At 41.9% G+C, this 72,089-nt stretch overlaps 1 protein-coding gene across 1 annotated transcript; it reads right to left on the bottom strand.

Annotated features, from left to right (window-relative positions):
* Positions 1–49,952: 49,952 nt before the first annotated feature.
* Positions 49,953–58,479, bottom strand: LOC112103086 (A disintegrin and metalloproteinase with thrombospondin motifs 1). The gene is made up of 9 exons (XM_026652405.1): positions 57,478–58,479; positions 55,931–56,277; positions 55,379–55,511; positions 54,818–54,985; positions 54,201–54,487; positions 53,818–54,004; positions 53,517–53,692; positions 52,474–52,649; positions 49,953–52,096 (listed from the first exon to the last, which is right to left on the bottom strand). Exons 1-9 carry the CDS (start codon positions 58,061–58,063, stop codon positions 51,355–51,357), a joined length of 2,802 nt encoding a protein of 933 aa, XP_026508190.1. The 5' UTR covers positions 58,064–58,479; the 3' UTR covers positions 49,953–51,354.
* Between the last annotated feature and the right edge of the window lie 13,610 nt (positions 58,480–72,089).

The raw sequence follows: 72,089 nt of genomic DNA, 5'->3' as shown, positions 1-72,089 counted from the left end.
ACAAAAAGTAAGAAAAATGTAACCCCAAAATTATGCATGCTGATGGTATCATTAGATCAATTATTTTCCTTAGTTAGGTCAATATATTAACTCAACCAGGTTTAGGTGGGTTATGACTGGCTTCTCTGGGAGGAAACAGCGCACCTGAATGTTATTTATTATGTTTATTACTGAAGCACTTAGGAGCCCTAGTCATGGATCAGGGGGACCCCATTGTGCTAGGCGCTGTACAAACACAGAACAAAAAGTCAGTCCCTTACAATCCAAGTGTAAGACCAGAGACACCAGATGGACACAGATGTGGGGGAGTAGAACAAAACAATGAGACAGTAATAGCCAGCATGATAGGGTGTAGTCTTATATATCACAGTTCAGACTTTATATTGGACTTGAAGCAGGAATAAGTTCATGAAAGACCTGTGACCTGCATTGTTCAGGTCAGGCTAGATGATCACAATGGTCCCTTCTGGCCTCAAAAATCTATGAATATAACATAAATCAATATACCTTAATGCTGTTACTATTTAACATTTATATTGCAGTAGCCCCTAAAAACTACAACCTGGGTGGGCCCTATTGTGCTAGGTACTATATAAAGCTGTATAGAATGAAATCCTCGCCCCATTGAAGTCAATGCGATTCTTGCCATTGACTTCAGTGGGGCCAGGATTTCACCCATAATTAACAATAGTCACTGCCCCAAAGAGTAATTATTCATCATCCAAAAAGCAGTCACCAAGCGACACCAAAAAGAAAAGCTGAGATAGATAGATAGATAGACAGATAGATAGACATCCCACCATAACTGCACTGGTCTGAAGCAGTTTAAGATTAATTTAGGGCTAGTGAGATGTTCCAGATTGGCAGCCCTTGAGCCTGAAGCCCACAGGACAGATAATGTACAGCCAGCAACAATGCTCATCCTGCCAAAATGCTTGATCTCTGACCATGATTAAGGTTGAGGGAACTTCTGGCTCCATACCTCTCCAGTCCTTAGCTTTCATCTGAGGTTAGCGTAGCAATAAAAATATCAGTTTTGATGGTGTTTTTCTATGATGTGACTGTCATTCAACTAGGAACTGGGTGAAGCCTAGATTGCTGAGGACTAGATTGGAACAAGTTGCCTAGAAACAGTGGCAGAGTCATTGCTGAGCAAAACGAAGAACTCTTCCTTGTCCTGCTTCAAGTTGAAATTCTGACCCTATTGAAGTCAATGGTAAGAGACTTCAATGATTCCAGGATTTCATTGCCAGAATGCAAGTCTGATGCCATCCACAGAGCTCCCAAGCCCTGCTAATCCCGGGCATGAAAGCCAGGAACTGAACAAGGGTCTCTCCCATCACAGTGCAAAGTACTACCACTCGGGCAGGTCCAAGCAGTTAATACTTCTCTTTTTGTTGGCGTGATTTCTGTTATATGTAGACACAGTAGGGTTCATTACATCAGGTACTGAAAGAAAAGCTCTTGGAGTTCATGTTAGAAAAAGACTTAGAGAACTAGGTCTCCGTGCTTGGTGGGAATGAACAGGAGTGCCCAAGAACGACAGCTGATCGTTTCAGAGAGTTTTCAAAACAAACTTCTCAGCTTCTCTCGTGAATTTTAGCTTTGAATTTACTTTTCTCTTTCCTAAATATATTTGGTATTGTAAAGACTGGATTTCTTTATCATAGCTCACATGCAATAAATATTAGTCACTAAAAGGAAAATGGAAGTTCAGTGTTGTAGTGAAAGAGCTTCATTGTAAAATTTACAAATTAATAGGACATATAGATTTATCTATCATAAGTAAAAGAACTGTGTTTATGCAACAGAAAGCCTGAACTTACTTTTTTATTCATTACAAACCTATAGCTTTTTTTTAAAAAAAACCCATTAAACTTAGGCTTATGTAAGTCTATCATTTTCTACATCATGTGGTCTAGAACTACTTGTACTTTATATTTCAAAGGGTTTTGAAATGCAGATCATGCTTGGCAAATTACAGACCATTACATCTCACACAGGATTTTATTTAAAATTGCAATTTTAGAACATGACATCCCCTTTCAGAGCCACTCTGATTTTTTCCCCCTTGTACAATAAACATGGCAACAGTGAGATTAAGCATTGCCAGTTACTAATTTAGTGACATTTGAAACTGAGTATTGCATACCACCTAGTGGCTACGAGTGGCAGTGCAGCATGTACTACCTCTACTAATTTAGTTACAGAAAGACCATTTATTAGAATTATAAATTGGTATTATATTTGAAAAGAGTCTATTTTCCTTCTCAAACTATATGCAGCCTCCCTGGGGTGGATAGTTAACTGTTGTATTATGACTGACAAACAGACCTTATTTGTACTGTGTCTGCCAGAAATTTAGGATTTTTATTACCCCACTGCTTCATGGTTTAACATGCTTTGTATAAACTAGCTTTTTTAAAATCAGTATTTGGTTTCTTTAAAATAAGGTAAAAGTATAAAGTAGTGCAAACAATAATTTTATACATATTTTAAAGAGAGCAGTCTGGAGCCAAGCAGAGCCAATATTCAGGGTTTTTTTTCTTTTTCTTTTTTAAAAAACAAACAGCTCTAAGAGCCTACCTGAAACAGGAAAATGTTTTACTTGCAAAATATTTATGTAAATCAAATAATGTAAATGCCCATTTCCTCCCATTATCAGCACTCCAGGTGTGAATCTGGACCGCTGATAGAAATGGGCTTTGAGCACGGAAAACTTGTACATTACGATCTCTCATGATTAAACTGGTGTCAAATTATCTACCTAGAAACTGAAATAAGGATGTTTTCAGCTTGCCCATATTTCTGTAACACTTTATTTATTCCACAATTTATGGAGGGTTTAAGTGACAGATTGCATCAACCTTAGAATGCTTTTATTTGTGGATTTTTCCTGGCAGAATATGTAGAAACCCTATGTCTGGTAGTAACTGACAAGACAACAGTTGGACCAATACTGGCAAGCTTTTCGCATCACATCTGGAGACCCAGGATAAAGTTTGTTACCTGTGTGTGTCACTTTTGACCTGTCATGAGCACTGCCATTGTTTTGCTGCTCCTCTAGAATGTACAGCCATATACTGAAATTCTTTAGTGGCACTGTTACAATATCAGAAAGAGACTATGAGTTGGTACTTTTTGTAGTGACTCTAAGTCATGCTGGTCAAAGTATCCCTGCATCAGAAGTAATTTGAGGGGTGTCCACCGAATCTAGGTGTTTGCCAGGCAGAGCATCTCTGAATTGGATTTAAAACCTGCTTCCCAGTCCTGGACTTCCAATGTGATTATCTCAAATAGATAGTGAAGAGCAATCAGCCAAACAATTAGGCTTCGATGAGTATAAGTGAATAGAACATCTGCTGTACTTATCATATGCTTCATATTCATGCACAGTTGTATTTTGTTTTGTTTATTATTGTTGTAGTCATTCAAGCAAATAATGAGTAGAAAACCAATGAAGAGGAACCTCTTTGCTTCATTCAGCTCAGTTTTACAGCTCATTTAGGAGTCTTTATCTTGATGACAGTAGCCAAAAAGTGCCAACATTCACCATGTGTCCTCTGCCCCTTTCAATGTCATGTAAAAGTCAGAAAGTTTGGGCATCCACCACTGAAGGTTGTTGGCAAGTGAGAACCTATTTCAATGTAATTTATGAGGCATTCCCATATAGAAAGCCTAACAGTCTGCAAAGCCCTTTCTTTACAACAACATTATTCTTCTTAGCAGTATTATAATCGCTCTGGAGGTCTAGGTACCATGCATACACAGTTATGGACAGTCCCTGCCCCTTAACTAGGTAAGACAGACAAAGAAATAGTATCCCCATTTGACAGATAAGGAACTGAGAGGCAGTGAGACTGAGGGTTAAATCTAGTGCCCAAATCACTTTTGAAATGGAATTTAGGAGGCCAAGTCACTTAGGGTATATGTACAATGCAATTAAAGAAACCTGTGGCTGGCTTGTGCCAGCTGACTCAGGCTTGTGGGGCTCAGGTTAAGGGAGTTGGGAGGGTTCCAGAGCTTGGGTTGCAGCCCGAGCATCTACACCGCAATTAAACAGCCTCTTAGCCCAAGGCCCTTAGCCCGAGTCAGCAGGCATGGGCCAGCCATGAGTGTCTAATTGCAGTGTAGACATACCCTTAAGGGCTTTTGAAAAAAAATCTACCTACAAGTGACTTGTTCAAAGTCACACAGATGGTCTATGGCAGAGCTGGAGAGTGATCCAAGACCACCTGAATCCCAGTGCTTAAATCACATCAACTGTTATTGTTTGCACTTTCTTTTTGGATAGTGTTTTGATACCATAAAGAATTCGGCGAAGTGGAATGTTTTAGGGAAAGATGCTATTTAAATATATAGATCCTCAGCAATCCTTCTACTTAGATTAAAATCCACAACCATTGCATCAGTGTGACCCAGGGTGAGCCTCATTTAACTGTCCATGCCCTGGTCTCTGTGAATCCAGCGGCGGCTCCAGGCACCAGCGCTCCAAGCGCGTGCCTGGGGAGGCCTGCTGGTCCCTGCGAGGGTGGCAGGCAGGCTGCCTTCGGCGGCGTGCCTGTGGGAGGTCCCCGGTCCCACGGATTCAGCGGCAATTCGGCGGTGGGTACGCCGAAGCCACGGGACTGGCGGACCTCCCGCAGGCATGCCGCCGAAGGCAGCCTGCCTGCCGTGCTTGGGATGGCAAAAAAGCTAGAGCCGCCTCTGTGTGAATCACAGGATAAATTGCTTTGCGTGAGCAGAGTCTTTCCATATTTGAGACATTGTAACTCCATTCTCTCTCACTAACCTTCCTAATGGCCCATACACACATGTTGAACAAGAAAGCTGACAGGATGGAAACCTTCAAAATCCTACAGAAGGGATCTCTTGGGTTGGATGAACAAATGCCTAATAGAACTTCTCTTAGAAGGAAAATGGGTGTGCCTTTACCTCTTCTTGATGTATCTGAAGCGGTCTTCAAAGTATTACAGGCAGCTGACAGATCTAAAAGTTTCAGCTCAACCATCTGATTTTCAACTATCACCAGGAGGAGATCTTCAACCAACAACATCAGTGCAGTCCAATTGTCACAGCCAGGGCTCTAAGAGGACTTAATAGATATTTGCATTGCCATTGTTGACTCCAGCTTCTATAGAGAAATCTGACAACTTGGTAAGGATTTCAACAGCTGTTCCTCCCCACCCCAATAATACACATTTGTCAAGGACACACATAATTTAGAATCTTCTCTCATACTTAATAATCTCTCATACTTAGTTTAGGGTTTTGCACTGGTAGGAGTAGCTTCCTTAGCCAACAGCAGAAGAGACTTTTTAAAATATAATCTCAGCAAATCTGCTGCTGTGATAGAAGCCTGCTGAGTCACAGTCTATGCAATTTGTGATAAACCTGATATTGGTGACCACTTCTCAAATCATACCGTAGTGTCAACTTTTCAGCATAGTTACTTTCTCACAGTATCCCATTGTCCTGTTAATTCACGTCATGAACAGACTTGTAATTCTTGAGCAATCTTTTGAAAAATGTGCACCAGTGTTTATATAAACCAGAGCTGGCTTTCAGGTTAGAATATGGATGATCAATAATGTAATTAAGTCATAATTAAAAGTGAGAATCATAGTTCAGTACATGTCCTTGGCACTCCACTGAGTTTTTTTTCCTGGGAGTGGGAAATCCATCTAAGGCCTTGGATACACTTGCAAGTTAGAGTGCATTAAATCAGCCCCGGGCACCCTAACCCCTGAGGTGTCCACACTGGCAAGGTACTTAGAGCGCCTGGACTCTGCAGCTGGAGCGCTCCTGGTAATCCACCTCCACAAGAAGCATACAGCTTGCTGCGCCCTGGCTGAAACGCTCGGGAGTCACTGTGGACGACGTGTTGCATTACTGCACTGTGATTGGCCTCCGGATACATCCCATAATCCCTTGAAGTCAAGTGGCCATTCTTGTCATTGTTTTGAACTCGGCTGCAGGCATGGGGATATCCCCTTTCAAAGCTCCGTTTCTTACAGCCAGCATGCTTATCTACTCCGGGACAAAGCAAACCATTACTGTGCTGTTGCTGCCGAGGCAGGCGTGTGTGCAAGGGGGGTGGGGGGAGGGCTGATGTCGGGGTTTCCCCTGCTGCTGTCTGAACTTACAAGACAGCATGCTGACACACTTTCTGCCCCCCAAAACACACACCACCTCCCTCCCCCCATTTGAAAAGCACTCTGCAGCCACTTGCACACTGGGATAGCTACCACAATGCACTGCTCTCTGTGGCGTTGCAAGAGCTGCTAATGTGGCCACACCACTGCGCTTGCAGCTGACAGTGTAGACACACAGCAGAGCTTTCCCTGCTGTGGTCTCCAAGGGCTGGTTTAACTCCCGGCGCTGTACATCTGCAAGTGTAGCCATGTCCTTAGGTACTGTACTACCACCCATCACTGTCACATTCCAATGCCTTTCACATTCAATGGATTGGCAATAGCAAGTTCCTAGGGGACTTAATGGAGTCTCTGGGTCTTCTCCTTTAAAGAAAGGAAAGGAGTTTCCTAATACGTTCATTATGCTATCTGAAGGCCAAATCCAGAGAGGTGCCCAGTGCATTCCACACCATCAAGCCAATGAGAGCAGAAGCTGAAGGTGCACTGCCCTTTAAAAGATGGAGACATCCAGCATGTGGAGAAAGAAAAACTCTTGGAAGACACAAGCAACAGTACAGAACTTCTAATTTCAATGGCCTTGCATCCCTGCCTGCTGAATTTGATTCCTAGAGTAGCACATCTAAACGTGTGGTGAGTAAATTGTCCTATTCTGACTTTACAAGCGATGCAGAGAATAACTCGTACATTACTTGAGGCATGGAGACAACTGTAAAGTGCATGCTGGAGCCAAAAGAATGGTTTTAACAGCCACTTTCTTTCCATAATCTATTAGTATTGGTAAATAACTGTCATTCACTTTATTCCTTTTAATAAATTCCATCTTTTTTTATTCCTCTCCTAAAAAAAAAAAAACAGTTATGAGGACCAAGTATGTAAAAAGTATTTTCAAGTCATATGGCATAAATAAAAGTTCTACATTTATCATCTGACATTAGTTGTCATTGTTTTGCTTTTATCCTTTGATTTCCCCATTCCCACTGTACCCCAAATTGTTTCTGGTTATTCTTAATTCTTCTTTGTAATAGCATAGAGCTTAAAATGAATGCTGCCAAGAAAAAAAAATCATGTATTTAAAAAAAGAAGTCCTTTCCTGTATTTCTAGAATACTTTAGATTGTTAAAATAGAACATTAAAAAATAAATATCATTTATTTTTCACCCTTTATGCTGTTTTTCTATCTGCATTTCACTCAGCTTGACTAATCATGTAGGCTCCAATCCTGCAACGACTTGCACACGGGTCATAGCTGAAGTCAATGGGACCACTTACAGTGTGTACAGTTAATCATGTGCATCATAAGTCTTTGTGAATACTGTAGGGTCTTGATACTGCAACATGCTCAGTACTGCAAAGTGCTGAGAACTCTGTACCCCCTCTTAGAACTCACTGGGAGCAGAGGGCAATTAGCACCTCAGAGGATTGGTTAGCTCCTTGCTGTTCCAGGCCCAGTCGCAATATATTTTCACTCCCATGAATTTCTAGTCAGTTTCATATTCTAATTCTCATATAATAGCACAGTAATTCTCACACTGTGGACTCTAGCGCTCTTCCTGATGGTCTGCAGAATGAAATAATTTGAGAACCAAGCAGGAAATGATTAGAAGAGAGTTGCAAGATGACAATCTATGAAAAGATCTTTTACCAAAGGCCTATACAATGAGAAGTGTAGAAAACCACTGGGAAAGAACAATTCTCTGTTTAGGTTCATAGCAAAACTGGGGGCAGCAAAAAACTTTTTGCTGAAATGGTTTATTAAAGTTTCTTATATGTTAAGTTTTTTGATATTATTTAAAAGTCTTCCTGTCACTAAAACAGACCTGTGTGGCATTTCTTTACTATCACCTTGATACTTTACTTTAAATCCAGTAGTGTCTCAGATTGCATCTCAGCAAGAGCATAATGGTGACGATTAAAAGAAAAAGAAGTGTTGTAGCATTACATTCCCTTGTATCCTCCTTTTGTCTCTATAATATTTTCAGATGGAACTGGTCAATGTGCACTGGTAGCATTCACAAAGTCGGAGTTTCTATAACCTGTTGCTACTATGAAACATTCTCAGTAGAATACAAGTTCCTGATGCTTGTAGCTCAATACGTTTTGCTTCCAGATGGCTTCCAGATGTGAAGATTTCGGTTTTATAATTTATTTAAAATAAAGACCTAAGTATTGTTCTGTGATGCTGTAGGATTAAAAGACAATTTGTATCACTGTTGCTACCACTGTTCTATAATTGCAACAAATCTTGTATTGAGTATGTCACGTAAGGGGTCAATGGAAAAATTATGATTTGCCAAGTATGACTATCATGTTTATATGCATGTATCATCTTTGTATCTTATATATGTGATTGTATTCCTGGAGTAACATCCACCAGGTAAAATCTACATTGAAGCCAGACAACTATGTGTCGATGGCCCATTAAAGACATTTAACTCTCACAATAGGCCACAGAAGAAATCTCATCCCGCCCAATAAGTCTTCCTGTGGACATTTTAGCATGGATATGGCCAATGGCTGCTTCTGTGAGTCAGCAAGCCATGTAAGGACATGTGATATGCTCATGTGACCCTGGACTCCATCTTGTGCCAGTAACTTTCCACAAACTGAGACTGTGAGCTTTGTCTGAAGCAGAAAAATTTCCAGACACATGGCACAGGGTATAAAAGACCCCTGGAATGACACCATTTTGTCTCTTTCCTGCTCTGATTCTCTGAACTGTGGACTTACAACTAAAAGGAGCATATTCGAACTATGGACTGAAGACCTTCCAATCTTTTGGAAGTTACCAGAGCCTTTACAAGCCAACAGTTTATTCCATCACAGCTACAGACCTGATATAAGAACTTTGTAATGATTGTGTGTATATGGTCTATTAGCCGTTTTAACTCTCTTCTTTTCTTTATAAATAAGCCTTTACATTTTAGTTACTAAAGGTTTAGCAACTCTGATCTTACCCAATAATCACACTGTTATCTATTGACCTCACTATGTGGCTGATCTCTTGAGATCAGAATAACCCTTTGTTTGATTAAATTGGTTTTCAGTAATCACTCATCACAGAGTCCAGTGTCTGGGTGGTGAAGCCTAAGGAGACTGCATTTTTGAATTTTTGTTAACCAATGTGGTGAGACCGAAGTTTACTTTTGTTACTGGCTTGGTGTATATAGTGATAGAATATCCACCAGTTTAGGGTAAGTGAGCCCTATTTTGCAGCAGTTTGTTCAGAATCTGGTATTCTCAGCTGTGACCCACTGAGGCACGGTGACACTTTTCCTCTGTAGATCTTAAAATGCTTTACAAAGGAGGTAAGCATAATGTTTTCCATTTTATAGACAAGGAGACCAAGGCATAGGAAGATGCAATGAATTTGTCCAGGGTCATCCAAAAGGCTAGTGGCGGAGACAGGAGTAGACCCTTCCCCCCATTTCCTGAGTCCTTAGCCACAGGACCAGGCTGCTTCCCATTTAGGAAAAAAACCCACAATGTGTGATAATGTGGTATAAAATATGATGGAGGAATTATTTTTATCATAATAAAATGTTCGGGGATGGGGTGGACCAAGGGTGAGATTTTCAAAAGCATCTATGGGAACGGCACTGAACTCTGAGGCACTTTTGTAAATCCCATTTTAATGCAGTATTCTGATATGTGCATAGAAGTATCACTAGCTGGACCAAAGGAAATACTGATGTCTCTTATCCAGTCTTGAGAAGGACATATTTTCAACACTGTACATAATTTTGGGCGCCTTATTATGAAAAGACATTGGCAGATTAAAGAGAATCTAAGGAAGGGCAACAGAAATTACTGAAATGATTAGATGACATGATTTCTGAAAAGAGACTAAGGGAATTTAAGGTGTAGAATTTAGAGAAAGGCAACTAAAAGTGATAGTAAAATAATAACCATTTACATTTAAATAGCATCTTTAATCCCAAGGGATGCTAAAATCCCTTACAAACTTAATTCAGTTACCTGACATAGAAGGATCAGCTTATCAACCAGTGAAATGCAGGTGCCTTTAAAATGGTAAGCAGCAGGTGTTTAACACCACATATCAGTATACATTGGAGCTGCAAATGGGCAACTGGGAGGAATAATTGAATTTCCCAGTCTGCAGCTTGATTTTGCGCCCATTGAAGTCAGTGGTGCAGTTCCCTCGGACTTCAATGGTTCAGGATCAGGCATGTGGAATGTGACCTTGTTTAACCTCTCTCTGATTAGGAAAAAAGTGTTATTGGATCATTTAATACCAATAGCCTTTGCCTTAAGGTTCATCCAAAAATTAGTATCCCCAGCAGCAGAGTGCCATGCAGCAGCACCCTGGAATGTGGTACAATACAGAGTTAGGGGGAAGCACACTGTTAACCTGAAATTCAGATAAATAGGCCAGCTACAATTCTGGTTTCAGCAGCAGGATCTTTTCAGCCCTCAGGATCTATCCCCTGGGGTTAGATAGAAGTTGGTGTGCTTCCCACCTCCCTGGTGTGGTGTAGTGAACAAAAGAGATAGAGAGAGGATTTTTCCAAAACAACAACAACAACAACAAGATTTATTTAAGGGAAGTAACAATGGGAACAGGGAAAAATCATGAACTATAACCAAATAACAAGTGAGTTGTGGTTTAACGGAGGTGAGTATAAAACTCAGGCCCCAACTAACCCGAACCTTGGCAACAACAAAAGAGACCAAAAAAAGAATACCCCAAGATACTTTACTGTCTCTAGGTTTTCTTAACCGGCACGAATGAGGTTAAGATGCATTTGTCTTCACAGATGATACATGGGCTCACAGGATCTGGAAGATGAAGTAGTGAGACCTGAAGGTGAGAGTCTTCGGGATCCTGGTGACTGGTCCCAAAGGTAAGATGTTGGAACCCAGGAACACCACAATGTTTAAGGTAAGTGACTAGACGTTAACAGTCTTTAATGTCTTTACAGCTGCTGGTGATCTTGATCCGATTGCCTGGTCCGGTGGTCTTGATCTGAAGATCCGACGCCACGTAAAAAGACCGCACCTTGACTGTCTCTATAACGGACAGCCCCCAAGCAATGGGTGCTCAGACAAATTTAATTTTTTTTTTAAAGACGCACACGCCAAAGTTCTGAGGTAAGTAGCTCTACAGGAGCCAGTTGGAATGAATTCCAAATGTCTGTTGGCTTCTTTCCTGCCAAAGTTCCATAAAGAAGTTTCCCCAATATGGAGTCTGAGTTATCCTTTGTCTCAGACGCCATGACGGACACCTGAACTCCATTTTGCAAAATGGGGTAACCTGTCTAACATGTACTAACAACAGTAAATGTAATAACAAACAGATAAAAGTGCATGGAACATTGTGATAAACATCAGGACTATATTGAGCATGAAATGAACAAAAACCATGCAACACCACCACCTTCTGAAGCACCAACACCATTTCCTGCAGCAGGTCGCCCATCCAGGAACTGACCTTGCCAAACACTGGATAGATCTAATGGGAGCATGACACTAAATAGAATGCCTACAAGACCAACTAAAATAAAATGGCAGGACAGAGGAGAGGGGGGTTACTGAAGGTGGTTCAGGGTGTTGTGAGATGCTACCGGTGTGGTGCTCTGCTTTCTCCTGTGTTGATATCACTCGGCTGCGTGCGTGTGTTCCCTCTGTGTGCGGTCCCAGCTCTGCGCAGATAGCTGACACAGCAAACCCGACGAGAACCCCCAATAACCACAGAGTCTAGTAAGATGCAAAGTCACTTCGGACTAGGTTTATTGCGATCTCGGACACAATTGCAGTTCCCCGTAGATTACTTAGTCTACCGGGCATACTACTAATAGATGCCTCTTGGCAAGGACCCGGCTCAGTGGCGGGACTTTCCACTGCCCCCGTGGCCGGACAAAGACACCACCCCAGGGATACATTTTTATACACAGGTACAAACAAGTTACACATCACTCCTGACGTATTGAGGTGCAACCCCTCTACGCAGCAAGGTACAACCCTTCTACGTAGTAAGGTGCCGCCTCGCACCTTGTACCTGTTGGTTCGATCAAAACAACTCTATCCATCATTTTACCCTTTTGCCCCTGTCATTGGGATGGGTCGGCCTGTTCCATGTTATCTGTGGAATGTTTCGGTATAGTGTGTCTTGGTACCATATTTATACTGTAACTATGCTAAGTGGATATATATTTATGTAACATCAGCCCTTTCCTTGCCAGCTTCTGTGAGCAGGGCCTGCCTCTTGCTCACAGCTTAACTTTGCTTTATGCTATCAAAGTCTTGACCATTACTTTAGTTCAGGCCTTAGGGCCTTTACTTACTACACAGGGTTAGGGTGTCCAGATGTCCCGATTTGATAGGGACAGTCCTGATATTTGGGGCTGTGTCTTATATAGGCACCTATTATCCTCCACCCCCATCCTGATTTTTCACACTTGCTGTCTGGTCACCCTATTCAGGATACAACTCCAGGAGCACAGTCACAGGTTCCTTCTCAAGCCACCCCGTGAGCAGCACTGCCGACACTGTTTTCATGGTCTCCTAGTCACAACCACACACAGTGTTTCTTTTCTACCACATGTACCTTTAATCCATAGTTTCCAAAGATGACAGGATGTAGTACAGGTATACAGCTGGAGGAACCTTCTACACAGCTTTCTTTCCTCCCCAGCTCACCCTCTAACCCCCACCCTCCTTACTTCCTGATCCTCCCCATTACAAAACCAATTACCTCTTTAGCCCAACAATTGCCAAGTGTCAGTAATCCCCATCAGTAACAGGCTGATTGCTTCCTAGTAAGCCTGCATTCTTTTGTGTGCTGCAGCAACCTCAGTGAGCAGAGTGCTACAGCTAGTCCTCTGTTACATGCCCCCACTCAGCTCCCTCCAAGGGACTGGTTTTATTAACAAAAAAGTAATTCCAAAATAACACTACCTGAACCACAGCCTAAGCTTCCTCTGTGAGCACGGCTGCTCCCAGGGCACCACTCTTCAGCCTTCTGCCCAAACTTGGCAGCACCTACAGTTCCTTCCCCTCAGGATTCATTTATCCCAGGTCCTAGTTACCTCTGCTAGAGCACTGTTCTCACTTCCCTTATTTTCAAGGTATAATCTAAGGAGCCTACCCCAATGAGTCGGTAGTAACTAACCTGCAGCTCCCTGCAGGGTTCCCCATACTAGTTGTTAACAGGGGCGTTAAGAAGAGGATCCTGCCTGCTTCACTATTACACAGCAAGCAGAAAAGGGGATAGTTTAAATTAGATGCTGGGAAACATCAGCAGTAAAATCAACCAATTAGATAATGAGCAAGTGGGTAACTTGCCTAAGGAATGCCCAGGAGGTACCATTATTAGAGTTCAGGACCAGATCACACGTGGTAACAGTTAGGTTGGAGTAGGAGAATATCCCGAATTATGTAAAGAAAATGGAATAGATGACCCAAGATTTCCTTTCCAATGATACGTGACAGACCATCTATGCCTTCACTGGAGATAGTACTACTGACTGAATATAGCTTTCAGCATTCTTGCCAGTGCCTTTTCACAGATGCACTTTAGCTTGTGATTTATGCTTTTTTTTTCATATTAAGCATATATGTGGCAACTTGAGCCTAGAACAATCTCAAATAATAAAACAACCTGTCTGCCGGGTAGATTTGCCTAACAGTCTGCTATTTGGTCTAGGCATGGTTTTTTATAAAGAAGGGATGACAATGAGTCGGCAGCGAGGTAGCAAGAAATTTTTCAGCTCTGATAGTATCCATGGGAAACTTACCCTTGACACCTCAAATGGGGAATCAACATGTAAGAATCAGAAACATTACCCTGACCCCAATTCAAACATTTTATAAAGTTTGATCCTCTTTCCAATGGCAGAAATAAAAACCCTGCATTGAAGCAAAATACAATGATGGCTGTCAAACACTGACATATATACCTCTCTCACTAGAGGCATACAATATTTTGAGAAATTTTATATGGGATTATGAAAAATACAATGAAAAAACACTTTAATCTTACTGATTATTATTGCTCAAACAATTGCCATTAACAGCTGCTCCCTATTTAAAAATGTAGGCCCCAGTTCTGCAAACATTTTAAGCATATGAATAACTTTACTCATGTGACTAATCTAATTGACTTCAGTAGGTCCACGCAGTTATGCGTATGCTTGTTTGCACAATCAGAACCATAGAATCTTTGCATGTGATACTGAAGTTATACAGTATTTCAACAGAAATAAATTAACATTTCAGCTCAAAAAGCCTCTTTCCTTGGTATGTTTTATTGTTTTCTCTATGTAACATCAGCTTGTGCAATCTGCATCGCAAATCAAAAAGTTAAGCCTAAGATTTCTGTGCTGAATGGCCTCACTAACAAGGACATTAAGCATAGAAAGAGTTTCTAACTAACTTAAAAAAGTTCTTTGGAAACATCTGGGTGCTTTTTGGTTTACCTCCTCTTTCCCAGAATGCATCACTCTAACACAACAAATACCAGAAGACTCAATGTCACCCAAGATATTTATGAATTCACTGAACACTGCATCCCACAATAGCTTGGCAAGGCCCCAATCCTGCAGTGAGCTCCACGGGGGTGAATCCCTGCCTGTGTGCAGAGCCCCACAAACTTTGGAATTCTGCCTGCAAGAAGCTCCTTGCAGGACCAGGGTCTAAATCAGGAAGGAAAAAAAAGTTTTCACAATGGAAAATTGTTTTAAAAAAAGAAAAAAGTTATTGATCTGCTGTATGCCCCTGCAGTGTATATAGTGGGGGCATTCAGGAGATATCCTAGCCTTCACTCAGTTTGGATATATGCTATGTTATGTTCTGAAGAACACAGGCCCAGATCCACAAAAGGATTGAAACATGGCAACACTGAGCCTAATTCTGCACAAAACAGCTTGGGTCTCAACCTACCTCCCTTCTACTCTTTAGCCTAGTGGTTAGAGCACTCACCTAGTATGTGGGAGATGAAGGTTCAGTTCCTCCCTCTGCCTGCTGGGGAGAAAGGATTTGAATAAGTCTTCCCAACCTCTCAAACGGGGCTGAGTACAGCTCTATAGCCTAGTGACTACTCTTTTTGGCCAATGCATATTTAATTGTTTATACACAGTGGTACAGATTCAACAAGAAAGTTTGAGGAAGCCTCACATCTGAATACCCCATAGTCCAGTGGTTAGGGCACCCACTTGAGAGCTGGGAAATCCCTGTTCAAATCACCCCTCCTCATTTCATGAGTACCCTTAGCCCAGTCGTGAAGCTTATAGGAGGCCTACTCCTCCCTCAGCCTTCTTGTGTGGAGTTAGGTACATCCAGAGCACATCTACCAGGTTGGGCCCTGCAGATGAGATTGGTGCAGGGGTGAAAGTAGGCCGGTATGGCGTACCAGTAAAAAGTGGCTGCCGGTACCAGCCCATACGCAGCTGAAGTTATAGTGCTGCCGTGGCAAAGGACCCTGCTTAAAGTGCCGTGGTAGCTTTAACGTCATCACCCCTCCCTGCCGGAGGGGGAAAACAGGGGCAGCTGCCCCGGGGCCAGGCAGCGCAGATGGGCTAGCTGGGGGAGGCTGACCCCCACAACCCCGCCCCTTCTTCCCAAAGCTCCGCCCCTTCCAGGGGCCCGGACCCAGGCCCCTGTACCGGTAAGTGCTTAATGTTACTTTCACCCCCGGATAGGTGGGGTAACACATCTCTTCATCTAGTTTGAGGATCACACTGTGGTTTACATGTGAAAGAGTTGCCCGGATGCCTGCCTGAGACAGCAGTGCATGAGCCCAGAGACAGAAACACAGCAAAGAAAAACCCCTGGCTAGCCTGTGCCAGCCAACTCAGGCTTACGGGGCACAGCCTGTGGGGCTGTTTCATTGCTGTGTAGGCTTCTGGGCTCAGGCTGGAGCCTGAGCTCTGGGCCCCTCCCACCCTGCAGGGTTCTGGAGCCTGGGCTCCAACCCAAGCCTGGACTGCTACACAGCAATGAAACAGCCCTGCAACCCAAGCCCCACAGGTCTGAGTCTGCTGGCACAGGCCAAGCCAGCAACAGGTTTGTCTTTGCTGTGTAGACATACCCTTGGGCACCAGCAGCATTAGACAGCAGCTGAGTGGACGGGGTTGTGGATCTGGGTCATGGTCAGTAGCGTAGCTGGGGGGGAGCAGCTGCTCCCCTGAGCACTCACTCGACACTTCCCAGCATGTCCAGGTCTTCGGCGGCACTCACTTCGGGCTCCGCAGCGTGCATCTTGCAGTGGCGGCTCCTGCTCCCCCTGCCCTCGCTTTGTGGCAGCCGGGTGATGCTCCTCCCTGTGCCCGCTGGGGGGTGCCTGCTACATTGCGGCTCCAGTGCAGGTTTCCCACAGGCAGCTCCGGGTCTTCGGCGGCAATTCGGCGGCGGGTGCTTCAGTCGCTCCGGGTCTTCGGCGGCAATTCAGCGGCGGGTAATTCGGCATGGCGGGTTCTTAGGCAAGACTTGGGTTTTTCTTTTTTTTTCTCTTCGCTGCTTTGCAGCGGGTGGCACCCTTTGTTCTGGGTTCTCTCCCCCTGCTCTTAGAACCTGGCTATGCCACTGGCCATGGTATATATTTAAAATGGTAGTGCAGTACATTTTGAAATTCTACTTACGCCTTGAAGAATAGATACTCATTTTCTTCACTTTAATAAGCTCTTTGGGAGCAGGGAACGTGATTCACTGTATGTTCAGCATGTAGCACAATGGGGCCCTGACAGGCTTGAGGCCTTCAAGAGCCAGTGCAGTACAAATGTTAAATAATAAGCAGAGTAATATTGTTTTGGGATGTTAGCAGGAGTCTCCTGAATCAGAACCTGAACTCTTTTTAATAGAGTCTTTTGTTCTTTGGTTTCACTCAAACTTGAAATAATGCATGATCTGCACACAGATTATTATTCTGATGGCAAACAGCATGGTACTTTCTTTAACCTATTAAGGAATGACTTGGGTCCTACAATAAGCCTTCTCGCCCTCCATCCCTGCAACTTGATCTTCATGCATCATGGACGGCAGCCTCTCAAAATCCCATCATTCGGTTGGCAGCATGGTCTAGTGGATTGGGCACTGGAATGGGGTTCTACTCCTGTCATGGCTAATGTCCTGCTGTGTGAGGCTGAGCAAGTTGCTGTGCCTCTGTTTCCCTTCCCCCACTCTGTCTATTTAGATTGTAAGCTCTTTGGGGCAGGGAAAATTTTACCATGGATGTAAATCACCTAGAACAGGGGTCGGCAACGTTTGGCACGCGGCTCGCCAGGGTAAGCACCCTGGCAAGCTGGGCCAGTTTATTTACCTGCTGACATGGCAGGTTCGGCTGATCACGGCCCCCACTCGCTGCGGTTCACCGTCCCGGGCCAATGGGGGTGGTGGGAATCCGCGGCCAGCACATCCCTCGCCCGCGCCGCTTCTCACCGCCCCCATTGGCCCAGGACAGTGAACCGCAGCGAGTGGGGGCCGCGATCGGCCAAACCTGCCACGTCAGCAGGTAAATAAACTGGCCTGGCCCTCCAGGGTGCTTACCCTGGCGAGCCGCGTGCCGAACGTTGCCGACCCCTGACCTAGAACAATAGGGGCCCAAATTCAGTTGGAGTCCCTTTGCACCACTGCAATAAATAATAGCAATTATAACAACTGATGGACCATCAGCACAGTTTGCAGTAACAGCACTGAAAGTGTTCTCAAAGGTAGGCTTCATTCATTTCAGCTAAGTATGTAGCATGCTCTACCTGCCAGAAACTCTTCTTCCAGCCTCTCCCTGCGTGAAGTTACCACTTCTTAAACTAGAAAGTCTTGAGCTGGCCTCACCCTCTTGACAGAGATCTGCGCCATGCCAGTCTTGCGCCTGTAACTGGTATTGCATACTCTCTAGGAGGTCTTCTGTGGCTTCCTCTGTCACCCCAGTTTAGCAGTTAGAGAAGGAAGAGTGAGAGACCTCCAGCCAGTGAATTAGTGTTGTGTAAATGTCACTTGCTTTTGCCACCGCAATGTCATGTTTTCAAGAAATCAATACAAGACAACAATGCAGTCAGAGCAGAAACTGCACCAGCTAAAACAGTACAGTTAGAGGGGGATGCCTATTCCAAAAGAAAATCTCTGGGGTGCCTGCTCTTAAAGCTGCAGTTATAACCTCAAGAAAACAAAAGCCTCGGCTAGAGAATCGAAGGTAATATACGGTCTGACCTTGGTGCATGTCTTACTTGCAGAGGGACAGAGTTATAGTCTAAATTATTTGAGGACTAGATCTTGTCTAAGACATGAGAATCATAGACAAGTAGCAGCAGTCATCTCTATCTGTAAACTTCATTGCACGGAGCGCCCACCCCATGGCAATGGACAGGAAAATGGGTTTTCTACTACCTAGTTCAGTCAAATTTCAATTATAGTAAAAACAAAACCAAACCAACCTCCTACTATTAGACTATGTTAAAAGAAAACAGTAACAGTTAAGGAACAGTATTTAGCATACAGAATTATGAGGTTAACGGTATTACAATTTCAGTCAGTTTACTACACGTGAGTGTAAACCAATTCACTGTTCTAGCTGGAGGTAAAGTACCCTTATGTTGCTCTGTGCTGATCAGCTGCAGTTGCATTCCATTATGGTAGTGGATTAAATAAATGCTTACATCTTAGGGTGTTGTGAGGCTAAATTAGTTGATGTTTATAAAGCATTATCAGAGCCTTGGATGAGGTGAGCTACAGTAGGGCCTTTCTTACAGTAGTGAGGTACATCAGACCCATAAGATGAACAAGTGGCTTTTTCTTTGTTACTTGGTTGGATAATTGTGTGAGGATACTGAATATGTGTTCTAATAATTTTTCTTTTCTTGAAACCATCACATGTGATTTATCAATATCTGACGCAAACTGTGCAGATTCACAAAAGCATTTGCACAATGAATCACTGCCTGCACAACAAATTCTTTTTTGGGGCCCCATTTAATCTAGTAATGTAACATTTACTAGGGACTTCAGGGAAAGTAAAACAATGGCTAGATCTGATGCAAATACAGGCATGATTAAAAAAGAAAAAAGACTGATAAAAAAAATCTTTGGATGCTGGCAGTTTTAGGGGATGGTTTGTGTTCACTTTTTACTACACCCTGTTCCTGTTTGCATGAGCCCTTATCTATAGTGAAAAACACCAACGATGTGAAAAGTCTGACTGAAATCCACACAAGCAAGGACAGAGTAAGGGCAGGACAGTCCTTCCACATGCAGGCCTCTCCATTCAGGGCAGCCATTGATATCATATGAGCTGACACAGGGAGTGAGCATTAAGATTGGATCTGAACAAATAATTAATAGCAAATGATTAAATTTAACCTCCTTCTGGAGCAGTTTATGATTTAATTGAACTTATTCATTAGTCAAAGTTATTTATGAAATAGTTCGTGGTCGGTAGATTAAGAAAATTCATTACTAGTATTTAATAACTGAAATCTCAGCTATGCTGTAATTAGTTTGATTGGACACAGATCACAAGGCATTGTTTCTATTCACTTAGCAGATGACTAACAGAATCTGTTTTTTGGTGCAAGTACTTTTGTTTATGATTTCAAAGTTTACTTTCCATGAATATTTGGTAATAGAAACAACAAATTTCAAGGGATGATGAACATCCCTGCAGGTAAAGTTATTTGCTAAAACAGAAAAGGACTGCCAAAGGGGTGTGAAATCCACTTTTTTTATTCAAGCAAACATTGGCAGAAAATTTGTGGTATTCAACCTGCTGTAATTAAGATAGTCTCCTTTTACGGCCACTGTGTTAAAAATTAATCCCATTGTTAATTCTGGCTTTCCTTGTTTTAAAGGTTTCAATCCCTTAAATTGAGAAGTGGAAATGAAACTTAAGTGAAACAAGGATTTTTGTGCTCAGTTCTTCCAGTTAACCTGGCTGTGGGAGACATGAAGTAAAAAGACAAAGCGTGATCCTGCGACAGTTTTGCACATGGCTAACGTTAAGAACGTGAGAAGTCCTGGTGACTTCAGTGGGTTTACGTGTGTGTGTAAAGTTAGGCATTTGCAGAAGTGTTGGTGGTATCAGAGGCCTAAGTTGCAACTAATTATTTTTAAAAATTCTCTTCCCTCTATGAAATTCTCTCTGTACTTCCTGGTTCACGTAAGGTACCCAAGTGTGCATTGTTCTTGGACATCAAATACAGTGGAGTGTAATGTGACTTCTGGCATGTGTCATGTCCCATTCTGTCAAACAAATACCAAGAGAATTTCATAGGGGGCAAAAATGTGTTTTAAAATAACTACTTTAAACATATTTCTGGGCTGAATGTCCTTCACACTGCGGCTAGTTAGAGCCTCCACCACAGAAATCTGTCCGTAGGTAAGAGTTTAATTTTGCATTACAGGGGACTTTAGTAGATAATATGCATTTAGCTAATAAAGCTAAATACATTATTGGCCAAATAATTGTGCAGGTACTTTTTTCAGTTTTCATCCAATTCTACAACTGTTCATACACTATTAATACACTGATTTATACAAACATTTTTGATTCTGGTATTCAACCATCTCAGGTTTGGTATTTTTGATAGTGTTTTAATTTTGTAGGCTTTTATACCAGGTTTAATTTAATGCTGTTTTTGCAGAGGAAGAGAAAAGAAGAAGCTTTTATATTCTCTCTGCTTCTTCAAAGCTGTGATAAGCCATCCAGGAATAGCCTGTTTGCAAGGGGCTCAGTGAGTCATCCTGACAGTGTACCCAAACCCCACCAGTTCAAGGAGTGAGAGATCAGAGGTCGTTCCTGGGCCTTGACCTCCCTCACAATGGCATGCAGAACTGCCTGGCCAATTTCCTCTGGGTTTCATTTGGCAGGCACTCAGCCAGCATGGGAAGCAGTCTTTCCCACAGATGTTGAGTATAAAAGAAGCTATTTACCGGGGGCGGGGGAGGGGGAGTTATATATTCAGATTGCGATCAGAACAGGTTTTTTTTTTCCTCAGTGTATAACACAGGAATTGTTGTTTAACGAAAGCACGGGATTCTAATAGCAAAACTACAAATATTTGTATGCCCAGAGCTTACATTCTTGGGTTTCAATCTTCCACCTGACACTGCTGTGTACACGTATCTTATCTGGGATTCTGGTGCGATTCCAAGTGACAGACTGCGTAGGGTGGTGACCCACTGCAAGATTCTCAGGCAAGCACTGGTTCCATTTGGCTCACTTGCCATTACACCTTTAGCTTTTCTCCTGCCCAAATCCTATCACTAGCCAATCCAGCAATTCCCCCTTACTGGAAGGTGTCTTTCCTCAGCCCAGGCCTTGCAGCACATGATCTGCATTACCTCCTTCTCAGGTGCATTCTGCCAACTGCCATTAACCAGTCTGAGCCCCCAGAGTCATACTCCTTTCCTCTTGTATATTTGCCTTTTGATCAGAGATGCAGCTGGTGTCCTTACTCCAGAGCACCAAAAACATTGTGTTCACAGTTCACTCAATTCTTGCAGGATCACTAGGGTGACCATATTTCCCAAAGGGAAAACAGGACACCACATGGGGCTTGCCCGAGCTCCCACCATGGGGCTGGCCCCCTCTGCTCGTTTGAGGCCCCACCCCCACAGGGCTGGTCCCAGCTGCTCGCCCTAGGCGCTCCCCCCAGACTGTCACTGTCACTCGAACCATGCCAGCTCCCCCTGCTTGAGGCTATTGAAGGTCATGGAACCCTTCCTCCCCCCCATCTCGCCCCTGCAAGAGGCTGGCATCTCTGCTCACCCCCTGCACTTTGCTCCTCACTGTACTCCACTTTTTTGACAAAAAAGTGGGAATTTGTCCCATTTGCTCTTGCCAACTTAATCAGTTGGCAAGAGCAAACAGGACAAATGCCCAGTTTTGCCAAAAAAATTCAGGACAGCCAGGACAGGGCTTAAAAAAAAAGGGACGGTCCCGGCCGAAATGGGATGTATGGTCACCCTAAGGATCACCAGTCCATCAGTGGGAAAGCTGGTTAGAGTCATTTGGATTGGAAGGCTACTGAGAAGTGTATCATAATCTAGTAAATCCTTCTGTATTGTAGCAGGATAGTTTCGTCACAAAGAAATCAATCTCCGTTAGGCATGTTTGTTCTGTGTTTATACAGTGCCTTACACAATGAGGTCCTGGACTAGGGCTCCTAGGTGCTACAGTCATATGAAGAATGATAATAGGTGCCTATTCTGGAGTGTATCCCTTTGAAGGGCACTGACAGGTATTTTGGCTCAGCCTACTTTCCCCCAAATTGCCCATGTCTACCTCCTAAGGTCAACTTCCTCCTCTGCCCTGAACATTCCACAGCCTCCACTTCTCCCAGGGATTGTTCTGTAGTCTCCATTCTGCGTAGTAAAATGGCACCATTACATTGCCAATTACATAGTGAATTGGCACCATTACATTGTTGACTCAAGAACCAAGGAAATGCTTCAGTCTTCTCTCTCCCTGGCTCCAGAACAGCATGGGGGCCTGTAACTTTCTCACCCTTACAGCCCCATAGAGCAGGCAAACTTTTCTTGTAAAGCCTGCCTTCCAGTCTTGCTAATTAATGCCAGATTTAAGACAGTACTTAATTACAAATGAAAGCACTTGAAATACATCCTCCCAACATGTAAACATTTCTTCCCTGACAAAATAATGAAGTACAAAGTAGACTAAACAGCTAAATTCAAAGTTGGATCCATAAATAAACCGTGCTAAACTTGGGGATTTTCAGCTCCCCTCCAAAACAAAACAAAAAAACTAGGCCCAGTAGGGCCTTAAACTTGGGTCTCCCACATCACAGGTGAATGTCTTAGCCATCAGGTAATTAACTAGGTCAAACTTATGCTCTCAAAAATTTTGAAAGGGCTCAGTTTCATTCCTATGTGGGATACAAACAAATTGTGAATCGTCAACATTTTTCATGAAACAGAATTGTTTTATAGGCAGCCCAACTTCCTCAAGGTTGGTTATGCTCAGACAGGTGGCTTTGTTTTGGACCATAAAGATAGAACCTCTTAAAGAGAAGGTGGAATTCTGCAAGCACCTTGTATCACTTCAGATCCCTGCAATGGAATCAACATTGCTATTAGCAGTTCGATGCAGCAGCAGTTATATTCCTCTCACTGGGCAGGGTTTCTATCTGGTTTTGCACTAGCGGACAGAGTTGTCAGTAGCAAAAAGCCTTAGCTTTTGTCGCTGTTCCCTGTGGGCAAAAGTGTCAGTACGTGCAATTGTGGAGGATGCTGGGAGTGAGAAACTGGCAGTTCAACGATCTATGTACCATGATGGATGCAGACAGATAAGAAATGCATGGTGTTAAGAATGGGATGAGAAGGATCTTTTAATAATACCCAAAATGACCTGACATTTAACCCAAACCATTTTTAAGTCAATATGTTCAGTTAAGATTTCTCTCTCTCTCTCTCTCTCCCACCCTCCTCCCCCCAGTGTTCCTGTCTGCTTGCACATCCCAATTTGAGTAAAATCTCAGTCTTCTTGTCTCCGAGTCCCACTCTTCTTGCCGGCATCTGAATTCAGTCCCTATGTCCTCATCTGATTTCAGTCCCTTCCCCCAGATCCCTTCACTCTACCCCACAACTCCAATTCCTAGTTTCCTTCCCCAAGCTTCTTCTCCCAATTTACTCCTTCTGCTACCCAAGTCAGCTCTTGTTCCTCCACTAGCAGGAGGCACACAGAGCACAGAAGACAGTCTCCCTGCTCTCAGGCCTGGCGCCCAGTGCCACAGTGACTATGAGCATCAATTGCAGGGAAAGTCCTAGTCAGTGCCTGGAGCCCAAAAATGGAGCTTACTCAGTGAAGACCGAATTTTTGCAGAATTTAGTTGTCAAACTCTAACCAGTCTCTACTGAGCATGTGTGAAGTGGGATTTTTCAAAGGTTTATAATTTGGCCAAAATTGGACAGTTTTTCCCACAGAAACAGCAAAAGGCACATCCTTGACACAAAGATCACTCCTAGCCAAACTTCAAGTCCTTGTTCCAAAGCATAGGGGTGCTACTGCTTCTCAACAAAACACTTGTAAGTAAGAATTTTATAACATGAGCAAAGCAATATATTTTACCCTAGTCTCATTCTGAGAAAACAGCTGAATCATTTTTACTAAGACTAAAATAAAATCCCCCCAACACACACACCCTGTATTCTGCTTGTGGCAGACACTTAGTATGGACAATTTTAGCTTGAATAGGTTATATGCAACTGAAAACAGGGCCTTATAATGGGAAATGTTGGTAGACAGCACTGCCAGCTCCATCTTTAAGAAAAACATGTCTATACAAAATAACCAGTTCATGAAAATGTATTGAACTCCAAGTGCTATGCCTCAATCATATGCAAAAAATAAAGTTAATTATTAACAGAGATGTTTGGTGCGGCTCAAATCTCTCTCTTCACATAGCGTTTCTTTCTTTATAAAAGGAAAATGTTTAAAAAATGCCCACGTAATAACCTCTTGAAGTCACAGATTATATGTTGCATCCTTTTAAAAATGTATTTCCACCCAACTCTGAAGCATATTTTACTAGTTCCTTATTTCAGCAGATGCCTACTCAAGTCAATGCAGGATTACTTAGGAAAGGATTGAGTAAAAACTGTGGGTTAGATCATACCCTTAAGTCTCCCCACATGCATATCTCCTTCTCCCCACATGGAAAGGATCAACCACCTCTAAGGTGTATTTTACACTTATTGCCCTGTTTCACATGGAAAGAAATAGTCATAAATGTTTCATTTCCTTCTGATAAGGACTATTCACCTGCGACAAATGCATGGATTTGATCTGAGGGGTGCAGTTCCATTATATTATCCCCCTGCCCAAAAAGCTCTGTTCACTGCAGGATATTTCACCCTTGATCAAACTGGCAAGTTATTATGAACACTCATTAAAACCTCAGTTACTGAAAATTCAGCTAACAAAAGCTGATTGTTCAATTTACACAATTTTCATTGTCATGCACTTAGCACTAGCCCTACTTCACTAAAGTCAATGGGAGTTTTGTTCAATGGGAACAGAGTCAGGGCCTTAATGAACTATGAACTATGCTTAACTATGATCTTTCCCTTCCTAATTTTCCATTTCTAATATATGTGCTTAAAGAAAACATCTCATGAATTTCTCAACAGTCTCATGAACTGTTAATGTTTAGCTAAGGGTGGATTCAATTACTTACTCCTTTTGCCTATTTGTCTTTTGAAAATATCAAATAAAAAAAAACATTTAAGGCTCCGTGTGAGTCTCCCCAGTTTCCAGTTTGATTAATAATCTTTGTTTTATTGAATCTTCAATAAGTAGATTCTTATTAAATGTAATGTAGATTCTTGCCTAATCTAGGAAACTCACTATTGATTTGGACTAATTAAGTTTGTACCAGAGTGCTTCAGACACAATATATTAGAAGCTAAATAGGATTTGCTTTATATTTCAAAATTTAGAACAAGTGTAATTTGGGTGACAGATTAAAAAGATTTTTCTCAGTGTGATATTCTGAATTTTATATGGTTGTCTCTTGTTATCACTGAAATTTGTAGCATGTTGCCATTTCCATTTCCACATCACATGCTGCCCTTCTTACTTATCTCTTTGATGGATGGAGAAGATTGGGAATAAGTCCTATTACAACAAGGAAACTGTCAAGCACGGGGGTGGGGGTGGGGACTGCTTTCAAGTACATGGGACATTCATGGGAGCCAGACTTAGGCTATGGAACTCACTTCCATTAATGATAAGAAAGGATCCACTGTCTCTCCCCACCCATTCATAATTAATTGCAAAACCCATCTCTTCGTATTAGCATTCCCATAATAACTATTATCTTACAAACAGAAGGTGAAATTCTGGCCCACAAAAGTCTGTGGAAGTTGCAATTGACTTCAATAGGGCCAAAATTTCACCAACACATGCACTTACTCACACAAAAGATATATTTATACCACATATAAAAGTTCTATTCCAACAGATGGGGAAAGGAGAGAGATCCATTTTTGTATTTGTTATTGTTACTACTACTTATGACTTGAGAAATGCTCTATTACTATGGTGATGCAGACCATATAAGTACAAGATAGAAGTCTCAGTTTCAGTCAAGCATAAATGTCAAAACTTGCACTTTAATTTGCTACACATGACCAAATGATCTGTGCCATCAAGAGTGATTTGAATAAACTGTATATCTATTACCACTTCTTGGGCAATTTGCTAGGAGATCTCATTACAGTTCCATGTTACTGCAACCCACTATTTGTAAATATGAGTAAGTGCATCTTTTAACTCAGATGGTGACCCAAGATACTTCTCCTTTATATATCCAGTGGTTAACTCATTACCCCCATATGTCAGATACCCAGAATTTTCCAATATAAACATGTCATTTTATACTCTATGATCACTAAAGGCCTGATTCTGCCATCTTTACTCATATTGAGGTACCTTACTTTGCACATAGTCATTACAATCAGTATTGAGGTTGTGTATTAATAAAAGGCCACATGAAGAAAAAAATTACTTCCGAGTCATACAAAACAAAGTTTTTCTAAGAAATCAAAGACAACACGCTATGACTAAGGATACGTTTTTGTCAAGGATATTTTACTAAAAGTCAGGGACAGGTCACGGGCAATAAAGAAAAATTCACGGAAGCCTGTGACCTGTCCCTGACTTTTACTAAAAATATCCATGATAAAATGGGAAGGGACTGGGCGGCTGCAGGGCTCCCACCATCCGTGGGGACTCAGAGCTCCAGGGTCCCCCTGCCCCCAACAGCAGAGGGGAGCTGCTGGGGTCTCCCTGCCCGCGGCAGCGGCTGGTGAGCTGCCCAGCGGGCCCGCCTATCCCCCACAGAGGCCGGGAGCTGTGGGCTACACGCCCTGCCTAAAGTGGCTGGGAGCTGCAGGGTACTCCCACTGCCCATGGCAGCTGGGAGCTTGGGGGCCTGGTGCCTCAGGTTTCGGGGGTACCTCACAGCTCATTGCCGCTGAGGGAGGCGGCGGGACCCTGCAGCTCCCAGCCGCCAGTGCTAAAGTCACGGAGGTCTTTGGAAGTCACGGATTCCGTGACTTCTGCGACCTCGGAGACAAAATCGTAGCTTTAGCTAGGACATATGTAGTGTGTGCCTACTTACATGAGTTGGAATGTTAAGATTACCTTGGGGAGCACTGCAAATTTTTGCACAATACTTTATGTTAGATCTTCCAGATTGAGCATTTGTGCAGAATGCAATGTAAGTATGTGTAGGTAAAATTGTAAATGTTATGTTTTGCACCGATCATAGGGGCTCCAAAGTGCTGAACACATATCTAAAAGTAATAGTAGTGGTTTTGACAAACTGTAAGTGTTTGTCTATTTATTCCTAGATAGTAGATAATGACCCACATGGAAGGTACAGTGAAATGGTTAATTAGAAACAGTCTTCAAAATCTCTGTTAAAGGGAGAGGACCCTAACAAGGTAATAATATAATCTAGGACCTTGATCTTGAAAGGGTGGATCCTTATGCAGAATTGGGGCCAAACCCAAAGGGATTAAAATGTCTAATCACATATTTTACCTCTGTGTGTGTTTGTATAGAACAACAACTATAAGGATTTCAAAATTATTCACATAGTAAACAATGCAAGGATTGGTAAGTGGTGGCCAGATGAAGATGCTTCCATGAGAAAATTACTTAGAAAAATAGTTTTCTATTCTTTAATTTTATATCATTGCTTTCCCTTTGGTGATATGGATATATAGCAAAGCACCAAGAGCTGGACACTTATACTCTTAATCATGCCAAATAATACCTTACTCTAGGCTAAATCCTGCTCACTTTATTTACATGAAGAGTTCCACCAAAGGCAATTGGATTACTTGTGTAAAATAAAGGGGATTTGGCACTCAGGAGTAGTCCCACCAAAGTCAATGAATAAGATACTGTTCAAGATGAGTAAGGGTATAAGAATCTGGCCCTAAATTAATGACTTATGTTAAACCTGTCGGCTTCCATAGATAATCATGTCACAAAAAAAGTCCAAAGCAAAATTTGAGTGCGCACAAATATCAAATAAAATACATTGGCAAATAAGCATGCTTACTGATTTATATTCCTTCAACTTCATCCTGAGTATTGTTGGTGTCCATTTCCTCCACTCTATTTGAAAAAGCACCTCCATAGGGTAAGCTTGGTAATTACAGAAAATGGCAAGGGGTAGGAAGAACAAGAGGATTTTGTTCAGTTCATTCTTAGACAGGAAAGATTCAGGCCTAAAGTTCTCCTCAGATTCTGAAAGATTAAAAGTGGATAATTTGACAAAAATAGATCTATATATTTAAAAGGTAAAATAGGATGGAGTTTAATATTTTTAAGATAGTTCATGTTTCAGATTTAGTACTCTGACAATAGACAGACAAGTATTCTAGCATTAATACATTTCCCCTCTGCTGTCCCCACCCCCGAAATGTTTTTTTACATTTCCCTCACAATTTGAAACATCTGGTAAATGACTTTTGTTTTTCTGATCCACGGCAGATAGCATGCTTGGATAACCCACTGTTGTTTGTAAAATGTTTATTTGTATGGAAGACTTTCCCTCCTTCCCCCCACATTTTTACCAATTTGTTTATTCTGAAAATAAAGTTAATCTGAATGCAACAGAACAGATTAGTCCATCAACACTGCCATAATGAATGAAACAATAAATTACATCAGATGCACTCTTTATTACTGAAATAACTAAGCCAATGAGATGGGGTCCTTAAGAAATATGTATGGCTCTCTAGACAGAGTGAATTTAGATGCCAGTGCTACTGCTGTACAGACACTTTTGCTTTAGCTTATTTGGAATTTGTCGGCTCTTTTGTGAGCAGTTATGTTATTTGACGGGTGGCTTGGCATATTCTCTGGCTCTTATTATTCAGGAAATGTAGTTGCAGGTCATTTACCTTTTAAATATGTGCCCTTGAAATTTTTGTCATCCTTCCCTCCCACAACCCCTACCTGCTTCCAGGGTGAAAAATGAGCAAATTTTGAAAGTTTTCAGTAACAATTAGAATTTGCCCTTTAAGTCAGCTTTTTATCATAAGGTAACCTAACATCCATGGTGTACTAATCACTAGCATTTTGACAGTGATGCCACCAGCCTTGCAGTGATCACGACAGAGCCTCATTAGAGGAAACATATGACTTTCCTGATAGCTGGCACAAATTAAGTCTATTATACTGAACAGTTCCGGAATTATTACCCTCTTACTTTTGACTGGCTGAAACACCTTGATCCTTAGTGATACTGCAAGAAGCAAATCTTTCCAAATCTGAGCAATATATTTCCATATCTAGTAAAAAAAATACCTCGTTATTGATGTCGCATCCATCAGCCTTACTAGCTTGCAAAATATAGTAATTAGTTTTGATTTTCTTATGCTTTTTGGTTCACCTGGAACCTCAAATCTGCTGTTAGCAGCTGGATTGTTGCAGTCACAATATCAAAACACTGCTGGGCTAAAAAGCAGTCGGATTCAGTGTGCCAAATCCTGCTTGCCTGATTCAATTATGTAGCTTTATTGGGCCAAATTCATCCCTTTGGTAACTCCCTTGATTTCCACTGAGTTATTCTGCAGATGGATTTGGCTGAAAGATCCAAGGTGGGCCCAATCCTGCAAGCCCTCCATAAATCGGACCCCTTTTGAAGTTGATAGTTTAGTGCACCACTGGCTTACAAGGGTGACCCCAATGAGTGCCTAATTTGAGCATGTTTACCTCATGGCAGAAAAAAATTGCTCTGCTCCTTATAAATCCATGGATCAGTACTTCCAGGAATAATTAATGTTAAGAATTTTTTTAATCCATTACTCCTTCAAAACAGCACATGAATTACTTACTTAAATACAGAAGAAAGTGCAAAAGACGACAGTTCGATATGAATAGAGTAGCGCAATGAGTGTTGCACAGAAAAATGTTAGATGTTAAAAATCATTTGGAAACCTTCCTGAAAATAAAGCACAAATAGTTACAGCCCTTTGGGCCACAGTTTTTGTTTGTTTGTTTGTTTTTGAAGGCAATTACCATGAAATTCACCCAGGCTGAGTAATGACCACAACAATTCTCACATTATATCAGAAAATACAAACATATGTTCAGAAGTAAGCCTGGACATTAAAGGGAAGTGGTGAGGTTACGGAAAGGTAACGGGAAGAGGGCCAAGGAATTTCTTTCTCCATAGACAATCAGAAAGATCTGTTCCCTGTGATACTAAATAAATGGAATTTTTGCCAACTAACCAGATTTCTAGACAACCAATCGTTATTCCCAACAAAATGGTAACAAAACACTTCAGACAACCAGAAATTGCTATGCTATTTATGAAATGATATGTTTAAGAATAAACTGTTTCCTAAATGAGGTCTACCCTCTAACCTGGGAACTAGAGAATCTGAAAGAGCTTGAGCTACTCCAAAACTGTTCACATAGCTTTTTTTGAGGAGGGAAAAAGGTAATTTTAAAGTTATACTCTTTGACTGTAGTCCTTCCAAAAATCAGAGGCGGCAGAACAGCAAGGGGTGGGTGAACTGGAAGGTGGGTAGACATAGGCTGTTCAATCTTAAAAAAAAAAAAAAAAAAAATCAGGACTTCAAATTCTAGAAGGCATGATACATTCCAAATTCTGGGTTCCATTTCCCACTCCTTCTGCTTTGTACCGTTCAGAGTGCAGAAGGTCAGTGATGAATGAGGGGCAATGCTCCTGGGCTTCTGTTAGCAAAAGGGAGCATAAAATGGTGGATTCAAGTGAGACGAAGCATGAGACGAGAAGGGGTAATGTCTATGCATGTAATAATTGAGTATTAAATAGCATCAGTGCGCCCAGACCTCACACATCTGCTATTTCTCTAAGCAGTGATAAACTGCACATAAATTGTTCTCTTGTGAAGGCAAATTGGTGGGATTGTGGAATTTGGGACAGAAGCAGGATTTTTTGTAGGCTCTCCCCCTTGCCACAGTATATGTGCTCTGTGTTGCTATGACGACTTTCCCCATTTAAAAGGGAATCTCTAGTGTTTGTATTCCACCAGGACCAGGAGACCTAGAATCTAAATTCTACAATCCATTCAGTTTCATCCAGTTTGTTACCATCTAGAAATAATACTACTTAACTCAAAACTACTTAATTTAAATGCTCGCGGTCCTGTACAGACATTAGTCTCCATAACATCACTGTGAGATAGGTAGAAAACTGATTCCTGGAACCTGCTACACAGAAAAAACAAAAATAAAAGAAATCCAGGCTCACAATCTTGTAGCATATCCACAGACACCTCAAGACTTCACAGTTGTCTCTGTGCAGCACACCATGGGCACCTGGACAGGGCCGGCCTTAGGGAAAATGGTGCCCTGGGTGAACTTAGATTTTGATGCCCCTGGCTCCCACAGGCACCCCTCCCATTACACCTTCCCCCGTGGGCTCTTCAGCCCCCCCCCCCCATCATCTCCGGTCCCCGCTGCGTCTCCCACCAGTGCTAAATTTGTATTGAAAGGAGTGCCAAGACTCAGCCCCGGCACAAATTAAGCACTGACTGGCCAGCTGGAGAGCAGCAGTTGCTGGCCAGGCGCCCAGCTCTGAAGGCAATGCCACCACCAGCAGTAGCGCAGAAGTAAGGGTAGCATGATATATGGTGTATTGCCACCCTTACTTCTATGTTGCTGTTGCTCGTGATGCCTGGTGCTTGGCCTGTGGGCAGGGCCGGTGCAACCCATTAGCCGACCTAGGCGGTCGCCTAGGGTGCTAACATTTGGGGGACGGCGACCGCGGTGGCCAGATCTTTGGCCGCCCCGGTCACCGGTGGTATTTCGGGGGCGGGATCTTCCACCACCTAGGGCGGCAAAAAAGCTGGCAGCGCTCCTGCCTGTGGGTCAAGGTGGACTCCACGCTGTTGCGTGGGGGCTGCATCTTGCTGGAACTCAGCCATCCAGCAGCCCTCTGGCCACTCCTGGCTCACCAATGGTGCTATTTCAGATTTTGGAAAGGAGGGAGACAACTTTGACTGTGATTCCAGGGGCTACTTAGGCACCTGAAAACTGTAGGGTTCCCCCACCCCCAGATAATAACTTAGAAATTAGCTGACAAGAGCACTGTACCTAATTCCTATATAAAGAAAGAAAAAACTATATACAAACTCCAATTAAAGCCATATTTTAAGTTTATATGTAAGTTTAGAACAATCAGGAGATAATACAGCAAGATATTCCCAATCCCAAGCCTTGAGGTATCAGTTCTGGAGTGAACACAGATATCAGAAACACAAGTTTGATACCTTACACACTCTCTTCAGTAAAGATAAATAAAAATAGATAAAATCTGCTTACTTTCTCTAACAGACACTTTGTGTTACTGCCATTATGTACTCTATTTTAGTCAACTGTTTTTCACTCCACTAAAAATGTATTTACTTAATTTTAACATACACAATTAAGGTTTTTTCGGGTCTTTTATTAAGAACTGGAATTTATTTTTCCCAATTATTTTGGCATTTATGTTTACCGATCACAATAATGTACGTGACTCAATAACATTTGACTCCCTCATTACTATTAGTATCAGACTTGGAACCGCATTTATTTTCATACAAATGTTAAGTTATTTTACAGATATAAATAAAAATACAATTTGAAAATAAGAAACCTTCATCTGCACAGTGGCTTAAAAAAAAATTAGCTAAACATGTAACTTTAATTTGGCACTGTTATGGTGAGTACAAGCTAAATTTACATTTTAGAAGGATACTATTATTTGATTGCACCATATTAAATAATGAATGACAAAGCACAGTACGGTAATAAAAGCAGTAATGATAATTACTCCAGCCAGGACAGGTTAGGCATTTTAGAACTCACTACTCAAAGAATTAATTTAAGGATAAGAGAGAAATCAAATTATGAAATGCACAGACCCAGTCAAAAAACTAAAATAACAGCACAGTGATCCTTACTGAACTTTAAAGAATAAAATCACAGAGAATATAGTGCAGGGGTCGGCAACGTTTGGCACGCGGCTCGCCAGGATAAGGACCCTGGCGGGCCGGGCCAGTTTATTTACCTGCTGACGCGGCAGGTTCGGCTGATCACGGCCCCCACTCACCGCGGTTCGCCGTCCCGGGCCAATGGGGGCGGCGAGAAGCGGCGCGGGCGAGGGATGTGCTGGCCGCGGCTTCCCGCCGCCCCCATTGGCCCGGGATGGCAAACCGCGGCGAGTGGGGGCCGCGATCGGCCGAACCTGCCGCGTCAGCAGGTAAATAAACTGGCCTGGCCCGCCAGGGTGCTTACCCTGGCGAGCTGCGTGCCAAATGTTGCCGACCCCTGATATAGTGCATTATGCATTTTGACCGGAAGTACCAAGAAGTAACGACAACAAAAATACAAGAGTGTGTGTGTGTGTGAGCGCGCTGCCTCTTTAAGCAGAGCGCTTACCTGCCTGAGCGCTTGTTCAGACAGCAGCAGTTGCCAGCAGCACCCACTCTTGACCCAGAGGCAGCAGCAAAAACAGGCTTCCCCTGCTCCCCACCCCAGCTCAGTGGAGACTGGGTACATGTGTGGGGAGACACCTCAACACATCACACCACCCCACACGCTGTGTAGCAGACTGGAGGCAGGCTTCCAATCCTGAGCAGCTTGGCCAGAGGTGGCTCCAGGGTGTGGGGAAGGAGCAGGAGCATTGGCGGCTGCAGACAGCAGTGGAGTAAGGAAGGGAGGAGGGGCACCCCTGCTCTGGAGGAGTTCCCTGGATAGTCATCCAGCTGCCCCCCTGCAGCTCATGTTGTCAGTGCCCTGGGCAGTGCCCTCACCATAGGTGCTGGCACTAAGGGTGCTGCTGCGCCCCCTGTCTTGAAGTGGTTCCCATCATATACAGAGTTTACAGTTTGGTTCAATACAAATTGTTCCAGCATCACTGGCCCACACCTGTAAGGTCAGCCCTGCACCTGGAACATCTGACCTCAGCAAGGATAGAACTCATATCCTCCTGTTCCAAAAAGCACAGGTCTTAATATTTGTGCTAAAGAGGGCTCTCCTCAGCAGTGTAGGATGCAGGACACAAAGTTGAGCAGTTCTGATACCATTCAGTAGTTGGTAAAAATACACACTAGCCCATTAATGACTGTATTTCTTCCTATTTGTTTCACTACAATAAGACTTGAGGAATTTTCTCCTTTCCAAATGGCATTTAGGCTGCAGCAACTCCCAACTCAAGCATTACATTAGAAGGCAAAGGAATACAAGAGGTGAGCCAATTCACACACCTTGGCAATAACATGCAAACCAATGGGGTTATCCAGAATAATGTCCCAAGCCACTTAAACAAGATATGGTCATCAAACATCTACAACTGAAAGACCAAACTACAACTCTTCAATTCAAATGTTATTTACCTTAACACATGGATGTGAAAATAGGCAATCCACCAAAGGTAGACAGGCAGGCATCTAAATGCCTTTGCAAGCAAATGCCTCAGGAAAAATATTAGGTATTAAATGGAATGAATTTATAACAAATGCAGAGATTGCAGATAAGAGTTTGTGGAACTCTGACCAAAGTTATCCAGAAAAGAGGATGGAAATATGTGGGACGTTTTAAGACTGAAGGGTCTACCCCAGCAGGCAAGCTGTTGGGCAGCTGGAGGAACACGTAAAAGGGGCTGATGGAAAGAATCCCTAGCAGTACTTAGAGAAGGAAAACTTTTGGACTTGATTTACCAGAGAACATTTAAAAAATGGTCCAGGATAGACAGGGATGTCAGAGCCTTGTTCGTGCCCTAAGCAACATCTGACAGCACGGGAGGGATTCAGAATAAGAAGTTATAAGCAATGCCTACATCTGCATACAAGCCACAGAGTTCTTCCCCAAGAAGCAAGTACTGTTAAGTAAATACACAATTATCTAAAATTAAAACCAGTTACATGGTTAACTTATTTTTCTGCAAGCTGCAGCCTTAGGACACACTTGAAATTGAGATGATTCATTTACATTCACATGTTTTATCCTAGGGAGTAAAATTTTAATAAACAAACATTGTGACCCTGGACTTTCCTATTCCTTCCTACAGAGTCTCAGAAGTACTTTGATATACTGTGTGGAAACAAGCTTAATTGAAACCGAATTCACTGGCAAACTATGGAATACGACAAGATGAAGAAAATGGCTAGAATTTCTTACAGGCACCAGCAAAGGGAAAATTATGTAACTATCCCCTTTGCAAACCTTTGTACTTGGAACTTTTGATACCCTTTAAGGAGACAATACCATGGACTGCAAGTCAAAAGATTTTATGAGAACTATTAAAGTGCTTTTCCTTTCCTCACATCTGTCTTCATTTGCTTAGTGTTTCCTTCAGATTTCATGCAGTGTAGCTAAATCTAAAAATACGGAGACAGAACTCCTTAAATCAAGCCAATGCACTAATAATATTGTCCAGGATCATAAGCCAGATATCTAAGAGATTACATCAGAGGAGGTTAATTCATATCTATGTTCTTGATTTACTATTTGTTTTACTTTGCTAAAAAGAATATTGAAGAGTTAATAGAATCAAAATCCGTAGATATTGATTTAAGATAAGTTATTTATCTGGCTGATGTGGCAGAATGTCACAAGACACATAAAATTATATAGTGTATGAAGAACAGTTTTCATTTTTATTCATCAGGTCTCATTTATTTACCTAGATTCCTATTTTATTTAAATGTTCCTTTTCACAAAGATTAATATATTTTCATCTATGAATTTTCATCCTATTTTTCTAGGTTAAAAAAAAATATCAACATTACAAACTGAAGCATCTCTTTCCAACTAGAGACAAACGGTGCCATATATACTCTCTAACATTAAAACAGTTAGCAGGGTTCCATTTGGCTTGTTTGACTCGGAGGTAATTCTGAGCCAGAATTCTGATAATTGGTATCAATCATGAATGGAATTTTATACCAGATGAGGACCTGGCCCGGGGATTTTAGGGTGTGGTATTTTTCTTTCAAAAGAAGCCTCCCAAATATATTAGCTTTGTTCAACTTTTTATTGAAGGAGCAGAAGTAGGGAAGAAGTGCTGAAGACACTAGTGAGTGGCTCAGTTCCTAAGAGCTGTTTTGCTCTACTGGATTTCTTTGTCTTATGACTGGTAGTATCCCTTCTGCAGCATGGACAAAAGTCAATCCTACCACTCCTGAGAACATTCAGTTCTCCTGTACTCCCTTTGAATTTCAAGAACCTCATATTCAGATGAACTTTTTCAGGTATTGTACATACCTTTTATCTGGGGTGTGCACATGGGCTCCTCTTTTCAGTCTCATTAAATCTCTGTTAATCAGCTAATAAATCAGATTTGTCACATATGCCATAAGATTTAGGCCCATCTCACTATTACTCTGCACCTTGTACAAGTCATTTGTACCAACATAAAGGTGATGTTAAATACTACCAAATAGGAATGGTAGCACTTTACATAACAATATACATAAAAGACCCCTTCAACATGTAGGACAGCGGTGAATCTGGCCCTTCATCCTGATATCGTTACTGTTTATTAATTATTATTATTTGTATTGTAGTATGATCTAAGAGCTCCCGTCATGGACCAGGACCCCACTATGTTAGGTACTGTAAAAACAAAAAAGAGGATCCCTACACCCATAGTTCATGGATCAGCTAAGCGTTCTATGATTAAAAAGTTCACTTCCCAACTTGTATCTGCTGAATAGCAGTGAATCATGCTGTTACCATATTACCAAGGTCTCCTTATTTTCTGATCCATTGCAGCATTTAATTTATGATACAGTGATGACATAAGTTTTTGTCGTGATGGACATATTACACAATACCGCAAGCTAATGCAACAGTGCTACAATGGAAATGTTGGATCAGAGAACCCCAAACCATTGCAGTATCTTGTTAGAAGTTTAAAGTGAACTCATAAATTAGTATATATCACAGCAACTACTCACCAGGTAATTGGAACCATGTAGATGAACTTGCAAGAAATCTGGCACATGGTGAACCCTCACCCTCTGGATATTGAAAACAGAGAATGAAAAGAAAAACACAGTTACAATCAACAAGATATTTTCCTTAAGAGCTAATGTTTGTAACAAGAAAGTAAAATAAGTGAAACAAAAAACTCCCCAAATTAGGGTTAAATCTTGTCGTATATATAACCCGAAATGTGTAGCCCTATCTTCTCTGCCTCACTATCAGGTGAAGATGGAAATGACCATTGTTTCTCTCTCCCTGATCTGTGATGCTGACAGATAATAAGACAGAGTAATTGTATATAAGAGTAACTGTGTTCTACTCCTTATTAAGGCGTGAATAGCTTGCATTTAACAAGTACATTCATTTTACTTAAACAGTATTGCCAACCCCAGGAGTTCAATAATCATGAGTCAGGTCCAAAAAATTATGAGATTGGTTTAAAAATTGTGAGATTTTAAAATATTATATATAAGTGTTGGGCTCTTTGTATTTACCTTGTGGGTTTTGAGCTTCTTAGGGTGCACACACTTCACATTTTCAAGTTTTTCTCATCAAACATGAGGGCTAGAAACAGACTTTTTTAAAAAAATGACAGCTGAGATTTTCAAAAAAATGACAGCTGAGATGCAATTTAATTCCAGCACCTGGGTTTTAAAAAAACCCACCAACTATCATGAGAGCTGGCTATCCTGCAAACAAGATATAACACAGCAGTGAAAGCCTGCTGTAAGCTTTAGCCAGTCTCAGTCTGTTCTAAAATGGAGAATGACATTCAGTCTCTGAAGCCACACCAACATCTTGATACATAATGACAGCTACTCCACAAGTTAACTGAGGCCCCAAAACTGCAAACATTTATGCACATGGTTTACATTACACCCACTGATTTCAGTAGGACTATTCCTGTGCATAAAGTTAAGCACATGCATAATTGCTTTCAATATTGACCCTAATACAGTTTATTTGATATGGAGAATAAGGGAGTTGTTTGTTTTATTTTTAAGAATATAATGTGCACCTCAGTTTACCTGCCTGATTAAATGCAGTTAAATCAAAGGAGGCAATTATGGAAGAAACAAACAGGAAATAAAACAATGACAGATAAGTTACTGCCAGCGAGAATACCAAGGGTCCTTAAGGAAGCAATGGGGAAGCTATTAATTGGGAAATATGCACCTGGTGGCTCCGCCCTGGTTAATAGGTTAATTTTTCCCAAGCCCAAGCCTAGGAGCAAGAGGGTATTAAAGACTCCATTCTAGAGAGGAAGGGGAGGTGAGTAAACAGCAGTTGAAACTGACAGAAAGACACTGAGGCAGGGGCTATTTGTCTCACCCAAGCCAGGAGTAGGGGTGTCTGGGCTGAGTGGAATATACCTAAAACTTGCAAGCAAAGAATAAAGTTTAGATAAGACCCAGACATGTGACCGTCTATTGTATTGTTTTATCCTTTTTTTGCTTGCTATGAACCTTTGGGTGAATAAATAAAAAAAGCAAACAGAAAAAACAACAGTAATTCCATCATGTGGAACCATACTGACCCCCATGTTGCTCATCAGCAGGGTTAGAAACTTTATATTCACCACTCAGACCTCTGCCACCTGAGCGAACAGAATAACTGGCAATAATGGAGGGTCATCATCTTCTATGGCCCAGAAGGGGACAAGACACACCCTTTCCCAGCAGGTTCACAGCTATTCACTTGCAATCGAGGAACAGTGAGACTCAAGAATCCTGGTTTCTATTTCATGTTTTGAGAGAAGTGTTCTCTAGTGGCCATAGATCCTTCTGCCCCTATCCCCTTCAGCATGACCCCTGTCCTCATCCTGTCTTTTCCTCCCTGCCCAGCCAGCCCTAGTGGCCACTCCCAAGCTCCTTATCCAAATAACCTTCATCCCTTGGCCACTCCCAAGCTCCTTGTCCCCACTGCCAGTCTCTCCCCTTGTGATCTGAGTCCAAGTTCCCCTGCCCCATCTCCCACTCCTAATCTCTTCACAACTCCCCTTGGCTTCTTCTCTTGGTCATAGTCTCTTAAGTGTTCTCTTAAATGTATTTACAAGATGACCAGTTACAGGACTTAAAGCATGGAATAAGTATCATGGGAGCAAGGGGGCGTAACAAGAGACAAAATGGATGACTGGGGTATAAGTGAAAGCCTTCTGTTCCCAGGAATGGATGTAGAATGTTTAGATGTTCCAAGACTCCAAGTAGCTACACAGGCTTGGCATTTTTGTCCCCTGGCTTGCTGAGGTAGTCTTTGTAAAACCTTCTTGTGATGAACTGGGACTGTTCTGAATGTGGTCTTTGAATGCTGAGTGGGGAGGTTGGCTGGGATGGTCTGCATTGGGGGATGGGAGACTGGCCTTGAGGGAAGATACCTGAGCATGTAAAGTGAGAACCCAGGAAGGGGGTTGGAGGCCAGGTGACACCTCTGCCCAGGAAACTGGACAAAGGCTGGGGGAAGAGTCAGGAGAAGCTGGGTGAGAGATGCTGGAGGGAGTTGGAGTGGTCAGGAGCTGGCTGGTGTAATGGAGGGGAGCCCAGACGGGACTCTGACCCCCCAATGGGGCTGTGGTGCCCCTGGGACCCCAAGATGGACCTAACTGTGTGTGGGGGGGTCCTGTTGTCTGTACCTGCAAGACCTGTCTTGGACTGTGTTCCTGTCATCTAAATAAACCTTCTGCTTTACTGGCTGGCTGAGAGTCATGGTGAATCGCAGGAAGCCGGGGGTGCAGGGCCTTGTGTCCCCCCACACTCCGTGACACTTCTCACCAACAGGCACAGAGTAATTACTGAAATATCTCCCTCTTTCTTCAACCCCTTCAGTATTGGTACAGTATCATTTGATGATTATTACTGGATTCAGATAACTCTGAGTTCATCCAGCTATGGCTAATTCTGGTGATCACAGGACCCACCTAAGCCCAGTCTTTTATTCTGAAGGTAAACTTCTTGCATCAGTTTTCTGGACAGCATTCTACTAATCAGTATGTACTGGGCATAATAGGTGCTGACAATGTTTTAGCAACAGCCTAGGAAGCTTCAACCTTGTGTACCTGTACAGCTTCACATCCATGCTACATAGGAAGACATTTTATTACCACAAAGCAACGTAATTACCTTGGAAACTATTACTGTTTCTGTGATACATGGAAAATAACTCTAGACTGTACTCAAAATTGGCTAAGAGTGGCTTATGAGAGCTATTCTTCTGGAGAAAATGCCTCTTGCCTTTATGTGTGTGTGTTCTTGTAATATGCAAGCAAGAATTGATTTTCCAGATCAAAGGCCTGATCCCAATGTGCAGTCCTTACTCACAGGAGCAATCCCATGAGTACAGGCTGCAAGATTAGACAGTAGGTGCGACTTAAAAAATAAACATGCAATTCTGGGCCAAATCCTTACCCCTTCTCCAGCTACTTTCCACTGCTCTGATGGGACAAACAAAGCTGTAAAGCTGGTATATCTGGCCTGTGGAGGACTTCTCTTACATAGGAGAATCCCCAGGTGGTGTAGAGCAGCTGTAATGGCTCCTATACTATACCCTTCCTCACCCCCTTCTGGTGCAGGAGGCATTTCCAGTGAATCTTTATGTCTCACCATCGATCAGTGAATTCCAGAACAGCCCTTTGGGGCCATGAGCAGCCAGGTGTAAGTTAGAAAAACCCTGAGGCTTGCTCTTCAGGATCGGGGGCATGAAGATGGCTTAACATGACCTTTGCCCTCTGCCCCACTAATGCAATTTGGCTGGACCAGGAAATCTGGAATATTTAAAGACATTCAAAAAACAACAACACATCTCACGTGCTGACTGTGCCATTACCAGCTACGGTCCTCATCAGGCACTCCTTGACTTCTCTTCGCTAATAATAATGGATCCAGTCCTATAGCCCTTACTTATGTGAGTAGTCCCATTGACTTCAGTGGCATTACTCATGGGAGAAAAATTGCAGGATTGTGCTCCCTGTAAAATATAATGGAATTTGTGTTTACCATTAACATATGGCTCATTAACAAATCATTTTTTCTGCCCCATTCTCTTTTTTGCTGCCAATATTAAAAGACCAAACTATGGTGGAAAATCACTTCATGAGGAAGAAATCAAATGTTATGAAATGTTCCTTAGAATTTTTCCATAATCTGGCAGTTTTGTCCCTTTGAAGAAGTTGTGCATCTGTAGAGTACAGACAGTTTATTGCTAGGGAACAATGTCTGTACATAATGACTATAAGATGTTACATAAAAGTTTAAACAAGTCTGCAGTAATTGTTGCTTCTACATGGGAATGTCTTTCTTCACATCTGGGTTTCAGAGGACTTTAATTTAAAATAATTTAAAATTAGCATAGAACAATGTATTGTCTTCAAAAAATAATGCTGCCATCCTCTCACTTATAGTGTTACTGACTCTGTTGGGTCTTATTTAGGCTTTGTCAGCTTCTCCGTCATAAACCTTGTTGAGGGAGGATTAATTACTTCAGCCAGCTGAAATGGCACTGAGGCAAAACTTTATTTTTTCTATATTGTATATTTATTGGCACTTACACAAAACCGTCTACATCAATTCACTTGCTTTCAATTGAGAGATCAGCAAACAACTGGAAGAGTTTCACATGCTGCCTATTGTCTAAAATATTTTGAAAAAGCAAGATTTTATTTAGTTATTTAGGGCCAGCTCATGCCTTATGTGGCCACACAGAGAGTTAAAAGGAAATACGTACCTCCTGCATGGCCTGTCCACATCTTGGCCTGAGCAGGTGTGGTAAAGCACAGGCTCTGTACCTGGTTCCCCACCCTCAGCCCATCAACAGCAGTGGTGGAACCATTGACTGTGTCCTCCCCTCAATATGAAACTGATGAAGGGGGAGGTGTCTTGGTATGCACAGACAGAGACAGCCACTGAATCAGGGCTGGTCTCTAGGGGTTCCTTCAAACATCCAAACAAAAAAAGCAAAGAGGAGCTCACTAGTCAGACATTGAGGCTATGTCTACACTATAAATTACTTCACTGTAACTTACATCGCTCAGGAGTGTGAATAATCCACACTCCTAAGTGACGTAAATTATACCATCTAAGCGCCAGTGTAAACAGCACTATGTCAGGCTTTTTCCACCGACATAGCTACCGCCTCTCACAGAGGCAGGAATTATTAATGAAGAGTGCTCTCCTGTCGGCTTAAAGCGTCTTCACCAGAAGCACAAAAGCAGCACAGCTGCATTGGTGCAACTGCGCCGCTGTAGCTGCTGTAGTGTAGACATAGCCTTAGGCAGAACCAAAGCAGGATGGGAATTGCCAGGCAACAAAGCAAATAGGCAGGGAGCCACTGAAGTACAAAGCCAGGCAAAGACAAAGGCACCCTGAGAGTTTGAATGGCAGACATCTAGATAGGCAGAAAGACAGGTGGACAAGCAAGTTATTAGTTAGTTTGATAGGTACCTCTGTAGGTTAAACATCCCTCCTCCACTGCAAAGGCAGCCAAATCCAACCATTATCTCTTAGTAGTCCAGGTGTTGGGTAGAAAATCATCTCCAGTCCCAGAATCTCTTTCTTGACCTCCAAATGAAATTGAATAAAAATCTCAGAATCCACTTTCCTGGCACTGGAAACTCCCAGAATCCTCTGAGTATCCACTACTACATTCCCAGCATTCTGCAATGGGACAAATCTTCATAGCCTCAAAAGCTATGGATACTCCGAATCTCTGCATTTCAAACCTGGACAATTTACTCCCGGTCTCCCCAAGAGAGGAGATTAAACCAGGATGATCTGCAAAACTAGGAAGATCTCTGTTCCCTCCCACAAAGCAGTTGGGTGAAAACCCCAAACAGGGCCAGATTAACTCTCCTGTGGACCCGGGGCTATTAAATTTTGTGGGGACCCTGTATACAAGTCTTTTTCCTAATTTAAAACAAAGTGATCACATTTATGGCATTGAGGCTATTAACGCTATACTAAACTTGCCTTTTAATTAACATAAAGCCGTTCTGTGGTTACATTTCAGTGTAAAACATGTAGAATATAGTTAAGTTAAGAAGTAGGCTATTTTGAATTATTTTAGAACAGCTGTTATATTAGTTTCTTTCTGGGAGGGAGTTTGGGTGCAGGATGGGGCTCCAGGCTGGGGCAGTGTGTTGGGATGCAGGAGAGGGTGAGGGGTGCGAGCTCTGGGAGGAAGTTTGGGTGCAGGAGGGGATTCTGACCAGGGGCAGGAGGGTGGGGTGTAGGAGGGGGTGCAAGGTGCAGACTTTGTCCGGGAGGCGCTTACCACAGGCGGCTCCCGGACGGCGGCATAGCAGGGCTCAGGTAGGCTGCCTGCCTGCATGCTGTGGCCCCATGCCAATCCCAGAAGCAGACGGCTGCTGGCATGTCTTTGCACGCCCCTGGTGGGAGGAGGACAGCGTGTCTCCGTGCGCTGCCCGCCCCCGCAAGTGCCGCCCCTGTGGGGACAGTGCTGGGGGCGGGGGCAGTGCGTGGAGCTGTCTCCCCCGGCCCCCACCAGGGGCCACAGAGACGTACCAGCAGCCAGCCACTTCCAGGAGCAGCGTGGGGCCACAGCAAGCAGGCAGCCTACCTGAGCCCTGCTGCACCGGGGCCTCCCTTAGGCCAGGGCCCTGTGCTGCAGCCCCTAAAGCCCGTGCATTAATCTGGCCCTGACCCCAAGGCAGGGCCTGAGCATGGAAACATTTATGAAATTGCACATTATTTTTCATTCTCAAAAGGTAGAATTCCTTTGGAATCCCCCCCAATTCACTCCATTCAGCCAAGGCACTCCTAGAGACAAAGAGCTAGCTTCTCCCCCACCCCCGTTATTGTGACCCAGACATCACTGGGCCACTAGGTCCATTGTAGTATGTATGTTCTTATGTTCCCCAACCACTTACTCTGACTGATCAGGCACTGCAATCTGTCTTCCCTATGGGGGTATGTCCTGTTCCCCATTTACAGTTGACCTGCTGGTACAGATTGGACAGTCACTAGAGGGTGAAACCTGCTGTATAGTTTCAAAAAAGCAGCTAATCCCCAGGAGACCCCTCCATCTGTTACCTTGAGAGGGAATGTGAGGTGGTGGTGGTTATCCCGCAGATCTTAGCCATTGTTTTTATTTGCAATCTCCTTTGCATTAGATTTGAGAGAATATGTATCATGACTGAAAACAATGAGGTTTACAGTCAGTGATTCCAATAAGAATAATTATTTTGTTTTGAGCTCATGTTAAATGTTACTCTCACTGCTGGCATATTATCAAATTGTTTTTCTAAACATGGGATTTGATTGGATTAGGCTTGGATTTTCTTAGAGTCCAGACACACTCCCTGACCACTGAGCGTCTCCATCTGACGGCTTTGTGGGGCCAGAATATAGCTCTCTTCAGGTTGGAATATTTTCTAATCCAATGACTGTTTCAGAGGGAGGGGAAATTTTTTCCAGTCCAGCTGTGAGATACACAGGGTTAGCAGATTGGTAGCAGATTCAGTCAAATCTCCAAAAAACCCACTGGTATTTCCGTAAATCAAAATTGATGGGACCCAAGAATATCTTGGCTCTCTCGGTCCTCATTCCTCCCAGCCAAACTTCTAGAGATACTCAAAGCTCCCACTCTTTCTGCTGCAATATTTCACAGGAAAATTCCTCCAAGAGCCTCAAAGCCCCTATTCTCCCTTTGGATCAATGTAGATGGAACACTTACATTTTCTTTATAATCCCTTTTTTATATTGCCTCAGCCTCATCTTTCCTAATCTGCTGCCTCCCCCCACCCCACAAATTCCAAATCTCCTCAATAAGGGAGAAATTAATTTCATTGTATTATTAAACCAATGTCAGTTGGATTGTGTAAATAAAGGAATTAAACCAATATTTGGAACAAAATAAGTATTGCTTTATAACTTCCCAGTCGCCGCCTGCCAAAGGCTCTAAAGCACAGTTTTCCAATCCCTCGCTAAATGGAGTTGGGGGCTTTCTCTAAGTTTGTGCCACTGTTTGCATCCCTTCCCCCCACTACACACTCTTGATCTTCACTTTTAGCAGACAAGGGCCAGTCACACAACATAGGATACGGTCACTTATCTGTTCTCAGGGACTCACTGGAGTCATTGTGGATAGTTCTATGAAAACATCTGGTCGATGTGCAGCAGCAGTCAAAAAAGCTAGCAGAATGTTAGGAACCATTAGGAAAGGGATAATAAGGCAGAAAATATGATAATGCCACTATATAAACCCAGGATACATCCACACCGTGGCTGCCGTTCTGGTTGCCCCCTCTCAAAAAAGATATGTTAGAATTGGAAAAAGTACAAAGAAAGGCAACAAAAATGATTAGGTGTATGGAATAGCTCCCGTATGAAGAAAGATGTTGTTGTTCAGAGGTATTAAAAAAACCACACACCACCAAAAGACAAAAGTTTGCCAACGAAAAGCGCCGGTGTGAACAGTGCTTTGTCGGTGGGAGCGCTCTCCTGCCGACAACACTAACGCCGCTCATTGGGGGTGGAAGTTTTTTGTTGGCAGGAGAGCGCTCTCCTGCTGACAAACCACAGCTACACTGTGCGCCTTTTAGCGACACAGCTGTAGTGGCACAGCCGTGTCGCTAGAAGCTGTGTAGTGTAGACATAGCCTCAGGCATGTTTGCAATTGCATGTGATCAACAACTTTTTCACATGTCTAACATGATAATGAAATTGAATTAGTGCCTCACTGACTGGTGTAAACCTAATTGGTTCATTTTTAAAAAATGAAAATGAATAATCTACTATTTTTAGATATAGAAAGTGCTATCCTGCAATGCACCTCAAGTCAATGGGCGTCTTCCTGCTGATTTCACTGAGTGGGTGTTGTATTTCTTTCTCTTTCTTATAGCCATATTACAGATGGATAAACAAGTAGAAGTTTATGATTAATATTACCACTTGCGTTCCTCTCAACAACTTTTTAATACAAGGTTAGAAGTTATATTTATTAAATTATTTTGTTTCAAAATGACATTCAAAAACATCTATGATGTCTATAGTCTGAAACCATACATAATTACAATCAGCAGAACAGCAGCAAAATTGTGATTCAGGTAAGAATGTACTTACTTTCACAACTATGCTTAGACCATAGGGATGGGAATATAGGAGCATGCATTGCATGCGGTGTCTTCCATCAATCATTAACACATTTGAAATAATGTTGAATTAGGTCCTGACTCTCTATCTCTAGGATCAAATTAAGCCCTTTCTAATTTTGCTTTTAGTAATATGGCAATCATTTAAACCAAAATGTCAGCTCCAAATATCTTAGTCTTGCAACTGACATACTATATAGGACATCTGTCCCTATTTCAGACTATGGGTCCGTTTCCCAGATAGGAGAGCCTTAATTGGATTCCCAAATGCCACACAGTTTGACATTCTAATTAGCTGGAGAGGGAACGTTACATATCCACATTCCTACTCAAATGCCCATCTGCTCCCTAACTTAGATGCCCAAATTTAAAATAGGGTTCTTTGAGTCTAGTAACCTTACAAGATTTAAGGCCTGACTCAAAGCTCATTGAATTCCACCAAAAGATTCCCAAAGACTTTGGATCACAGAATCTTAGTACCTGGAAACCCCATAGTGAAAGAAGTTCAGTACTTCAAGAAATATTACTGTAATTGCTGTTACTCTCACTTATCCTCTGCTCTAGCACCAGATAAGCTCCTACCAGTAACTGGAAGATAGTGCAGTCTTTGGATGGACTGGCACAGTATAGCATAGAGCATTGAACTAGAGGATGATTAAGATAAACAGATTTAATTCATTTGGGCACTTCCAGGTAGGTATTCTGCATAAAATATTTTATGACTCATGGTTCATCTCCTGTGTCCACACAACTCAGATACAGCTGTTCATTTTCTGGCAATAAATCCAAGCTGGTAGTATTGCTGAGACAGCCAAGTTTAGCTCAGTTAAAATCTAGATAAATGTCCTCCTAAACTGCCAAAGGGTTAAGCTGAAAAAATGGGATCTGCCGAAGAAATATCCTTGTAACTAGATCGCCTCTTCATCTGTACCCAATTGGAATTAAACCTCAATTTAAAAGGAGGGGCGGGAGGGGTGTGGGTAGAAGAGGAGAATAAATAAGAACATCAGGGAACAGAAGGAAATGGTAAATGAGAAGAGGAGAGTGCCTGCTCATTATCTGCCTTACTAGAGAGGCTGCAGGATACTTATACACCCAATGAACAATGCCAGGTATGAACCTAGAGGGAAAGGGCATGCAGGTTACAGTGTTTGTGGTTAACTCTGAATCTATCGGGTGAGGAAACTAGTAAAGCTGGGCTAAAATAGTCCATCTGGAGTTTGCAAAAGGCCTTCTCCAAAGCCCAATGAAGACAATAGGACACTTTGCATTGATTTAAATAACAGTTTTGGATCAGGTTCTAACAAAGTGCTTTTGATACCCTTAAGGATTATTTCCTATGTTAAAATGTCCTCTAAATAAGCACACACCTTGCCTTTCTACCTCTCTATTTCTGTACCTAATTTCATATTAAATAAGTCAGTAATAAGGTTTAGAGACTCTTACTCAAAAAAGGTGCATCCACAAGGAATACTGTGAAGGCCAATCCTTTGCAATAAGCACTATAAATTGGCAGACTCTTACTACAGAGGATATAATTTAATTGCTTTGCCATCTCAACTGCCACACAGATAAATCACGTCCAGTTTATTTTGCTTATTTTCCCCTTGCTGTGTCACATAAGAGAGTATCCTTTCATGGTGCTAGACTTTCTTTTAACTATGTTTTTTAAAATAATGTAGTACTGTATTTGGTACATGCTCTTTCAGTAACCAAATCCCATTTCAAAAAATAAAGAATGAATTTACAAGCCATATTCCAGTGTTATAGCACAACTGATAAGAGTTCATAAACTGGTGAAAGAAAAATATTACGGCTCTTGTTTTCTAACTAGAAAACTACAATTTAAAAATGTCATCCTGGTCCACTGAGCTACAAATTTCAGTAATGACCTGACCTTTGCACTGCTGTGTTTGTGTTCATTGCGCCACAAACACCAATATAGGAAATAGCCTATCATAACATTTTATTATTTCATTACATTTTTATGAATGCAGATAAAATCGTCATTGCTATTTATATCGTTAATTCTAATATAGGACAAATATGTTTAGAATCCCACCCCACCACCACCACCTCATTTACATCTTAGCTAAAGATACTGACCATTCTAATCATTAGAGTACCCAGATAATATGGGCATAGGCACTTTAGAAATGTATAGAGAAATAAAAGGTCTGATGAAACTTTTTGCAACAATAGGATCTGCTGCATTTAATTTGCTTGAGCTCCCTTCGGCCTGAAAGAGTGTGTGTAAAATATAATTTCCCTCCCTAAAAATGCCTTTTCAGCCTTTTATTGGGAGTGGAGAGAGGATGTCAGCACCATGGAATGCCTTTAATCGACATAGGTATGCTTGTGAGAAACAGTTTCCTCTTTTTGTTAGCCCTATACAGCACACTTATTCTTGGTTGATGTATGGTAAGGCACTGACTACCAACCAGAGATCTTGGGCCCAAGCCTATTCCTTAGCTACAGCACATTGCTGGAATTTTATTACTATAACTCACTGGGTTCACAAATTGATAGCATGAACTGTGCAAGCATAACTAAGCACTTAGGCTATGTGCACTTGGTATCTGTTAGAAAATAAATTTGATATGGAGGAGAGGTGCAGTGTAAAATTAAAACAGACTGTCTTTTTTGCAAACTGCCATCATTTGATTTCTCACCTATCAACTGTAGTGTTTAAAAAAAAAGCTATGATTTAATGTTAGTGGCAATAAGATACACTAAAACAATATTTACTCTTACAATTCTCATGGAAAGACCATGGAATTGAAACCACAAATAAAGTTAGAAATAAACACTACAAAATATTTTAACAACAATCACATTTAGTGCAAATTCAGGTCCCCTGGCCAACATAGCAAGGAAAAGGTACTATGTTGCACAACTGACTTTAATGGGGATAGGATATCACCCGTGGAGTAACAGATAATTACTGCTTCACAACACAGAAGGCCAAACATTTGTCAAGGCACTTTTAATAGATTTCTAAAGGACACGGTGCCAAATTTTACTTTCCCTTAACAGATGTAACTTCAACTGGATTTCAGAGAGCAGGAAGAGGCCTGCAATTTTCACACTGGGCATACTCCTGCTCCTTTCAAAACCAAAGACAAAAATTCCCATTGACTTCAATAGTAGTTTTTCTCTTGAGATCAGTGGGCATTGGGTTAGAAATAAGGGAGCAAAAATCAGTTTCTGGATGTTTAAACTCTGATTTGCATTATTGAGCATATTACAAAAAATGTTAGAGCAGTTCATTAAAAATGTACTTTTAATTAAAAGAGTCTGCTTATCATACCCTCAAGAAGTTTGCTTAAGGGAACTTTTGACTTTTGGTTAATTATTATTAACTTAAATGCATCTTTCCCAGTAATACATTTTAAAGTATGTTAAGTTCTGCAGGCAAATTAGCTAGTTTTGTAGAAATGTTGTTGGTTACAAACACAAGCTGACAGAACAAGTTCTGTCCCATCTGTAAGCCGATTAAAGTCAATAATATCAATTAACTCATATGCCATTTTTTCCCCTAAAAAAATGAAATCACTGCTGGGCACCTTGTTGGTGTTTAAAGAACAAAACCCAAGATTACTCTTTTACCATGGGAAAAGTTTTCAAAAGCACCTATAAAACTTAGGCTCCTACATACCTTAGTCACTTTTGAAAATGTTACTCTAGACTTTAGGTACTTTCACTGGAGTAAAAAAATCAATATATAAAGTAGAAATAAAAAACACAATTTCAAAAATTCATAGTGTTCATTTATTACCTCTAGTAACATATTATTATACTGTATAAATACTCTATCCTTGTTATATGTCCTTTTAAAAAAAGCGATAACTTAGAAGATCACAGGAAGTATAAAAATAAATAGGTTCATTATACGCATTTATTACAAACTATAACCCTTCCCAGAAGGTAAAGAAATATAAAATACTTATAAAGTACATATAATCTATAGTAATATATTTTACTATATACATATGGAAAGCCATATTCTCTCATAGTCTATGGACTGGCACAAACTTTTAATTAAGCAACTGCTAGTGTACTGCTGTGGATGGACCCGCTATCCTTCAGCTTTGTCTTTCCCGCCTTATAAAAGTGATTTGAGCACTATAAAAATATTAGATGTCATATATTAGAGATTCCCATGCATATTGGGAATTTCTTTTTCCTTTGATCTGTCTCTAGCATAACACAAATAAGTAAGCTAGTGTGGGCCGGAACATGGTAAAAAGTTAGAACTTGAGACAGCGCTCAAACCTTCACTGTCATAACTTTGATTGACAGTATGGTAGAACCAAAGTTGAACCAGAGAAACCAGTGGTTTGGTCAGGAGGCACCAAAAGCAACAACTTTTAGAGAGTACCTGTTCCATGGAGATTGCCACTTATTCCAGCTTTGTAGGTTACGCATGTCACAATGACTACATCGGCATGGATGAGAGAAATGGATAGAAACATTGGGGTGATACAAAGATGCTTAAAAATAGAACATTCTAGTTGTCTGCAGGTTAAGTTAGGCTAAGTTAGAATGATTGTTCTTGATATTTTTGACTCTTTACTTGTGGAGAATATGGCTTTATTTTTCTATAAAACTAATCTCTGAAACAATAGCAGCCATGAACAATGTAGTTGAAACTCCTTTTCTAATCCTGTTTTTTGTCCTTTGTGAGGTAGGTAAGCTTTGACCAATTATTTTAAGCTTAGACAAAAGCTATTTTCTCCCTCCTGCCCCCCATCCCAAGCCACCCACATAAAAAACCTAGGGACTTGAACAGTACCACAACACAAATCTAAAGGGGGGGAGGGGAATCTGAAATGTTTACTTAAACTCAGTTTGGCCCCTGCTTGTTTTCTTTAACTTGTAACTGACTTAAAAAGGAAATTATAATGCCTTAGGGCTTTATCTACTGAAGATGAAAGAGTCAGTGACATTGGCTTGCTAAGCTATCAAATCTGCACTTTGCAGGATATTTTTATGATGCAACACCACCCTAAAATTATTTGTACTGTCCCCTCTCAATGAATCCCCACCATGACTTTTATATGCAAGATACACATGCTCTCTCTAACTCTCTTGTTTTCAGTGCACTGTTCTGGAAAAAAAAATCTTTAGCTTTCCCAACTGAATACTGTTTAAGTGCACTTTGTAACATTGCAAAAGTCTATTAAATGTTTAGGTTTCTTTGAAGGGTCACAGCTTTCTTGTGGCAACATACTGCCATCATAAGACATACATTTTAATAATCTCTTCTTGAATCCTTTCCCACATGTCTTAGAACATGGTGACCAGTCTCCCAATTGCCACTGTGGGCAGGGCATGTCTGCACATGGTCGGAGATCATTTGGTTTGAGTTCTTTTGCACAGTCTGTGGCAGACTGCCCATTAAGGTCTCTGCATTTGACAGATCTTCTTTGCCAACCGGACCCACATGACTTTGAACATTCTCCCCATTCTTCAATAACCCATTCAGATAAGATGGTCTCCTTGATGGCATTAAAAGATTCTCTCTTTTTGCTGGAAGCTTTCTCAGACCCAGACTGTAGTGGTTTCTTCACAAAATAGGTATATTTGATTTTAGGTTGAGGTGAGTCACCCACAGTCAGAACCTGGATAGTTAAAGGTTCCGTCAGTGGGCTGAAACTGCGGATTCTTTCCAAAGCTGCAGATGAGCCACTGTACCTCAAAACACTGCCTTTATAAGTAATGTCTTGTTCCAATGTCGATAGAGTGTAGTCACCATTAAGAATATATGTGCCATCAGCAGCTTTAATAGCAAGGAAACTGCCATCATGTCGTGAACCCCTGTTATTTCGTTGCTTAACTTCAAGGTTGGTTGCTCCAGCAGGAATGGTGACAACATCATGATAACCAGGTCTACAGGGAACAAAATGCAAATATTGAGTCCTTAGTCTTCCACTGATTAAGGCTTCAATTTAGCAAAACACTAAATTTTGAGCTTTATCTTATACATATGCTCAAGTCCAATTAACTTCAATAGGACACGAGCATGTGCATAAATGTTTTGTTGAATCACATCCTAAATTACTGCTACAATACAGGAGGTCTTTGTATGATGCACTTAATTTAATTGGGATTTTACTTTAAAAATTATAACTAATCAACTGATTTGAAAAGATTAATTTTCAATTCTAAGAGTAAACTGAGCCAATACCGGTCTTTGAAACGGAAAGGTTATTTTGCAAGATATTAACTACTGCAGATGAAAAGAGTAACAGTATTTGTAAACTCACTTTGCACTAACAAGTGTGCCCGACACTTTCTTACAGGTAGATCCATTGCCTCCACAGATACCACATTTGTCAAATTTCTTACTGGAGCCTATCATACGATCACAACCAGCCTTTACACATTGTCCCTGCACACAGACAGAAGTGGAATCTGGGCTACATGAGGTGCCATCCACAACCTTTAAAAAAATTAAAAAGTAATAGTACCTTTGATTAGAACATGGACATTTTATTTGCAAACACTGATAATAAAATTAAAATATGGATGCAACAGGTCTCCCACCCCTTCATATTCTGAAGATAGCTACTGTTGAAAGTAAAACTTATTCATTTAAAGTATGCAGTGCTACTTCATTCCATTTGCAACACTGAAACTCAGTGGTAACATGAGAAATTAATTTAATGTCAGTGTTTATCAAAGGGACAACTTTAAATGGTTTAAGCCCATATAAGGGAGGACATTGCTTCCTAAAGCCGGTTGGGTCAGTCTTGGGCCATGAAGCATAAGGACTGATAGCCCTTTCAACAGTATCCTACCTAGCATATAGCTGTAGAAGCTAGTCTTAAAAAAGTGTATTTATTTCTTATTTTAATCTTGCTAAGCCATTGGTTCCCAATTCCACTGCCGAAATATATTACATTAAAAAGTATTTCCTTTTGACCGTTTTAATGTTAGCCTTTTAGGAATGTGAGACAAAGAGCTGATATTTAATCTGAGGCTGAAGGACCTATGAAAAGTTGAATAAAATAATAGAAACACAATGTTCTGTAAAAACCCCAGTATAATAAAATGTGATGAGTATGTGAGTTTAAAAAGCTGTGACTGAGTTTGAAAGCAGCATGTCCACATATTTAAATCTAGTTTGTATTGATGGGATTAGACTACCTGTAGAACAGAGGAAGGGAAAATCTGGCTAAGATGTTTTAAAAGCTTGTGATTACAATATTTTAGTTTGCACATCCTTTGACTCCACTTTAAAAAATAATCAGAAAAGGTAAGAATTCCTGCTTAAAATTTAATGTATAACACGTATTTTAAAACATACCTTAGGTTGCAGAACAAAGAAATATCCGGTGCCTTTTGCTCTGCAGACAAGTTTGCATCTGTCCTTTGGAGAGACTCCAGCAAACTTGGGTGTCCATTCCACTGCAGGTCCACTTCCAAAAGGGGATTTGGAAATGTCATTGTGTGTTTCACACTGTTCTTCTCTGAAAGTTTTGCCTATACATAAGAGAAAAATTAGTTAGACATTAGATCTTCATCTTTAATTGTCTTGCCCCCTCCCCCATCATCTCTCCTGCCCCCAACATCCCCTTCCTCCATGTCAAAGATCAACTCCAACTTACCATTATTATCTGGACAGTCCTCAATATTACACGATCGGTATTGCACCCGTTTGCCTTCACAGTACTTTCCTCCATTCTTTGGAACTGGGTTATCACACTCTCTAAAGGAGTACTGCACTCCACCACCACATGTCCTTGAGCAGTCTCCCCAGGGTCCCCATGATCCCCAGCCTCCATGGACAGGGGTCTAAAATGATAAACAACAAATTATATATATATATATAACAACCACACTAAAACTCTTAATTAAGTCGAGCCCCTTGCACAAGATTCCTTCTATGTTTTATTAGCTACCACCCTCAATTTACTCATTATCAGAAATCAAAACTATGTATCTTGTTGAAATATTATTGCATATTCTAGATTTTTAAAAAAATACTTACATCATAATGCTTCTTCTCAGTCTTGTTTACACACTTGCCATTCACACACCATTTCCCCTCTTCACAACTGGTGCCATCTGCCCAAGGAAAGTGTTTAGTCTGGCACACAAGCAATCCTCCAGAGATGCCAGTACACCACAAAGTTGTACACGTGCTGGCTGTGTCCGGACAATGTTTGGACTCATCTCCAAATGTAAACTGGCACTGCCTATTGGCATCATACAAAGTTCCAGGGAGATCAGAGGGAAGCTGTATAGGTTTGTGGGGCTTGTCCAGTAAACACTCACCTGGAGAAAAAATAGTAATCAATTAGCCAGTTTGAATGGGAAAAAAAATATTTTATTTGTTTGATTGCACTTAGCTTTTTTGTTCAAATAATTGTTCAGCCTTCATTATACCAACAATTCTGTGAACCAGTTAAAGACTTCTTTAATGTTACTGGCAGTCAAGTAAAAGCATAACCTGGTACTGGAGTTCTCTAACAGAAAGTGTTGTAGGGAGGGGACTGCTTCATTTTTAGTTTAGTTTTTATTTAAGTAGGAAGAAAACAAAGATACATTTAGATGCCACATAAACGCTAAGGGTACAAACTTGAATAGAAAGCTTAATAAACTTACCATGACCATTATCCAAAAATGTTGTAATCATGTAGGCACTGCACGGAGACCAAGGTTGGCTTCGATCCAGATTGGAAAGCATAGATGCCATCATGTGGGAATCCCGGCTTAGACCATTAATATTGGCACACTGCTTTGCATCGTCATGGGGCATGTTAAACACATGGCCTTTAAAAATAAATAAATAAATAAATAAAATTTTAGGAAGTTTGTTTTATGCATTAGCATATATTATTTAAATGTTAGTCTTGAACTAATCACTGAATGCATTTTAGATATTTAAAAGAATTATCTGAATAGTTCCAAAATTTTAAACAGATGCCAGCTTATTTTTGCTTGTCTCATTTGCCAATCTAAGAAAGATGGTGTTTCTGCAATTGCAGTCAAATCTACAGCTCCTGCAATCTGCCATATGCCATTGTCTGTCTACTACTGACAGACTTTAGAAGGAGTTGAGAACAGAACTGGACCCTACATACAGACCATTACATAATGAGATATTTACTTTATGGTATCAGACTAGTTTAAATTAATTCAAATCTCATGTCAAAGTTGAATTACCTAGTTCATGGGCAGTTGTGAAGGCAGCTTGCAATCCGTCGTCTTCTATGATAGAGCAACTGCGGTTTGGATCACAAATTGTTCCCACATCAGCCATCCCAAGAGTATCACATGTCTTGGCACCACAAAGGTCCTTTAAAAAAGAAAGCAGTTTCATTTAACCCAGTCAAACTTAACCTTGGCAAGAATCATTCAACCTTGGCAGTTTGCCTTTATTTATGGAAAGAGCATTAAGATTCAGAATTTCAGTAGATAATATGGCAAAATTCTCCTTTGGAAAATGCAAAAATGCTTGTACTTATTCCATAATTTCAGTGCTAAATCTTGCTAAATAATCCATATATTAAAACAGCAATATGCTGCATATAAAGTGCCTTTCATCTGAAGTAACAGAACATTACAAAAAGGTGGTTAATTATTATCCCACTTGTTTGAGTCAATAATCTCAGACAACTGAATCTAAATGTGATTTTTCTGAAGAATGTAATTAAAAATGTTAGGCTTGCTTTGTTTGTAAAAGGAAGACCAAACTTTTCCTCTCCTTTCCCTTACCTGTCTGGTAAAGAGGATTGCTGTGTCATAGTGCTCTGCGTGTCGGTCACTGGGTGGATTGTGTTGCTTTTGCCAACTGCAGAAGTTCCTTAAGGTAAGGGCAGCATTAGAAGAAACTTCAGGTCCCTTCTGCTCATCGTAGATGACCAGAATTTTTACCAACACCAGACTAATAGAGTTTCGGATACTGGGATGCTTGTATAATTTGGCTGCCACAGACAACAGAGTCAGGAGATAGTGCTTCAATCCACTGCCATGAAACTCTGCCATGGATTGGTCTGCTACAAGCATGGTTTCTACATAGCGAGGGCTGGACACAAATCTTTTTTTCCTTGTGCTTCCAGTTTCTATATTAAAAAAGAAAAAAGGGGGAAATTGCATATGAATAGCCTGTCCAGAAACATTACTATAAATGATTATAATAAGGAACTAGAACAAAATACAGTAACAAACAAAATTTGCATCTAAGGCAGGAAATATTTCACATTACTTTATTACTAAAGGCAGAATGACTGCACACCTACATTTGAAGTAGCGGGGTTTTGACCTCTGAAACTGAAACCTGAGCAGCTTTAACATAATCTCATCCACTAAGTTACTTTTGCTGATGCAGTAAAGAGCAACCTTGGCCAAGAGCGTATGAGGTGAGCCCTTGCAAATAAAAGGGTGACTCAGAAGTCTGAATGAGATCATTGGGCTCCACGTGGAAAGCACAGTGCAGTATTCCAGGCTCCTGCCAAGCAACCCGATTGCTACCGGGACCCTGCAACAGCACCGCCTCTTACCCTAGTAGGACACTGTGCCCTCCTCTGACTTTCAGTTCCACTCCTCTCTCCTCCCCCTTCCCATGTGCTGCTCCTGTCAGATGATTAAACTCCCCCATTCATACGCCCTTTCTGGGCTGTCAGGCACTGTAACTTCCCCTCTCTTTGCTGCACACCTGTGTCAGGGACATGAGTCGTTGTTGTGAATGAACATACTGTACATTAATTACTAGGGGGTGGGATTATTTGTATCAACATTTACAATAAATGTGCCTCTGCTTGGGTCTATATTTTGTTTACTCCCCTATTTAGTGAGCCAGAGTCTCTCTTCATTTACACCAGCGTAACTCAAATGACTTTAAAGGAGTTATTCCTGATTTTACGCACATGCAATTGAGATGACAGTCTTGGCTATAGTTCATCCATACACACACTCTATATTTGTAGGATATATGGTTTTTCATCGCACTAAACTTCTGTCCTTTTCCAAACCAACCTGCAGTACAGCTAGAGGTTACTGAGGGAGAAATACTTAATGTGCTGGGAGTACAAAAATATGTCTTCATCCCTGCCTGCGGGAATGTGCTCGGAAATGGAGGGTGGAATTGTCAAAAGAGCCAAAGGCTCATTTGAAAATCCCTCCCCAGGGTCTCTCTCTCTCCAACACGCACGAGATATTCACGCCCCTGAGGACGTGTCAATTTCAAGTCATCAGCCTGTCTGAGGCTGCGACGAGAGTAAATGGGAGAGAAGCTGCATGGGAGTCAACCTGGGTCCCAGTACCTGTCTGGCCCACGCGCTCCTGCTGTCCCTCTGCGGCCAGGGGGAAGCTCTGGTCTGTCACCCCGCACTTGGAGCCGCCGCTCTGGTGGACGCTGCTCTGCAGCCGCCGGCTCAGGAGGTGGAGCTGCTGCTGGGAGGCGTTGGCCGGCTGGATGAAGTACTCTTCCCCCTGCAAGTAGAAAGCCCCTCGGAGCCCCTCGCAGAGGCTGAGGGCGGCGGCAGAGCTCGGGTCCCGGTTGACGGTGCCGGAGTAGAAGCAGCGCGCCAAGTCGGCTGCGGGTTGGTTCCCGAGCGAGGCTCCCTGCTCCGGCACCGCCTCCTCCTCCCGGGGGCGGCTGCCCAAGTACTGCAGCCTGAAGTCCGGAGCCAGGAAGCTGCTGTCTGGCTCCAGCTCCAAGCTCAGCCGCTTCCCGAAGGCGTCCAGGCGATAGAGCCTCTTGGCAGCCGGCTCGGCGGCGGAGTCCAGCCGCACGGGCACGATCAGCTCCTGCTCCTCCCGCGGCCCGGGGCTGCAGCGACCGCCCGGGGGAAGGGGGCAGAGCAGCGCCGCCAGCAGCAGGGAGGCGAGCGGAGGGGCTGTCCCCATGCTGCACGCCGGTGCTCGGGCAGAGAGGCGCGGGGGGAGCGCAGGGAGCAGCTGGCTCGGGGGCGAGACGCAGGCGCCCGGGAAGAGGCTCGGAGCAGTCGCTCAGGGGGCTGCAGCAGGAGCGCGGCGAGGTCTCGGAGTCCCTACAGAGGAGGCGCTGCCCTTGCCATGGCCGGAGCGCAGCAGCAGTCGGGTGGGGAGGATGCTGCGGGGCGCAGGCGCTGGCTGGGCTGCCCCCTGTCCTGGCGCTGCCGAGAGAGTTGGTGGCAGGAGAGGCTCCAGCTGCCGGGCTCGGCGCGTCTCCTCTCCGAGTCGGGGCACAGCCGGTTGCAAGTCCGCAGCCCTGCCCGGCGTTCAGGCTTGTTGGGGGAGAGGAGGGGACGTCCCTTCTTTGCAAACTCGCTGGGCTCCGAGCGCCTCCGCGGTGCGGCGTGAGTGCAGGAGCCGGGGCAGCCGGGGCCGCCCTTTATGGGATTTGCCCAGGCAGCCCCCACCCCCAGACCCCACATCTCCCCCCGCCAGGCACCGCCCCTAGTTCAGAGCGGCTGGAGCGCTGAGCTCACTGCCTGCGCAACCGAGTAGCTGCTGCCCCCCTCCTTCCCGCCCATCGCCGCCGGGGCCTGGGTGCCCTTTGCTGGGCCGGGAGGAGCCGGGGCTGCCCCACACAAAGCGGGGTGAGCCAAGCCGACACTGCAGCCTCCTCCCCGCCCCCAGCCTGGGCTCTGCACGCTGCCAGCAGCCCAGCTTTTCCACGTCGGACGGAGAAGCCTGGAGCTGCTCAGGGCTGCAGCAGAGTGGAGGGAAGTGACAGGTTGCACAACCTCCCCCCATCCCTTCGTCCCCCTCCAAATTCCCCACCCGGCCTTTGTCGCTCCTGGGGAGCTCTGATTTCCCAGCCCCATTGTGTCGAAGTCGAACCACTACTTAAAATGCAAGGAGCACGAGAGGGGAACGTTGCTTTTTTCAGGAAAGCAGGTCTGGCCAGGTCCCCTGCACCGAGCCCCCTTTCCACAAGGGCAGCGATAACCTAGGCCACCCTCACCCAGTCGGAGTTAGGGTGGGTGAACTAGGCTAGAAGTGGCAAATGCAGCAGTTGAATTGTCAAGACAAATACTCCAGTAGTACTGAGAGTTCAGCTGGTAGCATTTCTAAAGTCTTACAGTCCAGGTGATGAATCTAGTGCCCTCCTTAACTTGATAATTTTGGGCCAATCCACCACCGTTTCACTCTTTAGTTTTGTAAATATAGCTTAGTGCAAAGAAATTTTATTTTCCCTTCCAGTTACTCATTTTTAGACTTCTTCACAGTGATCCAGCTGGAACCACTGGTTAACAGGTTTATATATTAGGGAAGTACAGGTGAAAGGCAAAGCAAATCTTAAGGTGATGTGATATCTAAGAACAGGACTTTTTTTTTTTAAAGTCTATCCAGCTTCCTGGTTTTTCACAGTCCTCATAACGCTTATCATCTGTTGTGCACCTATAGTTCTGGGACATTACTCCTTTTATATCACTTAAACAGAGACCTTTATGGAGGTGCAGTCAATAACTTCCTTTAAAACCATAACCAACCATAGTGGTATAGCTAATCCACTTAATTCTTTATATGGAACTCATTTTAGGTGTTTACAGTTTGACTTAATATTCTACTTTTCCTCCAATTAAGGCCCTTCTTTAAGAATGAGGGCAAAGAATCAATAAACAAATGTCTGAGTATTAACAGAAATACTATCCTTATTAGTGATCCCTACCAGCACTTCAGGATTTAAATAATTCGTTAGTGTCACTTGAATATGAAGGTAAAATTCTGAGGCCAAAACAATTATTCTCCATGATGTGGCCTTTGTGTGTATGAACACTTCTACAATTTCATTTACCTACTGTACTCTCTATATGCAGTGCCAATCCTACACTGTAGCAAGATATGTCTTTCCCTCATTTTTCTTCATACTTCAAGCATAAATGTGGGTACATGTATCTATATTGTGTTGATATTATAACACATTTATTGTCAATGCAGTTTGATAAGCTATAGTCGTTAAGAAATATATTTGGCAGAGGAATGTAAGACAAAATGTATCTGATTCTCCCTTCACTTATACTAATGTACATCTGGAGTAATTCCACATAAATCAATCAGCAGTTAATCCAGTATAAAATGGTTGTAAATTCAGAGTCAGGCCTAGTGTGTCAGAACATGTCACAATTAGAACTTATTTGTAAGGGATTTTAGTTGATATACTTCAGCAAGTTTCCCTCAACCGTATCAAGCATTTTTAGTGTTGAAAGACAGACAAAGTTGTCATCCATTAAGGATTGAAACTTCAGTATACAGTGGGTATTTTAAGGTCTATATTTTTGTTGATACTCCAGTATTATAACTTAAGTCTAGCTATGCTCATAAAGGCTGTAGCCTTACCTCAGAGACCTGGCGATATGTACCAATCAATAATTTCAAAATCATGCTTTTCACATTAACACCTGAAAATACTTGATAAATATGCATTTTATCAGGAATTAACCTTACATCATACCACTGTTCAGCAAGGAAATCCCTCTGTTGGTGTGCATCTCATTTAATATTTCTACATTATCTCATTGGTTTCAAGATTTGAAGAATCAGAGGGGTAACCGTGTTAGTCTGGATCTGTAAAAAGCAACAGAGAGTCCTGTGGCACCTTATAGACTAACAGAGAGATACTGACCACCTTAAATAATGTTTCTATATGAAAGGACTCTCTTTTTCCACCAGATGGCACTCTGCTATTAAAAAATCTTTTGAATGTATTTCTTTAACAGCTTGTCTCTTGGGTTTTCAAACTGTTATGGTGAAAACGCTTATATTTTATTACTGTTCTCAAAACTTTTATGATTCGGACAAGTAGTTTAAAGTGTTCCTGCCTTTTATATAACATCCAAGAAACTTTTAATAAATGACAGCAATTCAATGACAGTTTCTTTTTCCTCTTGTTGCATTATGTGCTTCTTCAAATGTAAAATGTTGTATATAAATGATGTACTATGTGAATATAACAAAAAAGTGCTAATTAGTCAATTAAACTAGCAAACATCAAAACAAGTGAAAAGTTTAGAAAATAACTTGTACAGCAGTTCATAATCTCTTTAACATTGCTACACACTAGGCTCCCCAGTTCTGCAAATGTTTACACATGTATTTAACTTTGTGCATATGAGTAGTCCCACTGAATTCAATTAGATCACCCATGACAAAGTGTGTGTGTAAGTGTTTGGTGGATCAGGGCTTAAGTCAATCACATTTTCTCTAAATCAAAAGCAGCGTGATAGTTCCCTGAGGGTAATTTTACAAAGCGGAAATAAACTAGTTGTACTTTTCAGTTCATGGAATTAATGGTTATTCAGAAGTTAGTCACTGAACATTTTCGTCATGAGAAATGATTCCTATTATTTGAGAAAACTGTCAAAGAAAAAGCAACTTGCTTGAATTAGAAAAAAGTGAAATAGTATAAACCACCAGATGGAGCTAACGGATCATAGTTTAGTCACTGTTGAAATAACAACAGTCCGTGCATTAACCATGAAAAGTATTGTAAATACCTGAACAGTTTTACCAATGATGCATTTTTGTGTTTTTATGCCATTACTTTTGTAACTTACTATAAAATATTTTTTTTAATTGTGAAAATATTATCCATTTTAAATGCAACCAGGGTTTTAAACTTTAGGAATGATAATAATTTAGAATTCAAACAGCAGAGGGCACATTAGGCCACTGAATAGGAGATGCAGTCTGATGATGCAACTGAAAACACATAAAAGGAGCACGTCAAGTAAGCTTAAAACTAAAATATTTTGCTTAAAACTCATTTAAAGAACAGTTTTTTTCTGTACTACCTTTTCCATCATTGCTGGTGATTCCTTAAGTGTTTGTAGAGAACTCTATTCTAACCAGCTTGTTTTACATGTTCAGTAACAGAGAAAGAGAACTCATCATAGAACTAGTAGGGACCTTGAGAGTCTTCTAGTCCAATCCCCTGCACTCAAGGCAAGACTGAGTATTATCTAGATGATCCCTAAAAGGTGTTTGTCTAACCTGCTCTTAAAAATCTCCAATGATGGAGATACCACAACCTCCCCAGGCAATTTATTCCAGTGCTTAACCCCCCTGACAGTTAGGAAGTTTTTCCTAATGTCCAACCTAAACCTCCCTTGCGGCAATTTAAGCCCATTGCTTCTTGTCCTATTCTCAGAGGTTAAGAAAAACAACATTTCTCCCTCCTCCTTTCAACATGACTCAATGAATTGGGCAAGATTCTTTGCTCAGTCCATTCAGTTACGGCAATTTGTAGTTTATGACTAAGTTTATTACCACGTAATTGATTTTGATGTCACTGTCATGCTGTCTGGAGTGGCTCACAAGCGGTAGTGCCAACCTTAGGGCAGACTGTCAAGAAGCAGGGCAAAAACTCCAAACTGGTTGGTTGTATGTTCTATATTTACATTTCATCAACCAACTATCAAGTGTGAACTTCTGAAGTGCTGTAAAAGCCTTGACATGGAGTTACAGACAGACCCCCTGGGCACTCCAGTTTATCCTGCCACCCCGGCAAGCTTGACTTTGTGATAGATGGTCACTTTACACCAAAAATCACAACACTATTCAGGTTACTCCCCGTCCCAAAGGACCAGTCACTTACCCCAGGTCAATTGTACTTAGATCTATAACCAAAGACAATGCTTGTAGACAATCCTGTAATAAACTAGTTTATTAACTAGAAAAAAGAAATGAGAGTTATTTACAAGACTAAAGCAGGTAAACATACACACACACATGCGTATGTGTCTTGAGTTTCAAAAGATAACAAACTTCTATCACACACAGACGCTATACTTCCTTTGGGGCTAACCCAGGCAAAACATGTGGGGGACTTTAGCTTATGTTTAGCGATTCTTGCTCCTTTAGAGTCCAAGCGGCAAAAAAGAACTCAGTTTCTCCTTGTCAGGGATTTTTATCACTTCACCCCAGAGTCCAAGCTGATGGGATGAATTCATGAGCAAGTCTCTGGAGGGGTTGAGGAATGCAATCAACAAGGTCTCTGTCCTTGTCTTGCTTCACAATGGCTCATTTGCTTTCAGTGGGCCTACTTTGTGCAGGACCAGTACTTTACTTTAATTTAATTTATGCTTCACGGTTTGGTGAGTTACACAAGGTTTACAATGCAGAGGTTTACAATGCAAACATTTGCTATCGCTGTATAACATGGTGTACAGATAAGTGAGACTAATACATGCAGCATCCTACAAGCCATTCATAAGGTCTAAATACATTCTTACATCTGGTTTCCAGCTATGCATTCGTAAGTGTTCAGTGAGGCCCAGGGCCTTGGCATGACCATCACTAACACTAGACCAGGGATCAGCAACTTTTGGCACGCGGTCCACCAGGGTAAGCACCCTGGCGGGCCGGGCCGGTTTGTTTACCTGCCGCGTCCGCAGGTTCGGCCGATTGCGGCTCCCACTGTCCACGGTTCGCCGTCCCAAGCCAATGGGGGCTGCAGGAAACGGCGCGGGCCGAGTGGGAGCTGCGATCGGCCGAACCTGCAGACGCTGCAAGTAAACAAACTGGCCTGTCCCAGCTCGCCAAGGTTGCCGATCCCTGCACTAGACTGTGGTCTCCCTGAATGGGATAACAGGAGGAGAAGGCTAAAGTATTCTGTTTCTGCATAAGTGCATTCATAGCCAGCAATAGTGGGAAAGATAATACAGGGAAAATTCATGATAGACTTAATACGTGAAGAAGAATCTTTGAATTTTTTGGGGGAGTACATCAGGATCTATGAGAATTCTATGTGATCTTCCTTTTCCCCTTAATTTCTCCCTTGACCTAAACCCTGATGTCAAGCCAACCGCCAACATTGTAGGAAAGTTAGATTCAGATCTTTTGGAAACCCATCAGATCCAAGCTCAAGTGTGCTATGTAAGGCTGTATGGGAGCAAAATAATAATGTAATATCTAGTCAAATAGAGTGCTTTTCATCAGTAGATATTAAAGCACTTTACAAATTAGGTCACTATTTCTTCTTGCTGCCTTTCACCATCCCACCTGGACCAAGCATGCTGCCTCCACAGGATTCCCAGTTCCCAGTGATCTAGGAAATGGGAGACCTATCCACTTGTCTGCCAGACCATTCTATAGCATTATAATATTTAATGGGTTGCCAGAATGTGACTGTTATACTTGAACTTCTTTATTTCTTCAGTACCTTTTTAGATGATGTACTGCTATTGTTACTTCAAGGCGTTGTATTGTATCATCTAACACATATAATGGGTTCCTAGGTTTCATGTGATATCACAAACAGCACTGACTTTTTAAGTGGTGTTTAGATTTTATTAGTGTCTTACTGCAGAATTGAATAAGTTCTTATGAATTCACAATACTAAAAATTGCTGTATCCTATATGGGAGAAAATATTTCTTTATTAGAGAAGGACCTTGTTATAGACCTGACTGAGTCCCACTAGGGCAGTGGTTCCCAAACTTGGGATGCCACTTGTGTAGGGAAAGCCCCTGGCGGGCCGGGCCGGTTTTCTTTACCTGCCCCGTCCGCAGGTTCTGCCCATCGCGGCTCCCACTGGCCGCGGTTCGCTGCTCCAGGCCAATGGGAGCTGCTGGAAGCGGCGGCCAGTACGTCCCTCGGCCCGTGCTGCTTCCAGCAGCTCCCATTGGCCTGGAGCAGCGAACCACGGCCAGTGGGAGCTGCGATCGGCGGAACCTGTGGATGGGGCAGGTAAACAAACCGGCCCAGCCCGTCAGGGGCTTTCCCTACACAAGCAGCGTCCCAAGTTTGGGAAACACTGCAGTAGGGGATGGTCACCAGTCTATTGTTATTGGTGCTAACCTTTGGATCCTACGTGCCTCCAAACCAGCAGGGGCTAGGAAGCGTTCAGTCAATGTTTCTAAATCTGGGCCTCTAAGGGGCACTCCTGGGTGCAGACCTCCTGTCTGACAACCTTCCTTGGGATGTGAGACTCTGCACTCCAACTGCCCTAGACCCTCAAACCAGTGCTCCGAATCCCAACCCTCTCTAGTCGCTTATGCCCATCCATCAAGTTTCATCTCTTTGGGTGCTCTAGTTTATCGTTCAACTCCTTGGGGACCACGTGTCAGGCAAAGTAAGGAATACAGGCTTCACAAAGGAGTTTCCAAATTCTCAGTAATCTTCACTCTCAAAGAATATAAGAATTATAGATGTTTAGGAAAACAAGAATAACCTATATGCTCCTCCCTCCCCAAATCTATGCTAACCTCTACTTTAAGTCTTCAGGCCCAGTTGCTGTTGAAGGTGAATAGGCCCCTCCTGACCTCTGCCTCCAGCACTCTTCTGTTGTTGGCCAACGAGAGAGAGAGGGATCTAACACAGAACTTGTTTTTAAATATTGCTTCAGTCTCCTTTGTCATGTGATCCACTGACTAACTTGACTGAGGCTCTGAAGTTGAAGCCCCAGCCCCTTTGGAGATAAATTGGGAGAACCAGTTTCCTTTAGCTTGGCCACACTTTAGCAAACCCATTGTTGTGACAAGCACTGCTGATGACTCCTAGGTTAGTTGCTTCAGGGAGAGATGTCCAGCATTGCAATGAGCTGCCTTGGCCTGTCTTTACCTTCACTAGGTAGTCATAGCTACACACTCACAGTACAAGTCACATTCTTCAAAGTGATGGTGACAATGTCAAGTGAAGGACAATTTGATACAGACTCATGCAGACATATACCTATCCATCACAGACAGGAGTCCAGTTTGGGATTCATTTTTAGTCAAAATGTGGGGTTGTTTGGATTCAGGGTTTTAGTTTGTCTAGTTATACAGGTAAGGGCAGCCAAAAAGTGCAGCTCTAGTCTAAAATCTGAACTTACTCAAAGTTTGGGGGAGTTGAATCTGGGGCTTTTCCTAACATAAAGGTTCAAGCTTCTCTCTAGTTCATGACACACATTTCGCTCTGATTCACACACCACAGAATCGTATGACTGTAGTGGAGCTACTTGCTTTTTATGTCAAGGAATAATTTAGCTCTGGATCTCAAACACCATATTTAATTTTTGGTGGCATGGGTAGTGACACCTGTAGTTAAGGTTGCCTAATACTTCCCATTAGAAGACTATTTTAGATTGATAAAATTTTTGCAAAGCTGTAAGCATTCTGGTTGAAATTTTCTGTCAGGTGTTCTTACTTAAGCGGATTGTTTCTGAAAGTTTTGGATAAAATAGTTCAGCTGTTTCCAGCAGCTAGACTGGGGAAAAATACGTAGTTTTGCTCATGTTAAAATTTCTAACTATAAGCTCTGGAATAGACTTTCAAGGGAGGTCATGGAGTCCCCATCATTGGAAGCTTTTAAAGACCAGTTGGACAAACACCTGACAGGGATGGTGTAAGTTTACTTGCTCCTGACACAGCGCTGGGGTCTGGATTGGATGACTTCTCGAGGTCCCTTCCAGCCCTAAATTTCTATGATTGTATGAACAGTTTCTGGAAGGGAAGTTGACAGTCTGCCTTCTCTAAAAGGCACTTTGACAATCTCACCCAACAGTAGCCCTGCTCCTTCCTACTGGCCTTTACCAGACATGGGGTACAAGGATCCAAAAAACAGATTGTATCACAAAGTTTCTCCAGTCCTCAGAGGACAACTAGGCAACTCACACAGGGAACACATAGCATTTATCCCCTCCCAATATAGGTTCTCTCATAGACATAGAACATTCAGACTTGTTCCACACAATCTTATCTGTAAACTAATATGAAATTTCCTCAGTTGGAGTGATCTCAAACCAGCCATGGGGGTGGGGCAGTCTAGATTAACAAGGTTATCTATTACTTGATATAAATCTGCTCATCTGGATTTTGAAGATACTATGGTGGGGCAAAGAAACTCTTCTTTGTATCATAAAGATGGTTTGAACTCCTATGCCAGGGTTGTGCAGGAGGCAGTTGGTCAGATATGGCACATGACTTCTGTCAATCATTCTCCACTTTAATGTCACAGGTCATCCAAAAAACAATGTGAACTGTGAGGCTGAAGATGAGGAAGAGGAAACCAAAAAATCACCTTTATCAATGGCTGGGGACAAAATTCCTACCAAATTCATTAACAGAATGGCCTGTCACATGAACAATATTCTCTCAGAGATTCCTTTGAAAATTCTTAGGCTCCCATTTCATAGGCCATCAAAAACAGGCCACTCATCCCAACTAGGACCAGCTACATGAGCTGGTCCCGCAACTGCACGGGATAATCTCATAATCAGTAGAGTGACCATGAAATGCTCAATCAACTCAGGAGACTCACCATTGTGTAGAAATTGTACTTGATAAGTGTCATCAGCCATGCAACCTCCAATTCTGCTATAGCACAGAATTTCATCAGTTCACATCGACACTGTTGTGCAACAGGGAGAGCTGTACTCTAGTAATTTCTTCTTAACTCCATTCCAGAGCTCACATACAAGATAGGGCATACTTTAATTAGTCCAGTTCAGTGGGAAGAGACCTGCTGCACATTAGTTGGATGCAAACACCACAGCTACAACAACTTCCTCCTTGCCTTCCCTCCACCTTGATTTCATGGCTTACTGACTATTTGACCAGAGACAACTGGACCAAAACAAGTCTGGTAGTGTCATCCAGACTGATTTTGTTGCTACCTACAAAATCAGAGAACCTCGTTCTTAAATCATAATGATTGAAACTTATAACCACCAACAATCTTGCATTAGCTAACATGAATCAAAGACAAAGATCCTTGTTTCCTAGATCCTTGAGAGAGAAATACAGATACAACTAGGAAGAATCAAGGATAAACATATTGATCTTGGCTTAGACCACACAATTACATTCTGTCTTATCTACCTATGCCTGCTACTACAGGGATCAAAAAAACCAGGTGCTCATGACCAACCTCCCCCCGGACTTCCATATCCCCAGCATCCTCTTAGATACCCTAATATCTGAATGGTATTTCCATGCTAAACCAACACTTTCATCTGCATTGAAAATAAATCATTCACGTGGAAGTTAGTGTAAGGGTTAGGCTTGCTAGAAATGCACATCAGCTACAATTTTGAACCAATTCTTCACTCATTTCAACTGTAAAATGCGGATAAAAAATAAATTTAAATGTAAATCTTTGATTCGGTTACATTTCTTACAATGAAGTGGTGCTTTTGAGTATTTTATGTTTGAAATGTTGCTTTTCTCCCCCGCCCCACAAAAAAAGTATTTACAACATGAGTGCCGTACAAAACTAGCTTTGAGCTTATTGAAACAATTTTTCACTTGCTTAAGATCCCATTGAAGTCAGTTAAGATTTTTTTGATGGTCTCCCTAACTCCCACTGACTGCTATGGAAAGCTTTCAACAGCTCACTGCTTTAAAGCCAAAGGAGGTGACTTTTTGACAATGGCAGTATGTTTTTAGCACCTTACACCAATTTGTCTGCATAACGTGAATTGCCCACACTGTATCACGAGTCTAACTTCTAGCAGTTTGCTCACACTTGAGAATAGTTAGCCATATTCTCAATAGTGTGTCCAGTTGCTTAATGTGGTATAATTTTTTATAAAGGCTTCTCGTAATTTCCTATCTTGTGGAAATTCACTTGGGAAGAGAGTGAGAAAAGAGGAGACAGAACCTGTTCTTCCGTCCTGTAGTGCACCTGCCCGGGAGTGTTCTGGAGCACTAAGAAAGGAGTCCACTTAACACACCAGTTAGCAGTCTATAGTTCATCACTGGGGGACAAGGAAAGGGTATCCAGGCCCCCAGTCTGCAACTAGTATATTAAGGATTGTAGCAATAGATAGAGGACAAAGGTTGAAGCTGAAGGTAGAAAAATTCAGACTAGAAATAGAGTGCACATTTTTAACAGTGACGGTAATTAACCACTGGAACAATTTACCAAGGATCATGGTGGATTCTCCATCACTGGACATTTTAAAATCAAAATTGGATGTTTTTCTAAGAGATCTGCTCTAGTTCAAAGAGGAATTAATTCAGGGAAGTCTTATTATGTAAGAGGTCAGACTAGAGGAACACAATGGTCCCTTCTGGCCTTAGAATCTATGAATGCTGTGGAGCATGTTGCCTATTTATCCCCCTCGTGCTTTGTCCCATGAGTCATCATCCTGCACCAGCAGGATAGCTCTTTAACCCTCAACCATGGCCATTCTGCTCCAAATTACCTCTTTCAGCATGCCTTTGATTCATTAGGACAGGATTCTGCTGTATGTCATATTATAATGGGCATGTGCAAGGAAGTAAATTTAAGAGGGCTGCTTTAACTCTGTCTCTGAATAGCTTGACTTCTGAACTTTTAATGCAGACTGTTATTATACCACATGTTATAGTTAAAGATTATTATATCATTTACAGTAATCTATCAAGTGTATTTTATATTCAACTTCTAAAGTATTTCTAGTGCATATACCCATGGTACCTAAGTGCCATATTTGCACAACATATTTGATCAAATGCGGTATGTGACAAATGGGAAATATGAAATATTTTCCATATGGAACACTCCTTCATTGTGGGAAAATCACCACCATTGCCATACTAGATTTTTCTTGTGTTAAATTATATCAGCATAAAATGGCTACATTTTCTGTTTGAAAAAATATTTATACCAAGACACTGCCCATTAAAGTTTGCCAGCATTTTAATATATAACCAAGCAAAAGAATTGGTGTAGACTATGGGTTTGTCTTCATTAGGATAAAAAGGTGTGTTGTTAGGACACTAGCTAACAAGTTCTAACTAATATGTTCTGAAAGACTAGGGTAGACAAGGCAATGTATACATTTAACAATAGCTCGCTGATTGAATTGAAGCCTAGAGGGCAGCCTAGCATTTATGTTTACCATACATGTACACCAAAACCCCAGCTATTATTGGTCACATACCATAATAAAAAACCTCTCGCTTATCAAAGAATGTGAATTCAGACATAACTGTATCACACAGATAGCAAAAATATTTGCCTGGGGATAAGAACACAATACAGACTTAAAAGACTGTTGAGGGAGACAACCGATATATATATATATATACATATCTCAGTATCTGGTAATAGAAATGTTCCTATTCAAGAATTTGACTCACCACCGAAATTGCTGATGAACAGCTGACTTAAATCCAAATTTCCATGGTCAAAGCAACTGCTAGTGTCAAATATACCTAAACCACTCTAGAAATCAGGGATCAAATAAAAGGAAGCAGGCAAAACAAAACGTTGCGTTATACTACGCCTGCTGAAGTGTTTCAGAAGTTAAATATAACAATAGCATTGGTTACAAAGTCCCTCAGCAACTGGAAACCAGAGTGAAGTACATTCATATGTACCCTAGACTCCACTGACATTTTGATCACACTGTAATTTTTGCCTGTACCACATAGACTTGGAATGGGGAATTTCACAAATGTAGAATTTACTTAAGTACTTCTAGAAATGTACAATTTACATGACCCTACATGAAAATGCTGTAACCAGTTTTACTCATCATTCTACTAGCTGAGTGCATCAGAGTTATTGATTTTTAGTCTCATAATATCCTTGTGAAGTAAAGGAAGCATTTTCCTCACTTTACAGAGGGGGAACTGAGACACAGGGGGAGTCTCTTGCCCAAAGTCTCAGAGAGAGTCTGTGGCTGAGTTGGGTTTGAACCCAGATCTCTTGAATGCTAGGTGAGGGACCTATCCACTAGTCCATCTTTCATACCTCATATACAGGAGGAAATGACAGAGGAATAAAGGATAGAGGAATAGTGTTGACCTTGTCTAGTTTACTTCATGATAAATCTAAAGTGCCTTGTCTTCATTGAATTTTTACCTTGGGATTGGTCATGCACATTAATTACCCTAAGGTTAAAAATACTCTCTCTCAGCAGAGAAGACAAGGCTGGAGATGGCACTTGGGAAAAGATGGTACTTGCCAGGCACTAGGAGGAAAAGAAGAGAGATGAAGTTCCATAGATTGGGTAGTACTTGCCAAGAGAAGAAACAGCTTTGTGGGAGACCAGACGATGCTGCTCTTTCTGGGGAAGCCTGCTATGAACTGTGAAGGAGAGAAAGAACCCCTGACAGGCACAGAGATAGAGGTTGTCATTACCACCCTTGACCATTTGTAAACTGTATTCTATGACCTGTTGCTACAGAGGTAGATTGTTTGGTATTAGAGCACAAGATGTGTAGTTTTTTAATAAGAAAGTCTATATTGGCTCAATAACCATCCTTTTGTATGTCTCAATACATACATACATATAGACAAGAACGCGATAGTTTTTGCAAGTAATAATCTGCCATTAGAATCCTTTCTTCAAATGTTCAATTTAAAATAACCAATTCATAACAAACACAAGCCTCTTGGAAAGTAAAGGGTTTTTTATTAATTAAAATCCAGAGTGGAAGTTTGTTCTTTGGTGAGAAAGGGATACACTGGTACAGACAGAATCTTGCAACAGCTATGCATTTTTTCTTCATGCAGCTGTTGGATAACAAGCCTCAGGAATGTTAGGCTTTTCTCATCAAAACAGAGAATTTTCAATGTGTCTGTGCTACTTTTACAAGGCCAAAAGGTTTGCTAGTCCCTAGAGCCCTCAGTGTTTTCACTAATCTCAGCAATACCTTCAAGTGATTGTAATGGAGATCAGCTGCTAGCTTCCTTTTCTCTGCCAAACTGGACCTGTATCCCAAGAAGAGCAATGTTAGCCAGCCAAGCATGGAATACTCTTGTCTAGATTTCTTTTGTGCAGAACTGATGGAAAGAACATGCTCAGTGATATGTACTTCATGAGAGAGCTCCTTAAAAGAAAGTTTCAGTAAACAGAAAATTCAAGGATTTGAATCAGGAATTAGAGGTTCTAAGCCAGGAAATCATCAACTCATCCTGTGACCCGAGCAAATCTTTCAAAAATGCTACAGGAGATCATAATGCAAACTCACAAGTATAAGTGCAATTATGTGTACACTTATTCAGTATTTTCCATATCCCAAGTATGGTT

Source organism: Terrapene carolina, unplaced genomic scaffold, assembly GCF_002925995.2.
Source record: "Terrapene carolina triunguis isolate 2854851 unplaced genomic scaffold, T_m_triunguis-2.0 Scaffold33, whole genome shotgun sequence".
NCBI classification, from domain to species: Eukaryota; Metazoa; Chordata; order Testudines; family Emydidae; genus Terrapene; species Terrapene triunguis.
This window is presented reverse-complemented; position numbering and strand designations above follow the sequence as displayed.

Excerpts from the sequence above, each read along its gene's own strand:
- LOC112103086 (XM_026652405.1), bottom strand. The coding sequence starts at position 58,063 with ATGGGGACAGCCCCTCCGCTCGCCTCCCTGCTGCTGGCGGCGCTGCTC. Across the intron at positions 53,693-53,817 it reads GGACTGTCCAGATAATAATG|GCAAAACTTTCAGAGAAGAA; the intron begins GTAAGTTGGAGT and ends TCTTATGTATAG. Across the intron at positions 52,097-52,473 it reads GGCACACTTGTTAGTGCAAA|ACCTGGTTATCATGATGTTG; the intron begins GTGAGTTTACAA and ends TGTTCCCTGTAG.